Here is a 72089-nt window from a genome sequence, read left to right on the forward strand (position 1 = left end):
TAGTAGGACACGTTAACCATCAGTAAAACTGGTAGATGTCATTTGAGATGCCGTTCTGGCACATTGGACCTCCCACCATTGCAGGCTGATTTGCATATCCCTCAGTTTGTAGCCATAAAGATATGTTTCTGCTCCTATTAAAGTCCCTTACATAGCACTATTAGTGATTTGGGAGACGTTTTGGCCCTGACGCACTCACTTTAAGCATGTAATGAGCCGAGTCAGAGATTGATATGATCCCTGCTTTGTTGCCAACTCTCAACGTTATTTATTAATCAGAACCATCTGCAATAACCTGCACACGTTTGGATGTTGTAAAGCTGGAAACCTGTGGGCGTTTTGGTACATTCAAGGTGAATATTTGCAAAGGGCAGCCAACATTTTTGCAACAGCTTTGGTTGGAAGACAAGTTGTCCTATTTCACGGCACAGACAGTTTCAAAGATTTGGATTTGGCAATGGTGTTTTATTCCAAGTGGTCAAGATGGTTGGTCGCCATCTGCAAGCATCTCTGTTTTATAGAGATGGGCATCATAGTGATATATTATGTAAGATGTACTGTACTTTCTTTGCCACAATTCAGCGCTGTTGTTCTTGGAGAGGAAGGGACTCCTTGCATCATATATCACTAGGATGATTGGAGTCCCATCCTCGGCAGAGTGTTCGGTCTGTGACATCCAGCCACCACACGGTCTGTGATTCACAAATCAAGTACATACATGTGTGATATAAGCCTAAGTCACATTTGTAGTTTGTGTAATTTGCATCTGTAACAAATTCATCCATCCTAAATGTTAATTATAAACAACGGGACTTATTTACTAAGGGTCCCGCGGCCGCATTTTTGTTGGGTTTCCCGACTTTTCGGGGATCGTGCCGAGGATTGTGTCGCGACACAAATCTGGGAGGGGGGGGGGCGTGGGACGATCAAATTTGTGTCGCAAGCCAAGCACTTACATGCACCGGGAAGAAGAAGGTGAACTCCGGCGGACCTGAGCGGGGAGCAACACATGCAGGATATCGGGCGCAGGATCTATGTGGAGCGCTGCACAGTGCATCATCGTTAGGGAACGCCCCTCGGGATCACGACTCGGACAGGTAAATAAATGTGCCCCAACATGTCTAAGTTCTTGCTTTTGGTGCTTATCTACCGTCGACTCTTCTACCATCACTGGGGCTTCATCAACAATGTCATCACTGAGTGTCATTTTAGTGCCTGTTTACATCACTTTCGGCTATTCTTTTTGATTTTTTTTTTTCGCACAGATCCATTAACGGTCCATAGGTTTTCAGCAATAATGGTTAATCATGTTTGTTTTGTCTCCATCGACATCAGGATCTAGTCTTTCAAAAGGAAGGACACACTAAGACTGTCTCTTTTTCTGCTCTATAAAACAACAGGCTCCCAAAGGAACAATGTTTATGTACAATGGAAATCTATGGCAACAGGATGTTACAGAACGGGCATCCTCTTGCCCCATCCCAGCATCCTGCATGATACCTTTTTGTTGTTTTTTACTATGTTTCAATATAATGAACGTTGACATGAACATGGTGTGAAGCAAGGATATGAAGAGAGTTCACAACTAGTAAGTGCAGACCCGGACGCTTTCTATTTTATTCTGAATTGAAGTGAAAATGGACAAACACGAAAAAATTTTGACTTGAACATTAAAAATAAGTAATTTATCATTGTGGACTATACAATAAAATATTGAAAATCAATAAAAGTGAATAATCCCATAAATAGGGGCACTATATGAATCCACATGCCGCAGAAATATCCGTGATTTTCCCATCATTCCATGTGTTTGCTTCTACACACCTTCAATAGGGAACAGGGGGACGCAGGAGAGTCCCTGAAATTAGACTACAATCTGCAGGACACGGTTCACAATTCTAAATGCAGAACATATGTGTGGCAGCGGACTATGACTTTTGTTTTACCTTCTTACAGAAGACTTGTACATTGTTGCTAGGAGGGTAGAATAATGGCTGAGCATTATGGATTCATTTGCATAAGACTAGTGGGAATCTGCCAGCAGGTCTATTGTTTACCGAGGGGAAAAGCAACACAATTCTCCTAGGGAGTCCTATTCGGTGAGGAAACCGAATTTGATATTGTCGTAATACAGGTTGGCCGTCTGGGACGGTGTATTTGCTCTTCCTGCTCTATCATCTCTCTCCATGATATCACATGTCATATGGGCAATGGCCATTGCAGTGGAGGTTACTCAATGTAGCAAGTCCAGTGATAGGACTGCCCCAGGGGATTTTGTCCAAACTGAACAAGTTCTTCAATATCTTTATTTTAATGGGATAATCGCTTAAAAGAGTATACATGTGTGTGCAGGTGCCCTAATGGGACATTCTACTTGTTCTGCACGTATGTTATGTCTTCTATAAACCAAAGAAATTGTGTGACCCTAAGCGATGATCGTTCTTTGTTATAAAATAAATGCTACAATTGTTGTATAGGAATATACACAACAACACATATAAGAATGGGAATCACTATATATCTGGCTGGTTGTGAGATATTGGGTTGCTGTTCATTATATAGGGGAACTGATGACATTTTTGACAATTTTAGGGAGACAGCGATGTCTTTGTTTGATGGTAAGGGGGTCTTCCCTGTGTCTTGGCATGTTGTTGTTGGGTGAGGGTCTCCGTCTGTTGTCCCCTTTGTCTTTACTATTGAATGTCATTGGCCGGTGTCCACGGATCAGGTTTCCAAACTAACAATAGATGCCTATCCGCCTCCACATGCCCTCCCATTTCTAAGTGCAGTCCTTGTGAGGGGCAGTCATTCTTGACCTGTCAGCTGTTTACTCCTTTGTGTCTTATATTATAGAGTGTCACATTACAGCTGCCAGTGTACATATAGTGTCCCTGTGTATACAGCTCCCACAATATATGGTGGTCCCTGGAGATGTGAACAGCGCCCCAAGTATGAGGTGGTCCCTGTGTGTATAGCTCTGCATTATGTGGTGGTCCTGTGTGTATAGCTGCCCCAGTAAGTGGTGGTCCCTATGTGTATAGCTCTGCAGTATATGGTGAATTCCCCTAATATATTAGCTTCCCCTTTTATGGTGGTCCCCCTCTATACAGCTCCCAGTATATGGCGGTCATTATCCATACTGCCCCCCAGAAAATGACTATCCTCTTCTATACAGCTCCCCTCCTGTATAAGGCTATCCCTGTGTATACAGCTATCCCAGTATAAGGCTATCCCTGAGTATACAGCTCCCCCAGTATATGGTGGTCTCTGAGTATATAGCTCCATTAGTATATGGTGGTCCCCATCTATACAACTCCCCCAGTATATGGTGGTCTTTGTGTATATATTCCACCATTATATGGCAGTCCCTCTGTATACATCTCCAAAAGTACCCACTTATACACCTCCGCAGTACACGGTGGGTCCTCTGTGTATACTGCTCCCCCAGTATATGGAGGTCCCTGTGTGTATACAGCTCCCCCAGTTTATGTGGTCCCTGTGTGTATACAGCTCCCCCAGTATATGTGGCCCCTGTGTGTATACAGCTCCCCCAGTTTATGTGGTCCCTGTGTGTATACAGCTCCCCCAGTATATGTGGCCCCTGTGTGTATACAGCTCCCCCAGTTTATGGTGGTCCCTGTGTGTATACAGCTCCCCCAGTTTATGTGGTCCCTGTGTGTATACAGCTCCCCCAGTTTATGTGGTCCCTGTGTGTACACAGCTCCCCCAGTTTATGGTGGTCCCTGTAAGAATAGCTCTCCCATTATATTGTTGGTCCCTGTTTATACAGCTTCTCCAGTACATGGCGGTCCCCGTGTATAACTCTCCTAGTATATGGTGGTCCCTGTTTATGTAGGTCTCCCAGTCTATGGTGCTTTCTGTGTATACAGATCCCTCAGTATATGGTGGTCCCCATGTATACAGCTCCCCGGTATTTAGTGGTCCGCTAGCTGTACAGCTCCCCGGTACTCGGCGGTCCCCCTAGTTGTACAGCTCCCCGGTATTTGGTGGTCCCCGGTACTCGGCGGTCCCCCTAGTTGTACAGCTCCCCGGTATTTGGTGGTCCCCGGTACTCGGTGGTCCCCCTAGTTGTACAGCTCCCCGGTATTTGGTGGTCCCCCTAGTTGTACAGCTCCCCGGTATTTGGTGGTCCCCGGTACAGGTGGTCCCCCTAGTTGTACAGCTCCCCGGTATTTGGTGGTCCCCGGTACTCGGCGGTCCCCCTAGTTGTACAGCTCCCCGGTATTTGGTGGTCCCCGGTACTCGGTGGTCCCCCTAGTTGTACAGCTCCCCGGTATTTGGTGGTCCCCCTAGTTGTACAGCTCCCCGGTATTTGGTGGTCCCCGGTACAGGTGGTCCCCCTAGTTGTACAGCTCCCCGGTATTTGGTGGTCCCCCTAGTTGTACAGCTCCCCGGTATTTGGTGGTCCCCGGTACAGGTGGTCCCCCTAGTTGTACAGCTCCCCGGTATTTGGTGGTCCCCCTAGTTGTGCACCGTGCTCCGCTCTCTCTCACTTTCTTCCCGTCTATTTATCTGTTCCATCACTTCGCTCTATCTAGCCGCCTCCCCATTGGCTGCCTTCTGTCTCTAGCCGCTGTCAGCCAATCACGCGCGAGCACTGTTTTTCTCAGAAGCTCCGCAATAAAAAGGGACCTGAATAAAGAGAGAGATGACAAAACAAGTCGGTCGGGCCCGAGCAGGACGAGGAGAGGCTGCGGCACCGGAACCAGTCCGGTCCAGAGGCGAGTGAGGCAGCCCCGGGACCCGCACCGCACGAATAGTCAAGAGAAAGCAGCGGGAGGCTCCACTGTTATCGCAGCCCGTACCGGTAAGTGATGCGTCCTGCCGGAGCTCAGAGCACTAGTGCAGGGGTGTACACACTGTACATCACACGTCCGTATCAGCGTGTCCGTATTACTTCTCTACTTGTCGCATCCGGATCAATGGATATTTACTGGATAAAGTTACGTCTCCGCTATTGTTACACGTCCTAGCGCTGACATGTTATCTGTATATGTACACCTACCCCCCTGTATAATTCTCTCCCCCTATATACACACCCAACCCCTCTGTGTATATATACACCTACCTCTTATATACTCTGCATACACCTTCTAAATATAATTCTCTCCCCCTGTATACAGACCCAATCCCTCTGTATATATATATATACACACCTCCTATATATAATTCTCTCCCCCTATATACAGACCCAATTCCTCTGTATATATACACCTACCTCCTATATATACTGTACGGACCTCTTTCCTTGTATATATAATTCTCTATACAAATCTCCCGTGTACACACTCCTCTCCCTTGCATATGGTGGGGGTCACTGCTCTCTATAGGATCCTCGCCCCCTCTGTCCTGACTCTGTCTCTATTCTTCTACTCCAGGTGTCTTCCTCTTCCGTATATTCCTATAGTCCTATCCCCTGTCTATATATATCTATATGTATAATCCCCTTTCTGTATATATAACCTCTCCTCTGTATATATAATGTCTCCTCTGTATATATAGCCTCTCCCCTCTATATGTATAAACTCTCTATATAAAGCGCTCTATGGGCTCTTCTCTCTATTCTCAGGTGAGTCCCGTCCAGTGCTGCGCCCTGTCATACACGGCAGCTGGCGGCGGGTCAGTGAGAGGCAGAGCGCCCCCTCCCCTCCTCCCGTCTCCCTCCGCCCGTGCCCGCCCGCGCTCTCCCGTCTTCCCCTCACGGGCACTTCTTCCGCAGAGCCGCAGTCTCGCGCCTCGCCGGTTCAAACCGGCTCCTCTGACACCTGCTCCCTCCCCCCTCCGCACGGCTTTAACTCGCCGACCAATCAGCATACATCCTCTAAGTTGCGACTGACCAATCGCTGTGCTGGGGGCGGGGTCGGTGGCACAGGAGCGCGCTTATTTGCTCATTTCTGCAGAGCCGGGCGCTCGTCCGGGGAACCTGCGGTCAGTGACAGGGGGGCGGGGCTCGTGTGGACAGCAGCTGAGCCGTCCCGGCGTCTTCTGCCTCAGATGTGCTCACAGTGACATAACGCTCCATCCGCGGGATAACAGCTGAGCGCTGCCATCGTATCCGTACTATACAGAGCACTTGTCATGTTCTAGAGGAGGCTTATCGTGACTGCTCAGTCACACGGAGACAAGCTGTGTAACTATAAGGCTCCATTCACATGATGTCTGCGTATGGTTTCTCTGCTACCTCCATAGAGATCAATGAGAGGCTTTACATGTTTATAAATGTATAAAGCTATTCTAGGAGCTTAGCCTGTATTCTTCTGTGTGTAATGTACAGGCTGGATTAAGGTTGGTGAGGCCCCTGGGCACAAAATCTGGTGGGACCCCATTGAATGCAGTCCAGATAGGGAACAGCAATCGCTATATACTGCACCCCAGCAATAACTATATACAGCCTCCTCAGTAATCACTATATACAGCACACAGTATTCACTATATACAGCCCCAAGTAATCACTATATACAGCTTCCCCAGCAATAACTATATACAGCCTCCCCAGTAATAACTATATACAGCCTCCAGTAATCCCTATATACAGTTCCCCTAGTAATCACTATATACAGCTCCCCCTGCATCACTATATACAACTCCCAGCAACCACTATAAACAGTTCCCAGTAATTGCTATATACAGCTCCCCCAGTAATCACTATATACAGCCGCCCAGCAATCACTATATACAGCTCCCCCAGTAATCACTATATACAGCCGCCCAGCAATCACTATATACAGCCACCCAGCAATCACTATATACAGCCCCCAGTAATGACTATATACAGCCCCCAGTAATCACTATATACAGCTCCCCCAGCAACCACTATATTCAGTTCCCTAGCAACCACTGTATACAGCCCCCAGCAACCACTATATTCAGTTCCCTAGCAACCACTATATACAGTTCCCCCCGAAATCACTATATGCAGCCCCCCAGTAATCATTATATACAGCCCCCAGCAATCACTATATACAGCTCCCCCAGCAATCGTTATATACAGCCCCCCAACAACCACTATATACACCCCTCCAGCAACCACTATAATCTGGATTCTGGATTAAAATCTGACTTTTTTAAGAATACCAAGTGTACAGGACCCCATAAAAAGCAGCACATACAATGGGGAGGGAGGAGGGAAGACAATTTAGTATATATGTATATGCTCTTACAGTCCCCACAAAAACTATGGAGCCCCTGCTCCTGTACCGCTGAATTGTGCATTAATATTCAGCAGAACGGCCACGTGTGATCCAGGTCATTGAACTTGTATCAGCAGAGGTCATTTATGCCGGTTGTTAATTAATAACCTATTATTGCCTATTTATCCCTCCCACCACAAATTCCATCCTGGACATCTCTACATTTCACATCATATGTTCACAAATAGATGAACTTTGCGGTTCACTGCTCTCCAGTCCCATTCAAGTGAATAGGACTGGGCTGGATTACTAGACATAGTCACAAAGCCCATTTAGTCAGTGGGAGCAGAGCTCCGCAACCCTTTCCATCAACTGATAAGAGGGGGAGCAGAAGTAAAATCCCCTCTGATCCATATTTGTAACACTGATCCAATACCCAGTGTGACCAGAACACCGATCCTATCCCCAGTGGCATCAGAACACCAATCCTATCCCCACTGAGACCAGAACACTGATCCTATCCCCAGTGAGACCAGAACTGGCAGCATCATAGAGGGATATGATGCTGTGAATTTGGTTGAGAAAACACAGACGTTTCCCAAACTGATGCGCATGAGCCCTAAATTATCTGCAAATAACCCAGCTGTATGGTAACTTGTCCTAGAGGTATAATCCAAGCACTGTTTCTTTACTTTATTAGATGGGAACATTCTCATGTTGTGATCGAAGACAAATATGTGTTTTTAAAGGGGTCGTCCAGTCTCAGTTCAGTGTAAGGACTAAGGTGGTGCTTGGTATTGCATCTCTGCTAAACTCACTTGAATAGGACTGAGCTGCAAAAGGTCATGTGCACGTATAGATGTGATGTATTTGCAATGGCACTTACCAAAGGGACTTTGGTACCTGTGCTTTCTAGAAGTCCCTGTTTTATGTGCATCAAATCACTTCCAAATTCATGTGAAAATTAGCAGAGAAGAGTAATATTTTACCTAAGATGAATCACTTTTGGAGGCTGAATGAGAAGTGTCCCTTCAGATGCCTCTATCTTCTGTTCTATAGCGCCTAGAAACATGCCGGTGTCATTTTAAAGATAGTGACATTGTACCTGTACCTGGTGCTCCACCATAATTGATTTGAATACAAATCTGCTTAATATAGTAGGCCTGAAGAACTGACACAGATTCTTAGTAATAACCTTGACTCTCTGTCTACATTATAGAAACCAGTCTCACAGGATCAGGCTGTTTAGCAAAAATTGACTGGCCCTTGGCAGACAAGTGGCATGTGTATAGCCATGACATTCCTTCTGCATTATTAATCAGATTTTTGTAGCTTGATATGATATAATACAATGTTGCATTCCTCCATACCTTTGTAGCTGAGGATGCACCTTATACACTGAATATGTAGTACAATGAACCTTTATAGTAAAGGCTATCGTTGTGCTAAGTATGTGTGACATCACTGATGTGCCACCCTAATTTATGCCCCCTAACTTTAGTCTGTATCACTATTTCTGGTTAATATTCCTGACTTCTACATTTCTATATATATTTGCTGAGAAACACAGAAATGCAGGACCAGGGAATGAAGCTGTAATACGCAGCCTAGATGGAGGCGTATAAGCTGTCATTTTATCATCGGAGCTGCAGCTAGATATTATTTCTATTTTAGGACTTATTTCAGTTTCCTATCTTTCTCCATTTCTGAATTAGTCCATAAGGTTTATAAAAGTGGGAATCATTTTCCACCTTCTCCGGAAGTAACATCCGAAATATTCTACCACGAGTCGAAAGAGCGATTGCTGTGTGATAATGGGGTGCAAAGAGGTAGAATATTTACACAAAGCAGCGGTACCTAGAGGAGCAGCTTATAAATATCCAGTCTAAGGATGGACATGTTTATCTCCTATCCTGATATTTCCCCATAAAGTATTGATCACGGACAGACATTTTCCTGGCAGAAGTCGCATGGAGGAGCATCACAGACTCTCATCTCCTCAGTCTGAAATGGCTTCTTACAGCAATCACGCAGCTTTGAAGACAATAGATTTAAAGGGGTATTCCCACCTTGGGATATGCTAAAAATGTCAACTAGATGTGGGTCCCACTGTCCTACAGTGAAGAATGAATGAAGAGGCCGACCATTTCCTTCAATGGGAGTTTTAGACACATGAACCTTCATCTTATAGACATTTATAGCTTATCCTGCAGATGCAATAAATGTCAAGGGAAATGTTTTATGGCTGGAGAGATAGTGATTTCCAATCTACCTTGCTAGATAGCACCTTTAAAAGGGACTCTACCAGCTTTTACCCCATTAAACTACTGGCCCCTTCAGGAAGGGTATGTGCTTTTTTAAATTCCCTTTTATATGAAATCTACCTGTAAAAATCTCCTTCAAAATTCTGTATAAATGAGCAGAAAAGAGTCATATTTGCGTTAGATGAGTCAAGTTTTGAGGCTGTATGGGGTGGGTCTCATCAGACGCCCATATCTTCAGTTCCATGGCACAGCAGAACATGCTACTGGTGTCATAGTAGAGATAAGAATCTCATCTTTCAGATCGCTTGTTGTGAGCTACAGAACCAGAGATTCCACCAAATAAAAGCATAGTTTGTAATCTGAGCTGCATATAAAGATCCAGTTCCTACCTATGTCTTTAACTGTCAGTATCTCCTGTTCTGTAGCTATCAGAACCACAATCCTGACAAAATCTGAAAGATAAAATGTATATCTAGTTACTAAAGAACCAAAGATAGGGAGCTTCTGAGGTGACACTTCTCTTGCAGCCTCTAAACTTGACATATCTCATCTTCTCTCCTCATTTTCACATGACTTTGGAGGTGAATTCTAGAAAGGACATTTCATGTCCTAATTGATGGGTTTAATGGGGTAAAATCTGGGGACAAATTCCTTTTACGTTACATTATAGAGTAGTTATAGACCTAAACACATGAAACTCCCCACCATTTATTGCACATCTTGATGCTGTAATTTCATATCCTGCATAAATAAGTGTGTTTTCTTATCCTCCAGGCCCACCCTTCTCTCTTATCCCCGCACTCTACATAGCTGAGCATTGATGTGTGTGGAGGAATGGACAAGTGTTTGCCTGGCTGCTATATAAAGTATACGGCCAGCCTTAAACTAAGAGGCGTTTGGCTTATGAGTACGAGTGTGTTTAGGTGTTAAAGGAAGGGTCAAAGGATGTTTGTCACCTTTGTCATCTATACAATATTTGTAGAGCAATAAAGAGATCACAGAATAGGAAGCAGTTGGACAAGGGTAAAGGAGGAATCTAATCTCTATCCATGTTGTTTGTCAGCGAGAAGTCTTTAAGGAAGCAAGTGATAATCTTGAGCCTTCAGAAAGGAATAAAACCATTAGATCTTTGCCCCTTCTTAATACCACAAAGGTGATAAGATTGAACCCAGTGACTTGTCATTGCTCCCCTGCCCGAGCTTTGTGTGTCCCTGTCTATGGGAACATGTTGAGTAAACAGAGGACTAGGTAGCTTCCTTAGAAGGAATGGCGACCGTCACAGATGGCAGCCTCTCACCTGGAAAAGTGGGATCCCCTATTGTAAAGGGCTTGTTGTAACAGGTAGCGAACATTGTAATGGGATCTGTGCAGCCTTGGATCAGTGAAGAAGAAAAATGAACATTTGTCTAGCGGTTCAGTCACTTTTATCGCCTGATCAATTTTTCAATTTGTTGTTTTGCAGACTGACAATCACCAGAAGAAGAAATGGCTCCTACCCTGGCTACAGCGCATCGGCGGCGGTGGTGGATGGCATGTACTGCAGTGGTTGAAAACCTCTTCTTCTCCGCAGTCCTCCTAGGATGGGGGTCCTTACTCATCATGCTGAAATCCGAGGGCTTCTACTCTTACATGTGCCACTATCCAGGTACATCACAAATAAGCTGTTTTTGCAGGAGTTGCAGGAGGCCTCCATACTCACTGTAAACACATTTTTTTCTAATGTCCATTGTGAATGTGATTTTTTGAATTTATGAGCCATGTATGCAATAAGATGAGTTTATACAGAAATCATTGCTATCTGAGGGAGAAGCATGATGGGTTGTAGCTTGGATGATATGTATGTAGAGCTCACCCACTCAATGTGACAAATCTATCCATTACTGTATAGTTTGTGCAGAAGAGTTTCCGGGGTGATATTGATTTGCTTAAGGATTTACGGTGACGCCAGTGAAAGAGAAACAACTGACCTGCCAAATGTGCTGCTTATAAGATGAGGATTGAACATTAATGAGACCACCCATGTTACAGCACAACCCCTTACAGGCTTTAAATTAGCTTGAACATCTATTATTGGCTTTGCACCATTTTTGTTTGAGCGGCCAAATCTTTTTTGTTGCTTCGCCATGTCCGCCATACTTATTATATGTCAGCACCACAATTTTGCTTATTTCCCAACACACATAAAAAAAAATTTGTCACTTTATTTTGGCACAGCTCCTCAATCCCAACAGTTTTCTTGCACTTCTAGATTCCTGACACTTTTTATATTATAAAATAATAAATGCCCCACCTCCGATTTGTTTTCCCTGGAAAGGGTATTTTCTGGATTGATAACAGGTCATCCATATCAGATTGGTGGAGTTATAACACCCAGGACCCCCTGGGTAAGAGATGTTCTCAGCAGAAGATAAACAGAAAATAGAATAAGAAGCAGACTGCTCCGTTCTTTGTTTAGTGGTTAATTAGAGTCACTGCACCTCAGCTCATTGTTAGATGAATGGGAACTGATCTGCAGTAACCTGGACCATACAACTACACTGGGAACGGAGCTTCCTGTTACATTATCTACTGATCTGTGGGTGCACTTTGTGTTGCACCCCTACCAGTAGTTTGATATTCCGGACCGATCCTATCAATATGCTATCAATATTTGTATATTTCTATAAGATCTGCTATATCTGTACACTATACTTACCTCCTGAAGTTAGGTGGCACCATGTGAGTCATTAGCTGTTCCAGAAGCAAGATGGATATTATTTGCAACACGGGATAATACATTATTTAATCCTTGCTCTTAAGTCATGCCTATACTGCTGCTATGTGCATGTACCATGATACATAGATTCGTTCATTTATCCCATCATTTATACTGTAGTGATGGTCGTTCATATCTTCTTTGTGAATATAGACTCTGGGATCAGTACAGAATCTCTAGTACATGGAGATCTGCAAATACAATCTGAAAGGATGATTAATGGAAAGAAATACGGGGCATTAAACAATCTGTTCATCGCTAAGCATGCTCCATTAGATGATCTGTGCCAACCATTTGTATCTATGTGTGACGTCCATAGTGGAGCTGGTTTTCTCCGGTCATTTTTATGTGCAGCAGACAGCACAGAGACTTTTTATATAATTAGCTTTTGGGGAGCAGGGGTGAATTTCTATTGTGGCTAAGATTTTTTAGTTGCAATAATGGTACTACAGATAATGTATTTATACGGGTCAAGTCTGAAGCCCGAACTTTAGCATCGACCAGACATAATATGCTGCAGGACGGCTCATCTGCTCCATAATTAACCTCACCGCTGTCTTGGTATCTGCTTATTAGAATGACTTTCGGTATAATAACCTCTTTATACTACTGTCAGCAAATGTAATTAAAGCTAGGTAAGTTAAACGCACAAGTAGGCTACCATACATTGGTTCACGGGATGTCAGTTCAAAGGAGTAATTATACCTCCAGTTTTTCAATAGATTCAATCAAGAAATTTGTTCCTAGGGAGTCAGTGACTTATAGTAGGTAAATCATTGCTTAAAAAAGGATCTTACAAAGTAACCTTTAAAGCAATTCTATTTTAAAAATGAATAGAGTAAGTCATAATAGTCAATTTTGTAACATAATTAAGTAAAGCTGCTTCCTGTAGTAAGCAGTGAGCTTTGCCCACTTTAGACAGATAAGGAGGCTAATAATTAAGTTTCTATTTATCTACATTGCACACACTTTTGACTGCTATTTTCTCCTGCAGTGAGCAATGTATCTGAACACCTTTCCAAGTCTGAATAATGATAAAGACAGTAGGTTAGTAGGTCAGTTATCAGTGGATACAGGACAGAAAGTTGATTTACACAAACTGCTTAAATAAGGAAGAAAGGCAGGGGAAAAAGAAGGACACAGAAACATATTTCCCTAATAAAATATATAACAAAGTTTACTATTATCATCTACACTATTAATTCATGTAATTTGTGTAAACCCCCACTATCCATGCATATATGGATGGACAATGAATTACGTTTACCACCTCAGTAGTTGTATTGTTTGGCACTTTGCGTGCACTGCTGGTTAGAGAAGCCCGGAGGTGGCTTCCAGTTAGAGTTTGTCACCAAGAGGCAAGTCCCTTTAAGAACCCAATGAAACTTACCAAAGCTGCAATTTAGAAAAATTAGAGGAAAGTAAGTATTAGTTAGATGGGGGTTTTGATTCAGGGAGAAGTTAATGCGCTGCTGGACAGCCAGGCCAGGTTATACATTGTGGCGCATCAGCTTTAGTGGACACCATGTAATACGTTGTACTACACCCCCCGCTGCATACATAGGTCTATATAGGGATTTGAGAATCCATATGGGGCAGCATGGTCACTGGTTAGGCTTATTGCATTACACTGCTGGCGCCTGGGTACAAATCTAACCTGAGGTTCACATCTTCCCATGCTTGCAGCCATACTCCAAATTCCTTATATATAATATACAGATCCATTTTTACTTTTATGAAGTGAAACTAACCTGGCTCTGGTAATAATGTGACTTGCTAATGTCGGAAACCTTTACCCTCGGCCCCCACGTCAGATTGTTTCAGTAGCATTTGACTTTACCACACGGGCAGAGGGCAAAGGCATTTCTCCTACTTTAGCAAGTCAGTAAGTATTTCTGGCAACGCCTCAGTCATAACCTGCACTAAAAGCTGCTGCCACAGGCAAGAAATTGAGTCGTCGTAGCATAAAAAATGGTTATGAAAGAAGGACTCTGATCACATCTACATGGAGCGCTGCTATCTTTATTCAGGCCCGAAACAGCGTCTCAGCACTCCAGGAGCTGCCCTTTAGACCGCAGTGTGACCTTATGAGGCTATCCCAGATCTGCTGAGTACTTCACTGAACTTTGGCTAGATGGGAGCAGTCTTCTCTGGCTGTCAGAACAGCGTGCGGAAACATGAATCAGCCCATTAACGTTGTTAGGTCTCCTGATGCCACTGTCACATTATACGGTGCTCAGGAACGCATGGAACATTTGTCTTTATGGATCCATACAGCCGCATGGAGACATCATAGCAAGACAAATGACTATCATCAATGGCCTAATGCTGTCCATATACAGTAGATTAGAAACCAGATCCGGAAGAAATCCGACTAAGGGCTAATACATACTGTAGTGTATGGTTTGTGAATTATGGACCATGCAGTGTCCTGTTTCACGGACCAACCACAGTGTCTGGGATGGGACTTTATGCATCATAACCATCATTTTTGGAGTTTGGCGCTGTTGTTTAGGGGGGAATAAGGGCCTCTGTGCATGATATATTGCTATGTTGCACAGTCTCCCGTCTTCGGCAGTGTAGTCACAATCCTACGAGTTAAACTGCAGTGACTCAATTTAGCCACTACACTGAAAATCTTCTTCAGGTGATCTATAGTGGTCCTGAGTGTTATCTCCATTGTCTATGGTCACCATAGAGGAACACATGCCGCAGATCGGTATGGCTGCCATCCCAGGGATCAGCATATTTTTTCCAGGCGGAGGTCCTTTGCTCCTCTTGTTTCCTCCTGAGGGATCAGAGATGGGTGTATTTCCTAATGGCGATACACCATTCATACTTTTTGGCCAACAATTAGACCACCCTCCCCCAACTATACACCCCCCATCAGGGAAAAGTCACAATGCTCCTGCACACATTAAACAGTCAGCCTCTAAATGGAAGGAAATTTAACTTTTTTATTAGCTTTTAGGGTGTGTTTAGATTATGAATTATGTCCTCACTATGTTTCACCTGTAGAATCAAAAACAGCCCCTAAGCCTAAAATCATTACTGTTAAAGGTCTATTAAAGGTTTCCAGCCAACCCGACAGATACATGTATTATATCATGAGTGTCAATGCCTTATACCAGTGGTGGCGAACCTATGGCACACGTGCCAGAGGTGGCACTCAGAGCCATCTCTATGGGCACCCAGGCCTTCACCCCAGAGCAGTGTTCGTCAGACTGGACTTAAAGGGGTATTCCCATCTGGGCATTTACATTTAATTAAATTCATTTGCTATATGTAAACATTTCTTCAATTGGATGTTAATTAAAAAAAAAGTTCCTGTGTGAAGAGAATTTCTCATAAATGTAGTCATGTTGTCCCTTAGAAACCAGAAAGCTTCCTCGGTTACGACCACGTCACACTCTGGCAGCAGTGGCCAGACTTACGCTATAGAGTCCTGCCGGACCACCAGGATTCAGCGATCATTACCACAGGGCGGCTGTGCGACATGTAGTAACACCCGGACATTTTATATACAATAAACTTTAGTTTCTTTGTGCACTCAATCCATCAGAGGTGGCCGTATCCGAGGAAGCTATCTCGTTTCTAAGGGACAACATGGCAACATTTATGGTGAATTATTTTCACACAGGAACATTTTTTTAAATAACATCTAATTGAAGAAATGTTTACATATGGCAGATTAATGAAACTGAATGTAAGTGCCCAGATGAGAATACCCCTTTAAGGCCTCTTGCAGCCCAGGAGCCTAGAAGGAAGCTACAATGATAATCCAAACTTTTTCTCCTTCTTTCTACTGTATTGGTGACCTCAGATGCCTTTACAATTCAAACCTGCGAAAGAGCAGGGAGTAATAAGTTACTGCTTAAATTGTCGCATTGGCACTTTGCAAAAAATACATGGGTTTCGGTTGTAGTTTGGGCACTCAGTGCCTTATACTCTCACAGTACAGATAGAAGTCTGTAGAAACACATGTACTGCCAGCATGATTGTATAGATAGTGTTATCAGAAGACATTCCTGATACTGTCATAGACGATGAGGCTTGCTGGGTGCATGTGGCTGTGGTATGGTAGGAATACAAAGGTTATAGTCAAGTCTGGGCTCCAGCTTCTGAGGAAGACCTAGGACACACTGCTACAAGAATAATCAACACCAATATATGATGTTACTATGAAATTACTGGGATATGGGATAGAACATGATGTAAAATACTGTAGAGTATAATTCCACCGCACTAATTTAGGAATAAGTTTTGCTTTGTTCTGAGGAGCTTATAAGTAGGTCCCGAGAAATCAAAGGAGGACTGATGCTCTGTGTATGGGGGTAGCCCAAATGAGAGCACATAGTTTCCCTATAGATATGCACTTCTATAGGTATATTACTTCTACCCTTGCTGAGCATTGTTTAGTTACTAACCTTTGTATCTTACCTCTTGTACATACATTACATATATAGGAGGTATAGGGGGGGGTTTCTCTTACTCAGCAAATATGTCTGTCTGTAAATTGCCTGTATGAACTTTAGTTCCCCAAGTCATCAGAAATGTAATCTTAACCAAAAGTACATTTTCTGTCAGCATTAATGACAGATGGAAACTGTTGAGTCACATTGAAGTTGTCTTTATCGCTGTCCATGAGACTAAGTTTCAGCTGCTTTTTATTCTGTAGACAATAACAAATGTTATCATTGCAGGGCATCTGTGATGTTCAGAGCCAAGGGCATCCTCTCTAAGACCCTGACTCTGAGGGTCCGGTGTAGAATCTAGTTATATTTGTCCTGCTTTATGCTGTTTAAGGGATTGTCTGAGTCTTTGGTGGGTGTTAGGGTTGATATTGATGACAAATCCTTAGGATACCACTAGCACCTATGTTGTAGGCCTCCGTCACAGGTATAGATTTTCCCTACCTATAATGACATGTGAAAAGACCTTACCTGGCAATACAATTGCATACTAAATTTTACTAGTTGCCCCACCCTCCCTAATATATGGAACACCTCTCAATGTTGAGGAGTCTCATCTTGTTGGAATAGCCTTGGCTGAGGTTTTTTTAGCTCCTCCACACCCTTCTCTGTTATCTGCATTACAGGGGGACAGTTCACATGTAGAGTAGCAGGAAGCAGGAGATCATTCATTGCACTGAATAGAAGTGGGTCCTATTGTAGTGTGTACTGACTGTAACCTTCCTCTTTTAATGTATCTTTTGGAATGTAACTCGTGGAGTTGGTGAATCCATTAGAATCTGAAAAGTAAAGAAATGCAACATTGTAACCAGTGACTTCTCTTTTTCAATTGAATAGTTCTATAGTACAGGGGCTCTGCATCCATGAAACTGCTTAATAATGAGAACCGGGAAGCAGCAAATGTTCCTGCAGTGATTTGTCCACATTATCTGTAATTAGAGACCTCCGATCCCATTAGTACAGTACGGTAAAGCAGTGATTTGTTGTTTACTGTGCACCTAACGAGTAAACAGTAAGACTTTATTACAGAGAGTGATCATGTGCCAAGGTCTGAGAATATTCAGGATAGGGAGTTTCATCCTCATAGAGTGTAAGCTCTTGCGAGCAGGACCCTTATTCCTGGTGTTCCATATGACTGTCTTATTTTATATCGATATGTCCCCCATGATTTGTAAAGAGCTACAGAATATTATGACACTATATAAATGAAGATGATTATTATTACATATCTATAGGAATACTTCCCATGATGAAAGAGGGATAGAATGTATGCAGCACATTGTGGAATGGTTCATTGTCCTACTCCACCATTAACCCCAGCGCCTAGTGTGTCCACACCATATAATACCCACCTTCATGGCCCCCACACTGAATAATTATAATATAATAATATAGCATAATATAATGCTCCACACCCATGCCTCTCATCTCTTGGCACTTATGTCGTCCTGGACACCCCCTTCCCTAAAGCCTCCCACCTAGAGTGTCCAGGCTTACTTTTACCCCTTCTTATAATGGCCCTGTTTCTTTAGCCCCATGGCTTTGCTCTAATTTCTGAAGCACCACCACTTTAGTGTAAAAAATTTTCCAGTGGATTAATATTTTTCTTTTTACCAAAACTTTTTTGCATGTTCCTTACCCATAATCCCCAGCAGAACAGGGACGGTTTAAAGACTCTTTGGGGCACAATTACTAAATGCTGCACCAGTGTGTGACATTTAATTTATCAGAGGCTCCAGCTTCCTGATAAATCCACAGGACACCTACGCCGGTGGGGCAGTTCTATGCCAGGTCCAGCCTGGTGTAGAATTGCGTATAGCCTGCGCCTAAATGGGTGTGTGAAGATTGCCCTGCTCCAGTCCAATCTGCAACTGGCTGCACCCAATTTCACACCTCTATGGGGGTGGCATAAGGGGAAAATAGGCACAATTCCTGTTCTATAAACCCTGATAGATATGTCCCTTTGTGCCTGGCAAAAGCAATCTCCATATGAAGAATGTATCCCTTGGTGATCCAGCTGGGTGTAGCCATATTAACCTCACAGATCCCCTGCTGCTCCCTCTCGCCCTGACACAGGGGCTTATTATCACTGTAGCCGGTCACTGACTATAGTGAATCACTGTTGGGCCCCAGTAGGATGATCCCCTGTGTCGATATGTCATTGCTGTACCAGAAAATGCAGAGAGACGGGATGTAAAAATGTGTCAGACCCTTAGTAGGTTTGGGATAGGCTAATATTATATACTGGCGATACATACAGAATTCACACAGAATCTGTACAAGGTTAAGCGAACCCAATTTGCATGAATTGGAGTGTATATCCTGCAGTACAAATCTGCTTTAAATATACCACAGATTATTACTATTACCAGCTATAGAGGATTCAATACATCTCTGCCTGAGCCTAAAGACATTACTGATATCAGGAGAACCATTGCAGAAAATTCTGGTTGCCGTTGGTTGTGTGTGCTCCGGTATTCCCGCATGAATGTAGTCAGAGTTTATCATCTTCAAATGACGTTTAATCTAAATTTAGACGGAGACAACAACAACGTCTGTTTCCTCCTCAGTGAACTGCCAACACATGTATCCATGAACTTATCCGGAGCAGGCAATTCCGCACTGTGAGGCCGATGGGAGATGCCAGGGCCGGCAGTAGTCACTGCACAATGGATTTCTTTATACTTTTGGCAGATGATTTTATTATCACACACACTAGGTCGCTTCTTGCTTCATATCGTGTCTCATCCCGACAAAAATGGAAATCGTGAACTCTCGGAGGCATCGTTTAGCCGTTTTCCTCATGACCTTGTGCTTCTACTACTCGTGACCACAGAATAGAAGGATAGCTGTCGGCATATAGGTTTTATTTCTGCTTAGCATATACAATATCTGTGTCCAGTAGGAAAGGAAACAGGAAATTGCAGAAAGAGGTTTCATAGCCGAACAAGGAGCCAGAGACATTTCCTATTTTCCAGGAAAATTTGTGTGGCCTTGGATCCTCCACTCTGGCACCATGGGTGAAATGAAGCATTTCACATTGTCATCTAGCGCTGGACACTAACATTGTAGCATCTTGTCCTTATTAATGCATCTTATGGCCTTAGTGTCTCAGTTTATACAGAAGGAGCAGGTAGTAGTTCTCTGTCAGTATTGTAAATATCTCATGTAGTCTATGTCACTATAGAGGTCACAGTCTAAAATATTCCTTTACAAAGCAATAAAGCCAACTGAGGTTAGTCATTAACCAGAAGGCAATCCCAAATACCAATGAAAGTCATTAATAATATTGTGTCAACAAGGTGAGCTAAACTAGTAAAGTGTATGGAACTGGCGTTTCCACTGGTGAGACTTTCAGTTGTATTGTTTCGACTTTCTGTCAAGAAGATTTACTTAAAGTAAATCTACCATCAAAATCAGGCATGATAAGCCAGAGACACTTACTCATAGATCCAGGCTTCATGACTGTGGTAATCTTCTTATATTTGTTATCCGTGGCCTCCTTATTTCTAAAATTAACTTTTAAAATTATGCTAATGAGTCAGAAGGGCTTGGGACTGGGTTGTTGTATAAGAGCCCTGCGTGGTAATGCCCCCCAGAGCCCTTCTGACTAATTAGCATATTTTTAAAAGTTGATTTTAGAAGGAAGGAGACAATGGATAACATATATAAGAAGATCACCACATTGACAGTGCCTAGATCTATCAGTAAGTGCCCTGGTACATCATGTTTGATTTTGATGGTAGATTTCCTTTATAGGAAATCTACCACCAGGATGAAGGATTGTAAACCATACTGGTGTGTGCCAACTCTGGCAGGATCTGGTCTTCTTAAAGTGTACTCTGTTGTGCAGGGGGCGCCCTCTGCACACTACACAGGTAAACTGCCTTTAGTGCAGCATGTACTATTCATAGCAGATGTGCCCCCATATGTTTTATACGTGAACAATGCAAAACATTGGTACTGGTTACTGATCCCAGGAGTCTGTTATTAGGGAAACCTCTCCCCTGAACCCTCTGCGTTGGCCTTATATAGATGGTGAAGGCCTCATGTACAAGAACATTGTTTTGGGTCGTTTTGCTTCAATGGACAGCACACAACCCTATGTATGTCTACCGTCATTCACAAGTCAATGGACCTTACAAGCCCACCAAACAGGGGCCGCAAAGAAGAGACCACGGGTCCATTGTTTTCAGCCTGGGACTGCACGCATTTGTTTTTCTCCAGGTGAAGGGAAACCTGGCTGGGATGATGGCCAAATCGATCATAAGGTCCATATTTAGATGAAGAAGTTTTGCCCTTGTTTTTTCAGACTTCAGAATGTTTACTGCAAGTTTCAGGGCACATCCTGTTTTAAATCAGGTCCTGTTTGATTTTTCATTAATTATGTTCCCAAGTGCTAAAAACAAGCGTATTTATCATTGCTCACAACAAACAATCACTGGCAAATAAAGAGCCGCAGGGGACATTGCAGTACTCCGTGTGCTGCCGCCACACCTCACATTGCATCACAGCCAAGCACAGCCATGCCAGGCCCCAGACTGCACTACAGTCTGATTCTGCTATATATGTGAAGGTCCTATGTTGTGTATATGATGTTCGAGGCTGAGTATTGATTATAGTGCCGGATCGCAATGGTCCAGCAGTCGGTTTCTGTACTACTAGTAGCCAAAATGGTTACTAGGGGTGCTGACAAATGAATCCAGTTGTTTTTGAGTCCAGTGTATTTAGAGGTGAGTCCACACTGTCGATATGCATCAGTACACAGCAGCCTGTCACTGCAGAGAGGAGTCCAGAGAGGTGGGATGAGAGCTCTCCTCATGAATACATAGGACTCATAAAGTAGTGTGTTATTTTCTAGGACACTGCTAAAAGAATGGACATGTTGCTGTTATATGCTGCCATTTTATTAAGTTGCTTTCTGTCTGTAGTGATCGTTCTTAAAGGGATGTCTGCCACCAGTCTCATTGTTTATGATCCACCACAAAGATCCCATCACTTGAAATTCCACTATACCTCTAGATTTCAAGCAGATACTCTATTTTGTAGAAGTATGACTTTTAAACTTTATGTACATTATAAATAGTTGCGCCCTGAGGCTTTGCCATCAGTCGTAGAGCACCTCTCCATCGTACCTACCTCCTCCAGTACATGCTCTGCACATCTGCCTCATTTACTGTTATTGCTCGCTGCGATTATATATTTTCTTATCAATGTTATTCTAGAGACATTATTAGTAGCTAATATCACTGCAATAAAACAATTCTAACATTTTCGGAGTTCTGTTCCAAGGCTTAATTGCACGGAGTCATGTAATATGTGATCCCTATCTGATAATGTCCTGTATTTCCCCTGGCAACACACCGAGCTATCCAGCAGGCAGGACCAGACATGGCTATGCAACATGTGATGAAGCGTTGCTAAAGATGGCCTTGCACCATACAGACACATTGTAGTGTATTATCATTACATTACTGCCCTATGGAGATGTAATGTGATACTATACTATGTAATACAATGTACTGTGTAATACTTTGAGGTCATCTGCATACTTCTAGTGATAGGTTTCTTATGTTTCGTATGCTATGGAGGATCCCATCCTTGGCCAAATGTTGGCACTGAGATTATGTTTGCTGTGGCTTTTTGTCCATTGTATACACAATCCAGCGCAAGGCCTGTAGGAGTCATGTTGGCACATTGTATTTCTATAAGGCTCCGGTCTTGATATATATGGCTTAATTTCACACTACTGTTCCTTACCTATTAAAACCTATTATGCGCTGGGGTCCTGGGTTCAAGTCCCATCCAGGTCAACATCTGCAAAGAGTTTGTATGTTCTCTCTGTGTTTGCATGGGTTTTCTCCGGGTCCTCCGGTTTCCTTCCACACTTCAAAACATACTAGTAGATTGATTACATTGTGAGCCCCATTGGGGACAGGGACTGATTTGGCAAACTCTGTGCAGCGCTGCGGAATCTGTGTGCGCTATATAAATAAAAAAATATTATTACCTGTTAAACAGAGGTTTATCATATCAATTAAAAATCCTAATGAGATCAATGTACATTTTAGGTCATCCTTTATGTTCCATTTTGGCAGGTATCTGTTTTCCATGCATTTTCTGGAAGGAAAACATGACACAGGTTGCAATACTTTTCCTACATTAAAAAAAAAGCATAAATAAAGGATCTATGCCAAACTGTCCATAACGGATGACAGAAAATTTACATTGATGTCAATGGGATTATTCAATGATATGTTAAAACACAGTTCTTTACTTTTTTTTTTAACAGAGGTAAGGAACAGTAATGTGAAATGAGCCTTAGATCAGGGGCGTAACTTGAGGGGGAGCAGAGAGTGCGATTGCAACCGGGCCCAAGAGGCTTAGGGGGCCCATAAGGTGTCACTTTCCCATATAAGAAAACTAGTACTAAACATTATAGTCAAGGGCCTGGCAGAGACTTTGCACTGGGGCCCATCACCTTCAAGTATATATATATAAATAAAGATTATTATTATTAAAGTTATGCCACTGCCCTAGATGGTTTATGTATCTCTCTGCTGTAGTCGTAGTGACATATTTATTTAGGTATCATTTATCCTGCCTTGTAATACAAACAACCCCTCTTATGTTATGGGAACTGAGCCAGAATCCTTCAAAACAGTCTGAAAGCATCGAGGACACGGCCTAAGACCTTTCTGCCTGCAGCCTGTTCCATTTCAGAGCTAAAATAATCTTGTTTACCGTCAGCTCATAGCCACAAGACTGTGTGCAGTAGCATCCACACCCCGGACAACCACTGACTGCAACCCAAGTGTGAGATACACAAGAAGTGCCGCCATATTCCATTGTCTTCTATGTTATGGCCTGACACCCTGCGCCGCTTATCTGACCTCTCACCCACATCTGCTTCCTGTTATCTTATCCCCAGCTCTGCTATAGACAAGGGGGATGGGAGCAAAGGAAGATAATGTATATATGTGCTTCTTCAGTAATTATTAACATACCCCCGGAGTTATGTGCAGTGGTCGTTATTGTTATTTTATCGTCCTTTCTTAACTTCCTTGACCTTCAGAGAAACATCTCATGAACTACTATGTCAGCACATCCTGAAAATCCTCGATTTGGGACCTTTCTATGGACATGTAATAACTATCACCATGGTTTATATATGTATACACTTACTTACAATTTCCATAAAATAATACATAATAATAATAATGATACTTAGGAGATAAGTCACTGTTGGAGCTGTCTCCTCAATGCTCCTCTGCATTGTGTGTATACAGGGTAAGGGGGGGGGTCAAGACAACTATCTAAGTTGTACAGTATCAGCCTAAGCAAATATCACAATAAGGGATGCAAAAAAAAGTATGAAATTACTGAGATTTGATACTTTTTTTTTTAATTAATGGCACAATTACTATTATTTATATGCAAATTATACACAATTATGGGCAGATTCTGAAAATAAATAGCCTCTGTAAACCTCTAAACCTAAGAAATGCAGTAACATATCTTTTTTTAAGGTTGAACATCTGCTCTCAGATGTCTCAAGTCAAGCATTAAGCAAATACATCTGTCAGCACACCACCCTTTTAGTGCCAGGCGTAAGAAAAGCAAAAAAAACAAGAACTAAAAGCAGCAGAGTAAAAGGCAGAGAACTGTGTTTGCTTTTTTCTTCCTTTTCCTAATGAAAAATGGAATATCAGTTACTTATTAAGCCTTTCAAGCGGTTGCACAGAAGACTGATGTTATCTATGTACTGTGTAGTGTTTACATAGGAAGAAAACTGAATTGAAGAATTCTAAAATTTCTTAAAGGGAACACATCACCAAATTTTTAACAAAAAAAAGGTAGTGACAGGTTCCCATAGAGCACTAGGACATGGCCTCCTCGGGCTGAATCCAGAAGCTGTTCGCCATCCTATCTCTGTATGCTGCTGTAATGTCATGTGACCAGGGTGACATCATCACAGGTCCTATTGCTTTTGTAGCAATAGAAACTGTACACTAAGCATATATCTGATGAAAATCACTGCATATTTTATCACATGAAATCACGGCAGCCTGCATGGAGAGGAGTAGCAGTCCATGGAAGCTTTTTACACATGCTCATGCATAGAACATGGAGAGAATGTATTGCTAATGCAATCGCTCCATCCCCATACAGTTTAGGTGATTGTCCCAGTGTGTTCCTGTTAGCACAGGGGGATCCGCTGTTGATATTCCTTTATCTTTAATGCAGAATAAAGCCACAGCCACTCATTGCAGCCACCGGATGTGAACCAAAGCGAGTCTAGCCACGTGTGGTTTTATCAAATGACCACAATCTTGGAGATGCTATAAACACTTGTTCCCAATAACTGTGTCAATAACTGGGCCATATAGATATTATAGGCTCTATAGATGACATATGTATCTAATAGATGTTTTACATGGGTTGTTGTACATTTCCTAATCTTCATTATGCAGTAGACATTATTTACCAAAATGAATAAATTGTGTATCAGATGCTTCAGTAAATGGTGTTTTCTTCTTATACTCAGTATAGATCTACCTTTATCTATCTTCCCCCTTTAGAGAACAATACATGGGACAACTCCACCAACAGCAGTTCACCGTTTGGAAACAATACAGAGGCAGAGCAGATCATTGAGCTGAATGGTTGGCTGGTGTGTAAAGACCAGGATGAGATGCTGAACTTGGCCTTCACCGTGGGGTCTTTTCTTCTCAGTGCTATCTCACTACCCTTGGGAATCATCATGGACAAGTATGGACCACGCAAGTTAAGGCTAAGTGGAAGGTGTGTGTTGTCTTATTTAATTGTGTTTGTGATAACTTTGGTAACATATAATGTAACAAAATTTGATTCAATGTTTTCTGCTTAACAGTGCCAGTTTTGGTGTTTCCTGTCTATTAATTGCCTACGGAGCAAGTAATCCTAACTGTAAGTAAGATGTCATTCGTGTCATTAAGCCATAGTAATATGCGCATAGGTCGACCTGCAGATAGGACACTATTTACAATCTTCTCAACCACTCTGCTTCCTACAGATAGGACAACATGTACAATCTTCTCAGCCCCTCCTGCTCTATAACATGCTGTCTGCAGATAGAACGCTATGTGCAATCTGCTCAGCTTTTCCTGCTCTATAACATACTGCCTGCAGATAGGACAGGATGTATATTCTGCTCAATTCCTTCTGCTCTATAACATGCTACCGAAGTATAGGACACTATGTACAATCTGCTCAGCTCCTTCTGCTCGATAATATCCTGCCTACACATAGGACCCTATCTATAATTTGCTCAACCCCCACCCTGCTCTATAACATGCTGCCTACACATAGGACACTATGTACAATCTGCCCAGCTCCTCCTGCTCTATAACATTTTGACTGCAGATAGGACACTGTGTATAATCTGCAAATCCCCTCCTGCTCTATAACATGCTCCCTGCAGATTGGACACTATGTACAATCTGCTGAGCTCCTCCTGCTGTATAACTTGCTGCCTGCAGATAGAACACTAACTACAATCTGCTCAGCTCCTTCTGCTCTATAACATGCCACCTGTGGATGAAATTGTAAGCTAAACATAACAGTTCCCTTTAAATGTCATATCTTTTCACAGCCAGTACGTACTATTGAGTGTTTATAAGTAACATTAGCCATAGTCCTATAGGATGTCAGATTGTAATCTTATTTTTTCTTGGTCTCCATGGCAGCTCTGTCGGTGCTGATTTTCGTAGCCTTATGTCTGAATGGTTTTGGCGGAATGTGTATGACCTTCACTTCTCTCACAGTAAGTCTAAAATTACCTCTAAATGTGCCATTACCAGCCTTCTGAGTCATTATGTGGAAACAGCGAATAACATTCCCCTGTAAGGTGATTTTACACAATCGGGTGCTGGTCAAGCAGCTTCCATAGTTACTGAGACTAAACTGTTCCGCATTAGGATGGGGCTGTGTACTATGCACTGGCGGCACAACCTGCAAGACTTGTTGCTTAGAGAACCAATGGATTGTGCTCGCCGCTATAATGTCTCTTCTGTATCATTGCCCTAAAGAGGGAATGGGTTTGCTCATGTGCGTAATCCGTGTTTGCTTTCTGGTGCCCGCTCTCTTCTGTATATAAGTGATTTGTTGATGTAACACTTACACTAATCGCTTTAGGGCAACAAGTCCAAAGAGTTTTGTTACTTTATGGCTTATGGTTTTATTTCTGTGTCATATCACCATAAATGATAGTAATTATCTGCAATAAATACCATTCCTCTTACTGACCAAACTGAAGCCGTAACCTCACTATTCATTTTACTATGTTAGCCATTACTACTTCATTTTATTATTAATTCAAAGTACACTTCTTGGTGTTCATTAGGCTAATTATATGTTATTGGCATGTGATAGGAACGGTTTACAACTTATTTAGCAACCATACGTATGATCAGAGTAGTAAATTATATATTTTCTACTCTATGGATGACTGACTCCATAGCCGGAGACTACAAAATAATGCAGAACCACTTCACGACTGCCATTCTAGCTACGTTCTAATTGCACTTACCCCATATAGCATGTGTATAGATGTCATGATAGAAGCACAATTTAAATAGCTATATCTTCTGAACCGTAGCATCAAACACAATTCTGGTATCGAATTAAACGAATCTGCAGAAGCCAGATAGCCTCGGGTCAAACGAAGACCCGAGGCTACCATGGTAACCGATTGCAACACCCCCCCAACCCCCCCCGATGACGTTCAGGGGCGCGACGATCGTAATAAAGATGGCGGCACCCATCGTAATAAAGATGGCGGCACCAACGCGCCGCCGTCTTTTAAATGCCGCCGGTGACTTTGCCGGCGGCAATGAAAGGGTTGATAGCCGCGATCGGTGCAAGCGGTTATTAGCGGTGGGGGTTTGCTGCAATATGCAACAACCCCCACCATTGTATGAAGAGTACTCGTGAGCCCTTTTCATACATTCACCATACCTCTGCGCCGTAGAGCTATGGCGCAGAACGTTAAGGGGTTAAACCCCTTTCCTGAATGCGGAATCATTTTTGATGCACATTTTTTAAAATTTAATTTAAATTTAGCCTGTGATCCACAATGTAAACTCACAGTACAAACAACTACTTGAGTCAAGCGCCCCAAAACAGACCTTGCACCACAAATGAATAAATTCAGAATGGGGAACATTTACTTACGTGTCCTGACGCGTTCCCAGAAAGTGCATTGTCTGACCAGAATGCACTGTGCCGCGATTCACTGAGATTGTGCGTCCGATATCGTGGATGTGTCGCTTCCCCGCTCAGGTCCGCTGGAGTTCACCTTCTTCTTCCCGGTGCATGTAAGTGCTTGGGCTTGCAACACAATTTGAAAGTTAAATCCCGCACTCAGTCCGAATCAGTCTTGCAACACAATTTGAAAGTTAAATCCCGCACTCAGTCCGAATTCCCCCTCCCCCCCCCCCGGAATCTTGCGTGCAACACAATCCCCAGTTAAATACCTGTCACAGCGGAGCAAATTCCGAAAACGGTACAAGAGATATACAGTAGATGTTTGAAGTGTGATGTTCGTCAGCTGCATGGAGAAGGAGCCGCAGGGAAACAGAGCTAACAGTGTGCAGAAGTACATGCACCCTCTGCTTCTGTAGCTGAACTTGGCCTCAGCATCTACAGTTTGTGTAATTAGAAAAATGTTGAGCAGAAAACAAGGTTTTCCTGCTTTTCCTTCATGATATCTGTTCCTTTTTTGGCATAATAATAATGAACTTTCAATTCTGTAAAAAAAAATCACTCATAAATAAGAGTTATTTTAATAACTAGGTGAAGTGGGAGTCTGAGCTCCCCTGTATAAATATTAGGGCTTGTTCACAGCTTATCTGCACATAGAAGAGTCTTCTACCATATCTGCGATTCAAACCTTGTCTTTTCCCAGTATATGATGGTTACATTGACTTATTCACTCAAGAAGAGAATGTGATAAGTGACATTGATGTCACTCCCATGTTACTGACCTGTGCTGATAAGTGGAGTCACTTTTCAATCTATAGGCAGACAGCAATATGTTGGCTTTTTCCCATATTACCTACAATTTCACTCAGTAACAAACAATAAGTTAACATTGGAGTCATACATTACTACAGAGTACAGGACGTGATAATTTAGTCATAGAATTCATTAGACACCGGTTATATGCAGACGGATCCAGCCACTTTCCCACCAGTATTACATTGTGACTAGATGTATGTAGGAAAATGCAAGCAATGAAGGAGACCGTAGCAAATCTGCAAAGTATTCGTACCCTCAAAACCTTAGTTATTAAAACTAAATTTACAATCTACTAAGGAAGATCATTTCCCATATCTCTTATACGGTAAACCAGCATTGTTTAGCGCACTTTATCAGCTTTCCAAACATACATTTTAATTTTGTGTGAAAAAGAACGATGCACTAGCTGGATTTCATGGACGACCATAATTCAAAGAAGGGGAGTCCATGCATCACAGTGATCTTTAATGCAAAGAGTCTCATATATCACTATGATGTATGGAGTCCCTTCCTCTGCACTGTGGTTGGTCCGTGAAATCTGGTCAGTGCAGGGTAGTGTGCCGCCGGCCTTAGACTATATTCACTCAACCAATTATCAACATATGTGTGGTGTCATTTTCTACAGATCCATTGATTTCAATGAGTAAGAATATTGAAAACATAAAGTGACAAATTAGGGGAATAATTGCACGCACCATTTTTTCATGTACCACATAAAGCCCAATACTTAAATTTTTAACAGCAGGGCTAAGTGTAAATATGTATTTCTAGGGTTGGAGGGAATCGGCTGAATGAGCAGTTATTCATCAGCTATTGAAAACGAATGTCTCTAAGGTTACATGTGACGACACTGAGCCACACGTGTTGTGATGTAATGTGCGGTGGGTCTGTGGTCTAGACTCTCCGGGGGGCATTTATTAATTGTGGTGCAAGTTCCTTGTTTTTGTCGCATGAATTGTGCAGTCATTTGCTCTATGATGTTAGATTGTGGTGCAAGGGGTTAATGAAAGACCATAAAGGTTTAGAACTGTCTCCACATCCATGAAGGTGAAAAAGAATTAGGTAGACCAGCATTTTGCAGCTTTAAGTGTGCGCCAAAAATTGGACCAAAAAATTGTCTGGAAAAGCATTGGGATTTCAAAATTGCGCCCAAATTGTGCTCCCCCCTTAAAAAAAAAAGCTTGGGTGTCAAAAAAGGATAAATATTGTGGTACCAACACTTCATAAATAAGGTGCAACAGGAGCAGCAAGACAAAATTAAAAAAAAAGTCACAAAAAATCAGAAAGTCAATAATAAATGCTCCCTCCATGTCTGAACTCTTATTTTAAGCTTATGGTAGCAGCTCAGTTACCTCGCCGCTGACATTGACGTCGTCAGGAGCCTCCTAATATTTACAGAACAAGTATCATCTTATCTGTCAATGACGCAACCCGTCCTGAAGCTAGGCCTTTGTCCCAGCCTGCGATCACTATGTGGTCCAACTTGTATAGAGCATTGAGTATGGGGTGCTGGTTCTGTGTAACTCCCTTTTATGGGGTGGGGGGAGTCGTACTTGATGTTCTGAGTTTTAGGAGGTCAGACAGACTGTGCTTGTTTATTATTACAAAGGCAAAGCTTAGAGATTTAGGAATGACTCGGGGAATGTGCCCATTTAGAGGGGGATTTGTTACCAGAGACAGGGTGAGGGTGAGCTGATAACACTGCACAAGGCCAATAACTTCAGGCTGTTTTTGGAAAGGAGATTGTGAGGAGACTGCTCGCCCTTTCCTCTAACTGTGAGCACAACCACAACCTGGAATCCTCTTTCCTAGAATTGCATGTCCTCAGAGAAGGTATCAGTGACCGCCATACACAGCGCACAATCTCGCTTTGTCAGCAGTATTCACCTGTGCTTTCAGCGTGGCATAGATATCCAGGGAGCTGGCATGATACCATCTAACGCGAGAGAACAGACTGTGAAGGACTGGTTCATTACAGCTCCAAGGTGTATACTCCCGCTGGCAAACACTACAATACTTTCCTTGAAAGGGTGTGAGGAGAAATGGAAATGCTGTATGGAAGGATATAGCACTTTAGTTATTATTCTATCAGCAGAAATGTATTACATGTTCACTTACTATTGCACCATTTAATAGCTCTACATATCTATTGTTAGTCTGTGCAATTCCCATTCTGTGTTACCATCATTCATAACCACCTGAAGGGGGTTGTACACCTGCCTATAAAGTGCCTAGTGCCTGTATTAATAACTCATAGTTGGGAGCCTGGTTCAGAAAATGGATATATTGGGGGGCATTAATCAGAAGTGTCTGAGGTAAAATAGTTTTAGTTGCCCATTGCAACCAATCAGAGCTCTGCTTTTATTTTCCCACAGTTGTTTATAAAATGAAAGCTAAGCTCTGACTGGTTTCGAAGGGCAACTAGAACAGACAGCTAAATCAACCCCCATGCGTCGGCCATTTTTCACGGACCTACCAAAGTGCAGAGGATAGGACTCCGAGCATCACAGGGATATATGATACAAGGAGCCCCTTCTTCTATTCTATAACTATGTTTACAGTTTGAACATGTGCGGCCCATGGAAACAGGTTGGATGTTGAACTGATGGGCGCACGGGCTAACCGCAGTGTGGTGGACGAGGGTCCCAACATTATATAGAAATATAATGTAAGGACGTCTCTTCTGCCAGCCGTACAGCCGTGCCGACCTGTATTAACTATTAATTTGCCACTGCGGCTAATGGGCCAGCAGGCTGGACGTTCTATGGCAGGTTTCCATGGGCTGTACATATTCGTGTGCACCAGATTCTTACAGTAAAGAATCCCTGTCTATGTATATAAAGATCTGGGTATAGCAGGATTACATGGGATGACTTGTTGGTAGTAAACATCCCTGCAGATACTATTGTATTGCGCTCTTGTTTTTATCCACAGACCAGGTGCAGTTTGTCGTGTTAGTGAGTCGCTCACATCTGTCATTATAAACTCACAATGAAGGAATTTCTCTAGAGCTTTAAATAAACCAGGTGAGACAGAAATATATCAGAGGATTATGTTTGGGAAGAACAGATTACAAACTCCTCTGAGCTTATCCACAGCCTCACCCAGTCTGTCCCCGTGAGGCACGGTAAACATAGCAGGTGTTTGGGCCATGGATACACAATGGAGAAAACACCAATTACTACCCAGCAAATGCTTTAGTATAGTATAGTAGGGCACACATACAAGAAAACATGTTACGTAGTTACTTTAACAACTATGCGTGTGCAGGTTTATAAAAAGATCCCTACAGAACGGCACATAACGCGAGTGACATTATTGACTGCTCATACAATGGGGCACATTTATTTACCCGGTCCAGTCGCGATCCAGCGGCGCATTCTCCGACGAGGATTCGGTTCTGCCGGGATTAACTAAGGTCCGTGCGCCCGATAACCAACAGGTGTTGCTGCTGCGCCGAGGTCCGCCGGAGTTCACTTTCTTTGTCCCGGTGCATGTGAGTGCTGATCTTGTGACACAAATTCTTTTTTAAATTCCGTGGTTTTTCCGAATCCGCCGAGTTGTCCGACAGCCCCCCCCCCCCATTTCTGTTCAAAATCCGATCGCGTGCGCCGGCAATACAGGAAATCGTCAGGAAACCTGACGAAAGTGCGGGATTCGGACCCTTAGTGAATGAGCCCCAATGTATGCAGCCCCGCTTCATCCCCACGGGAGGACATTCCACAGATTGACAAAAAGTCAAGAAGGTATATGACACAAAATTTGTTATTGAAGGAGTAAAAACTACTCATTGTTTAAAGGGGTTGTGTCATCAGAGACTTCACTTTCAGAATGTAACCCCGTAGGAACAGCTTATATTAATAAGCTTAATTTTATCCTGATAACTTGCCAATTATCTTCTTGTCTGAGCCATTGCCAATTATCTTCTTGTCAGTAGCCTGCTGACTACCTGATACCTTGGACCCAGTACAATTTCCTTAATTCTGTTAGCCAGATGTACATGTGGGCTCCCCTAGCAGGAAATAGTAGCGGTGTGTATTATCATAACATTCATACTGTGCCGTATTCCCGAGAACACACGTGATAAAGTGATGCTATAGAGACTGTACACTGATATAATTCGTCTGTCAAACAGAAGGAAGATAAAATCTTTTCATTTCCGTTCTGGCTTCAGTGTGGCAGATAAAATGTAATAATTCTACATTATGATTTTGTGGAGCCTTTTGCTTTGCTGCCCCTCGTAATGTTATGAAAGTATATTTTCCTAAGAAAGATCCTTTACCTGTCTCGCTTTTTCTTTTTACAGCTGCCTAATATGTTTGGTGACCTGCGCTCAACTTTTATTGCACTGATGATCGGGTCTTATGCTTCCTCCGCAGTCACCTTCCCCTTTATCAAGGTGAGTACTTGTTATCCACTTGCAATCTGAGGTTTGTGAGGTTTGAAGTTTGTAAGTTGTCATACATGAAAAGTAAACGTAGGGGGGATTTATCATATGCTCGTGCAGCGCCGTGTAACGGAAGCCCCACACCTAATGTATTTGCCGCAGCCAGAAACCTCCGGATGTATCCGAGGGGATGGCCTTGCCGGTGACCAAAACTTTGCAAACTGGTAGCCGATAGTGCTTCCTTCCAATCCCCGCCATGCCCACTTGCCTTGGAAATTGCATGAAGGGAAAAATGATCGCAATCACTGGCAAGTAATTGTGATTATTTCAGGTCTTCTATGCCAGTGTTCCCCATTAAATACATAAGGCCAGAGACACTACAGTGGTTGTTCACAGACTGTGCACTGGACAGATTTCATGGACTGACCACAGACCACTTTTTGTCAACTTTAGCTCCTAACAGACCCAAAATATTATAATTTTATGGATTTTCTATAGAATGAACAGCTGCAGTCATACAGTGAGTTTTGCTGCGGTTGTGTATAGCAGCTCATGGGATATTCATGAGTCCATATCACAAACAATAAAGCATGTCCGTATGTGCACTTGCTGATTTGTCAGATGTTTTGCACACTACAACAAACCAATAATTAGGAATAGCTATTTCTATAGAAGGACGTTGTATATAATTGGCCGGTGTAAAAGGTCCTTTATTTAGTCTGGTTACTATGACAAGGGGGTTATGCACTGACCTGTTTTATAACTTTTGGCTTCTTTGTATCCTTTGTCGGAGACTGGAAGCCAAACTATGTTTACGTAGAAGATTTACCGTATGTCTCTAGTTACAGTAGATGGTTTGCTTACATAAATGTATTGCCCTTCATGGCTAATGGGGGTTAGAAAACTTAATTTAAAATCACAAACCCAGATCCAAACTATCACAATATTCCCATAAAGAGTTAACTTGCCCCTAAATTTAGCAGCCAGGCTCCTCAAAATTATTTTTAAAAAAACATAGCAGTCAATTACCATCAGTATTTTGAAGAAAAAAACATGGTAGGTCATATAGCCTGACTTTTTGGAAGGAAGGACCTCGTACCTCTTTTATTTTTTTAGACTGTGCCCATTGGCTCCAGGACTAATGAACTAATTATATATCTACAGGTTATTTATGACCTCGGTGTGAGTTTTATCACCATCCTGATCGTCTGGGCCGCTTGTGCTGGACTGGTCTTCTTCAATTGTTTCTTCAACTGGCCCCTGGAGCCATTCCCTGGACCAGAAGACATGGACTACACGTAAGGGCTCTATCATTACTACCAAGCTATAGTCCCCTATCATGCTGATAAGTCATGATAATGTTGCTTCTCATATTCACAGTGTGAAGATAAAGTTTAGCTGGTTGGGATTTGACCACAAGATCACCGGTAAGCAGTTCTACAAACAAGTAACTACTGTGGGACGAAGACTGAGTGTAGGAGGCTCCATGAAGAATCCCAAAGAGCTGTCAGCATTACAAGAAGGCAATAAGCTGTGCCTGTCTACTGTAGATCTGGAAGTCAAATGTCAAGCTGACAATGCAGGTAAATGTCTTTGGATCCCGTGGGGAGATTGCCATGTAATTTGAGGACTTTTTATAGACCATGCAAGCAACTTTATATTTGTCATTTCTGAGACCACAAGCAAAATTATCTTTTGTCTTGTGGCCCCTTTAATGCACAGCTCAGTGCAAATGGCAGAGCATAGATTATGATACGTCTTTTATTGTTTTTACAGCTCCTACGCCGGTTATGTGTCTCCATAGTAACAGACAACAAACTCTGAAGTCTGATCACGCAGTTCTATGTCTATGTGTTTGAAAGTATGAGAATATAGGACTGCAGGATTGCACTACACACTGTGGGGTAGATCTATCAGAACTTGTATGCTAGTTTTATTTGTCATACAAGCCCTGAAGTAATAACAATCACTAGAGAACTGCCAGTAATTGCGATTATTTTCCCTCTGCATCTCCAAGGTGCAAGTTACAGCACAATTCTATGCCAGGCATGACCTGACATAGAATTGTTTGCCGGCACAGCCAGCCTCCAGATGCATCAGGAGGCCTCTTGATGTGTCCAGTGGCATCGGAGGGGCAGGGACTTCATCATATGACAGGCCACGAGCGTTGAACTACGATAAATGATAAGTGATCATATGATAAGCTTCAGAAATTAAAAAAAAAATTCAAAGTTTGTTATTCCTTGAAGAAAATCTACCAGTTGATGTCATGCATTATGAACAAAACATACCTTGAGAGTGCTGTAGCTATACTGATGCAGAAACATATCTTGTTTAATTCCTGAGCTTAGTGGTTTTGCTTAAAAAAAATATAGCATTCAGGACTAATTAACCTGAGCTGGATGACTTATCCAAAGTAGCTGGGGGATGATGCATAGATTGATTACTTCTGCCTGTCAAGCACAACATAGTGATTACATCATTCTCTGGAGCAGTACGTACTTAATGTGACAGTAGAAGCGCCGAGCCCGAGTACAGAAACGACAGAGCTTCGTTATCATAATATTATAATTTTCAGCAAAACCACTCATCTCAGGGATTACACAAGATATGTTTCAGCATCAGTGTAGCTACAGCATTCTCAAGGTATGTTTGGTTCATAATGCATGAAATCAAATGGTAGACTAGAAAATGTTACTACACAGATGCACACAGCCTCTATCAGTTCTATTGGGTCCATCTTTATAAATACACGTAGACAAACTTGAAATTAACCATTAATCAGAAGGTTCAATGGAAAGAGTCTGTCGAGTGCAATTTCCATTTTCCAAGGGAAATAACAAATCTGAATTGCTTCCTGCGCAGATGATGGAACCTAGAAGGATAATATTTCTTCCCCAGACTTCTCTTCTGCATTTATTACCTGTGGTTAGACATTTGCTTTTCTGCTTAGAATGATTTCAGCTTCCTGGCAAATGAGATCAATAATTTCCTGTCCTGGAGTTTTATGTTCTGAGTATGAAGATGTAAATTGATTATGGCTGCTCTACAAACACTGGACCCTTATCACATCAGCTTTGTCAATATGACATTTGCTGGGTGGAATATATTTTTGTATATTCAGACGCCATGACCCACAATCCTCTGCTGTACGAGATAAAAGCCATACATATTTTATAATCATACGGCTCGCATTACACTATTCTTGTACTTGGCTAAAATGCCAACCTGAGGGTGTTTGTATTGTGGTTCAATATTGGTCTCCCTGAGTCAAAATGACTGTGGAACAATCTACTTAAGGTTTTAAAGAGAAGCCATTGTAATCTATGGCTGCCCAAGTGTCTTATAAATGTGGATCCAACCATTTAGTAATGTAAATATGTCCAAAACTCTCAACATATTGGTCAGTGCTGTGTTTCTTTTTTAACACAGAAAAGTACACTGTAGCTATACATAAAACACTTATATGTAGGGCAGTATATCTGCCAATAAGGGTCCAAGTAAATACCCCTTTGGTTGTCTGGTGAGTCTTAAAGTGGTTGAAGCTCTAATAACTGTTTCAAATTCTCTGTGAAACCATAGAGGTAATTGGTAAATGTTCAGGGACTGCACCATAAGGGGGAGCTAAGGAGCTTGGAGATATAAATGATGTAATATGCTCCTCAGCTCCCTCTAGGGGTGGCTGCAGACAGCAACCTTATATGTCTGTCATCCATCTACAAAGATACAATAGAAAACTATTAAGCTTAAAGTTGGACATTGGAGAGTTCAATATTGTAATTATATTCTTATTTTTTTCAGCAGCCCCATCTTTCATGAAGAGCGTGTTCAGCCCCATATTACTGCTCAGCCTTATTACGATGTGTGTTACCCAGCTACGTCTCATCTTCTACATGGGAGCCATGAACAACATGCTGGAGTTCTTGGTGGATGGGAACATGGAGACTGGTAGGTGATGTGCTGCCTGTAGTGCTTCTGTGGAAATGGTTACATATAATATTGTTATTAATAATCTATATGTTCTTCAAAACCTTTGTATGTAAGTCAGAACAGGTATATATTATAATTGTAACTCCAGACAAATTCAATTTAAGGACCTAAAGAACCTATCTTGAACGTTGCCCGGGGACTTTCTGTATAGGTTTTATATCTATAACTATTGGACGGTACAATCAGATGCCTTTTAAGCAGGTCCCACGCAGACTTTCCATCTATTCCTATGTATAGTTGTCTCACTTTCGTGAGTTATGCCTTTTGCTCATATACAATATTTTGGATAGTGCTTGAGATTCCTCTCTATGGGGTCATGTCTGGCCATATTCTTGGGTGACGTTTGTTTTATATGTTCTTTACTTCAATAAACATCAAGTCAACTTGAATTTAGATGCTTTTTGTAAAGAAATAATTAGATTTTATGTTACTGCTTGCTTAGGGTCATCACAATTTTATTGTTTGCCAAATGTACCCCTACAGCATCTTATTTTCTGCGGGAAAAGGTGGTGTATTATTATTAAGATACTGTGGTTCATTTTTTCATCAATCAGATGAAGATACTGTGGTTCATTTTTTCATCAATCAGATGTGTCTTTGATGAAGAGTCCACCTTCTCTAAACCCCTTAGATACATTACCCAGGGTATCTTAAGGGTTAAATAGCTGTGTTCAGTGTTGTACAGTAGTGTAATACTGCATCCAGATTGAATAAGGTCAATCTCATACCACGGTGATATAAATGTGTTAAAGGGCAGTATCAGACGTCTGCGATCGGTACATAAATCCTGTCCTGTTCCAACCACAGTGAAAAGGACAGGAATCCAAGCATCATAGTGCTATATGATACAAGGAGTCCCTGCTTTCATGCAAAACATCAGTGACAAACTCTAGTCATGAATACACCAGGGAAGAAGGGACTCCATGTATCATCTATCACTATGATGCTCGGATTCCTCGGCAATGTCATTGTTCCGTGAAACTAGACTTTGTACAGTCTGTGATTTATTGAGAGTGTGAGTTCCCCATTAGGGGTTATATGAAGACTCTGACACCATGGGGGTCATTCATTATTTTTGGCGCTATTGTTTCTTTGCACGGTGTTGTTATATTGTGGCGCAAGGCCTTAATGTATTGGGCGCAACATAAAAAAATGACAAATGAGCATCACAAATGTGAAACCACGTTCATAAGGGGGTTATAATTTGGTAGACTTGCTTTATCTAGTTTTGTGACAAAATAAAAGTGCCGGGAAACTAGAAGTGCGGGAAAAATGTCGGCATTGAAGAGCTGCACCCATATTGAGCGACAGAAGAAAATGTGAAGCTAAATTGTGGCGCTGACATCTAATAAATATGGGGCACATGGCGCAGAAACATAAAAAAAGCAGCTGACTAAAAAATGGTAGAAAAGCGAATAATAAATGCCCCCCACCATGTATTTCTACTGATCCAAACTCTAAAGTTGTTTCATGATTAAAAGCCCATTCAGTAGAACAGCACCAGGATTTGATGTTGCAAACCATATTACAGCCCCTAATTCAGGGCCGTACCCCTGCTGCCTGAAATTGGCTTTGTATCATGTGAAAGCCTCCCCCATCAGAAAAGCTGTCCCTCTAAAATCCACCTATGACCTTTCCAGTGTTTTATCCATCTGTCAGCGTCTGATACACGGAAACAGAGACTCTAGAGCGCCCTCCGATGTGGAAAGTATTTTTAGCAGGCGATGAATTCATGTGCTGTTTACCCCCGTTACTCATCGCAGATTGCAAAATGTGTATGGCAGAAGTTCAATGAGGGAAAACCAGTCTGAACCTGATCTATCAAGTACGATGAGAGTCGTGTGATGAGACAGGACAGCAGGCATGCAAAAATATCTGAGGAGGAAGCTGCGTGCGCCCAGGGAGGATTAGCAGATCATACTTGTAACATACAAGTCCGGGAAGAGACATACGTGTTGTATCCACACAGGTTTCTATAGTTTGAACACAAAGGATAATGGGAAAGTCCCTGTATATCTCCGGTTGTTGTGTTGCTCCCGATCAGAACACGCTGTGTCTTCTACATCCACAACATCTCATGTTTCCAAATATTGCCCCAGTGTGTGGGTACAAGAAGAGACGTAATCTATAAGGTCATGTGAGGAGAACGCATCCTACGGGAATGAGTCCAGGGGAATGACGTCATGGAAGAAGAGCGAAGGGATGAAAACAAAGATCAGCACTATGCCGCTTCTTTCCAGGAATGGGAGCTCTCAGCTCCGGGGATTCTGAGTAAGAAGAAGATGATGTGGCTGTGTAGTAATAAATATGCTAATAAAAATCCAAATAACCTGCCATTAAAGGACATCTGCCATCAGGATGAAGGACTGTATGCAAATAAGCCTGAGGGGATCATTTGCATGCACTCCTTCATCCTGGTGGTAGATAATAAAAAAAATTAATAGCAATTCCTTTAGTTATATAGTGCCTACAGATTACACAGCACTGCACAGAGCTTGCCTAATTGGTCCCTGTCCCCATGGGGCTCACAATCTAATAAACCTACCAGTATGTTTTGGAGTGTGGGAGGAAACCGGAGGACCCGGAGGAAACCCACACAAACACGGAGAGAACATACAAACTCTTTTGCAGATGTTGACCCTGGGACTTGAAGCCAGGACCCCAGCGCTGCAAGGCTGTAATGCTAACGTAGATGTCCTTTAACTAATATAGTGAGTGAGTGCCACACATTTATCCCAGAGTAGACAACTGTTAAATACCTATCAGAGCCGCGCAAAACCCAAAAATGACACAAAGTCTAATGAAAGTGCGTCTGCGGACCCTTAGTAAATAGGCCCCATAATGTCGCTCGGCAGAGGGGAGCAGGATAGAAAGACGTAAGCTTACCTTTTAACAGGATTCATCGTATACTGGTCTGACATGCTGAGTATATACTAAAAACGACATGTGACCCAAGTCTATGATGTCATCTATGATGTGAACATGTCCAGTTATTGTGGCTCTTGACCTGTACAAGGACAGATCTCAATCTCTAAAGCTAATCTAATATCTATTGGATGTTCATTCCTCCTCGGGGGGGGGGGGGGGATGTCATGCTATGTATCTAATTGTACCCTGGGCCTCATGTGTGTGCTTTTCCGTGTCCGTTCAAACTCCGCGCAACAATGACATCATACAAATTATATTTCACTAGTGGAAATTGTATTTATTCACCCTTTCTCTAAATTCAGAAATCTTTGCAGTAACATTAAGTTTTTTAATTCCATATTTCACTTCCTCTTCTATACAATAGTCGCTTGTTCAGCAGAGGGACACTCATCTAGCATAAGACCCGGTGGCCCCCAGTTCCCTGGGTCTGATGTCAGCATATTAGTCATCTTTTGTACCATTGTGATGTCTTCTTTTATGTGTCTGTTGCTGAAACCACTTACTGGAGTTTGTGCTAACTCATGTCTTCTTGTATTGCTTCCTCTGCTGTCACATGCTGCCTTGCTTTCCTCATACAGTGATGCACACGGGTAAGCTGTGAGAAGTAGCCTTGTAATTCCAGGAACACAACTTGGTTAAACATGAAATCTATCTTAAAAGTTTGGGCAGTGCAGGGGGCAACGGATTCATGCAGAATGCATGATTCATGAATCTGGGACCCTCTGCACTATACACAGGCAAACTGCACTGAGTTGTTAGTAAATGTGCCACGTTGACAACATGTGTATGGAGAAAATACTACCACATGCCCAGGAGGATAGCCGCCGACAGAGGTCCCTGCAGGTCCTTAAAGGGAACCTGTCATTAGAAATTGACCTAATAAACCACTACCAATCTGTTGTCAAGCAGCTGAGCATATTTCTTTCATGGCCTGGTGTGGTGACATCACCCAGAAAATCAACTTTGAAGTGAGATGTAAATTGGTTTTATGAAGTCAAGGAGGCGGAGAGTTTAACACTGAAGTCAAGCTTTCCCTGCCTAAGAACGCCCTCTTTACTGTCATTGATGGCCGTGCATCCAGGGACATCATTGACTAGATCTCCTGAAGTCCAGTGTATGATGTCAATAACATGGGAGGAGGTGTTTAGAGGCAGGGAGAGCATGACTTTAATGTTAAACTCTCCGCCTCCCTGACTTTATACAGCTAACTTCAGATTTTATTTGCTGGGTAATGCCACCGCGCTGGACCATGAAAGAAACATGATCTGGAAGCTGTTCAACTGCTTGACAACATACTGCTAGTGGTTTATTAGGTCAGTGTCTGATGACAGGTTCCCTTTAAGAACAAGATTATTTACCCATGTAGGTAGAAATCTGCCTCTTTTTCAGATCATTACGGAAATGCTATCTTTAAGGAAATTTCTACCTTTTATATTTTATGATAGTTTGTTTTACTTGTTACAATACTTTGTACTTAAAGGAAACCTACCACTTAGTATGGCAGGGGTAAGCTGTAAGTACCGAGCACCAGCTCAGGGTGAGCTGGTGCCGGTACTTACTTTCGTTAGTGTTAAAACCGCGGTATCGCGGTTTTAACACTTTTTAAACTTTAGGGCAGAAGACACTTCGGCGCTGCGTGCGCACGATCGTGCGCGCGCCTCCATAGGAAATAGCGGAGATGTTGCGCGCGCACGGTCGCGCGCAGCGCCGAAGCCCCTTCTGCCCTAAAGTTTAAAAAGTGTTAAAACCGCGATACCGCGGTTTTAACACTAACGAAAGTAAGTACCGGCACCAGCTCACCCTGAGCTGGTGCTCGGTACTTACAGCTTACCCCTGCCATACTAAGTGGTAGGTTTTCTTTAAAAGGGGTTTCCACTTTCAGCAAAAAAAAAAATTTATTGTTTGAGTAATGAAACGTTTTACAATTTTCCACTATACCTTTCTTGTATTAATTCCTCATTAATTGATACAGAAGTATATTGGGAAATCCCCTTTATTATTTAGCATTTCTGTTATCGCACTGATGTATTCAATATCATTGTAAAGTGTAAAGGAGCTGTAAATTGACAGCAATGTTTCATGTCTTCCAGTGAGCCTGTACACGTCCATCTTTGGTGTTTTACAACTTCTGTGCCTGATGACCGCCCCTGTGATCGGCTACATAATGGACTGGAAGCTGAAGGACTGTGACGACGGCAACGACGATGGGGAAGAAAAAGATGCTGCTCAGTATGTTCACTTTTTACTCAAAGGGTGAACCCTTTACCACCTTCAGCCACCCCAACACTTTGCATCACTAAATACACATTTCTACAATGATTCTGGTGCAGTTGGAGTAGGTAATGGCGGTAAAAATGTCCAGAATTGTAAGTGTAGTCCATAAGCACAGCAATTGTGTTATCTCATGTAAACAAGGAGTCATATGGTGAAACTTATGTTGGCTTCAGTCTCATATTCTAATGTCCATATCACAGTCCAGACCTCTCCCAGTTTTACTGAACTGAATTGAATTCATGGCAATCTGAGGAGCGCAGCTTGGGAATCTCATCACTTGTCATGTGTCATGCACTTCTCAGTTCCTGACACTTTTTTGGGCTTTTTTGTTGCACACCCTCAAAAAGCAAGTTTTATTTCAGCTTCATGAATGTGGAGTCATGTCAGGGTGCAGTAACACTTCACGCCTAAGGGTGATGGCACAAGTGGCGTTTTGAATGCGTTTATGGCCCGTTTTTAAGTATGCGTTTTTGACCAGTAAGATAAGTGGTCAAACCCGCATGTGTTTTTTGACGGACTGCTTAAAACGGGCCAAAAAATGCCACATGTGCCAACACCCTAACGCATTGCACCCGCTAGAGAGAGATCTGCCTAATTAAACAGCTGTTAACATTTGGATTTTCAAAACGCAACCTTAATGCGATGTTAACGCATTACAACAACGTTAACACACATGTAAACACATGTATAAATATTTGTGTTTTGCAAACGCAAGTGTTAACAGCTGTTTAATTATGCAAATCTCTCTTCATCTGTTGCAATGTGTTTTTAAATGTTTTTAGACATGACATGTGGCTGCACCCATAGCCACTTTTTGGTAATGAAGTAATTTATTAATACCCCTTCACGACCCTCCATGCCCCCCTGGCTTAGAGGTGGCGGAAAGGGGGAAATAATCACAAGTGTTAGCAATATGCTAGCATTTGCGATTATTTCAGGGGTTTTACGCCACTTTTGTTGCATAGAAGTTGTGATAAATACATCCCAGCATCTCTGTGACTGTATATCTCCCATCCCGGCAGACTGTCTAACATTAGAGCTATATACAAATACCTGGCGGCTGCAGTTGCCCCTGGCAGAATTAAGTTTGTGGGGATGTCAAGATGAAAGGGGTTCTGTCAGATGAGACCTATGAGTGTCTATAATGAACTTACTCTCCACATTGGGATATAACACATAAAACTAAATTCTTTATTTTTTTTTTCTACAGAGATGCGAAGAAAAAAAGAAAACCAGACCGTCAGATTCAGAAGATCACAAACGCCACAAGGGCCTTTGCATTTACCAACTTCTTATTAGTGGGATTTGGAATCACATGTCTCGTCCCTAACCTGCCATTACAGGTATGTTGGAGAACTACGTGCCTCGTACATTCGTTGCTTATTGTCTTATCTGCCACCTATGACAGTAGAGTATTTTAATGATGTTACATTTGCCTCCACAGATTCTCTCTTTTATTTTGCACACAATAGTAAGAGGATTCATCCATTCTGCTGTTGGAGGACTGTATGCTGCTGTGTAAGTATCTGGTTAGACTTTGTTAACTTAAAGTGGTTATCCCATATTCAACATGTATCAGCAATATAGCATAGATGAGGAGAGTCTGGTCACTGTTCACAGAACTGGAATCCTCCGCTCTCTCTCTATTAGTCCCATAGACGTTAATAGATCAAAGAAAAAACATTTGACTATGGCCTAATCAAATAGGGGAGACATGAAACCCACCCTGGGTATCTGTGAGGTGTAAGGACCTCCTCTGATCACACAATGTTCTGTCCTTTAACATTTTCAACCTTTTAACATTTTTGTGGATTTTGGATTTGACTATTCTTTGCCGTGTACGTAGAACACAATATGACACTAAACATTAGAAACATTTAGTCCTAAATAGATTTACCTCATTGTTGTTGCCTCCAAACTAGTCAACCATTCACTACATTATATTGAAATTAATAAGGAAATATGGCTGCAAGTCCTATGACCCAGGCACCCAAGGTGTAATACACATCTACATTTTTACGTTATTTGCACTAAGTAGTGTCAATAGGAAAATCAGCAAAAATCGTCCGATAATTTAATGCAGAGCTGGAGCACCATTAATTCTATGGTGCTGTACAATAAGTAAGTGATTTACATACATTACATAAATACAACAAGTGCAAATACAAACGCTGCAGAGATCTGGAACAAGTGGGAGGAAGACCCTGTCCGTGAGGGCTCACAATCTGTATGATATATCATCGATAGATATTGCATTATTGCATTGTACATATTTGTTTCATGTCCATGTCTATTTTTGCAGATATCCTTCAACACATTTTGGCAGTCTGACAGGACTTCAGTCTCTTATTAGCGCTCTCTTTGCACTGCTTCAGCAGCCTCTCTTCTTGGCTATGATGGGACCCTTGGAAGGGGATCCACTTTGGGTAAGGATTAATTGTCTATGATTCTATAATATCCTTAAAGTGTAACTGTAAGGTTATAATGATTTTACCAAATTCACACATGTGATTCCCCCTTTAAAACTAACAGAATGATGGCCATATCTGTTCTGAAAGACAAAACATTTTCTCACCAGAGGTGTAGTGGGCAGAGACTAAGGTCTTTCTGTACCTGCCCTATAGCTGAGTCCAATTCATTCTGCCCACAGATCCCATGATGCCTTGTGTTCTCTCTCAAAGTAATTAGGAGAGAAGAACATGAAGAAATCATAAGTAAACCAGTTACATGAACTCTATAGCCTGTGCTGCATGAACACTAAGGGTTAAGAGCTTATCTGCACAGTGCTAGTAGCACTGAGTACAAAGTGGGGAGGTGGTGTAGCATGAGGAGAGGAGGGAGACCGAGAAAGTCCTGTAGAATCACAGACTGGGATGGAGGGACGGATAGGGAGCAGGCGAGATCTTCTACCTCACTATTCTGTGCAGGAGACATCTGTATCCACAGCTCTGAACACATCCTCCTCTGCTGCATACACAGAGAGCTCTATCACATGACCTCCTCCTCTGTATGCAAGGAGCAGCAGCCCCTCCTTGCTTATGAGACTGTAGATTTGTTTATAGGATAATCTCCAGGGCTTGTCAGCACAGGCAGTGGAAGAAGCTACCTCCGCACTGATATAATCTGAGGGATATAGCTAACAAACTGCTGGATATAGGTAGCAAAGATAATAGGCAAAGTTGTTCTACATCCCAAGAGCTATTGATTTGTGTGGAAACAACTACAGTTGTTCATTAAAAAGCATGTTGCATATAGTCAGATATTGCTTTAGTCATCTGACATTCTCAAACCCCATATACACGTGCATCCTGAGCTTAGCCAAGCATGCAGCACCGCTGCATAGGGAGAGCTGGGTAATCTTCAGGTGCACTGATTTAAAGGGTTTGTAATGAGAAGTTACAATTTTCCAATATACTTTCTGTATCAATTCCTCTTGGTTTTCTAGATCTCTGCTTGCTGTCCTTCTATAGATAGCTTCATTGTTTACTTCCTGTGGATAGAAACTGGTCCCTCATGAGGAGATGTCACACAGGTGCACGGCTCATTATATGACGGATCACGTGATGTCACACAGGTGCACAGCTCGTTATATCCCTGATCATGTGATGTAACACACAATGATTATTCTCTGTGATACTAATGATCCGTGCACCTGTATGACATCACAGGATCAAGGATGGGTTTTTACCCACAGGAAGTAAACAATGAAGCTTCTTATAGATTGACAGCAAGCAGAGAACTCATACAGAAAGTATATTGGAAAATTGTATAACTTTCATTACACAAACAATATTTATTATTTTCTGCAAGTGAACAAAACCCCTTTCACTAAAGTATGTTGAAATCTAACAGCCCCGTCCTTGTCTCTCCCTATATCTGACATTGGAGTAAAGTTATATCAGTCCAGCCAACAATAATGTAATGTGCTGCCAAGCTTAGGTTATGTTGCATCATGTCTGTGCCTGATGTTCTGACCCCTTTGCTTTCATGACAGGTCAATGTTGGATTGCTGGCAATGAGTTTTTTCGGCTTCTGCCTCCCACTCTACCTCATCTTCTTTAAGCGGAGTCTGGAACGCCAGAGAAAACAGAAGATCGAAGACTCTAAACTGTATCTGAAAATAAACGGCACTCCTGATCACGAAGCCTTTGTGTAAATGACGGCAGGGAGGTGCCAGGGCCTGTATCCTCACTATGTTCCTTTCCACAACACTCTATGGAAAGGCTTCACTCCAGCATAAAAAGTCACCATCTAAGAACATCTATCAATCCCAGCATCCCACCAGTGAACCGACCTTCTTTCCAGAACCGGAGGCTGCATCTCTCCATCATAGAAATCCAATAATTCCTGCTCCACACAATTCAAAGTTTTATCTTGTACTCTGGGGGAATAAGACAAGCGGGAGTTAATCTGAGTGATTGGACTGGAGATTCTTCCTCCTCCTCATACAAAGGGATGCAAACTCCTGCAGTAACTCTTGGTGACTTGAGATGCAATGTACTTTCTTGCCATAAGGCTGGAGATTATCCCCTGCCGTCTGGGTGCTCAGCAGAGTGGTAGCAGGGTTTATCATTCTCCACACAATTTCTTCTATGACGATCCAGTTAGCATGATGATGCCTGCGGCGCACATGGCAATAGCAGATAAGCTAGGGGCATTCTGATGGGTATCGTGAAAGCTCTTCTCAGCAGGAAAACACAATGGAGAACGCCATGGAAGTGTCCGTCTCCTATCCTGCAGCATGATGCCTGCGGTTGTGGTGCATTTTACAACCAAGAATATGCACCTCTTCATGAAACTTTCTCTCTCTCTCTCTTTCTCTCTGCACTAAAGGAACTTGCTGCTTTCCACATATAGTTATAGTAGACAAAAGGCAGGCATATCACTTTATAAAGGGATAATGCATCCATCCTCTATGTGGGTATAGGTGATGAGAATAAACTCTGTTGTGATGCATATATAATTGTTGTGCCATAATATCCTGGTGATTGCTCACATCAGGATTTGGTGATCTGTGGCCCCCCCTAGAGGTTGCGGCACCGCTATGTGGGGCTCAGCGTCCAGGGCGCCGTCACCGATTTCTAGTCTGTGTTCTAAGCAATACCTTATGTCTATTTCACTTTTTTTTTTTAAATATAAATGATGAATATGATGTTTATGTTCTTTGCATGATATGATTAGGTATTTTTTATATTCGGACATAGAGCTGTGTGTGTGAAGTGCTTTCTGATGAATGGAGCTGGAGAAACTCCTTGTCACAAATTCGTAACATCTTGAGAACCAAACCACGCGAGCGCGATGAAGCAGAAAGCCGACGTCCATTTCCCCTCAGTTGATTTGTTTTGTTCTTCTAATCAATCCGGCTGATCTATTTGAGATGTGCTACATTTTTCCTTGATCATTATGTTCCAAAATTATTTGTATGTCTCCCAGTTCTCTATCATTTCTATTGTGTGATATTTTTATACTTATTTCTTGTATTTTGGGGGACATTTATGAGAATAGTTACACACAGAGCGACCAAATACACATCTTTTATTTGGGTTGCTCCTCACACCACACTCAGATACCAGGTGTACAATTTCATAGGTGTCCCCCAATATATTTGGGGATTTACCGTTACCTCACTCGCAGTGCACCCCTCTGTAAGACTTTCATGTAACTTTCCGGGTTGTCCTGGTTGTTGTGCAGATCAGGGTGTGTAAGATTCTACTATTGTCAGGTCCAGCAGTGACTTGTCAGACACAAAGTATATTGATTATGTTAGAATTTCCTTTAGTCATTACGTTCATATTATATTCAAGATAAATCCGTATACACCTATAAACACTGTGTTGTAATGGAGGATAGACGAAAAATCCCTGGAGGAGTCCTCATTACTTGTCATGTTCTAGGCATTCAACACAGTCATTGGCTAAAGATAAAAATGCAATGTAGAAAAAAACAAATATTCTAAGGAAGTTCCCTTAGAATCAGTATTTGGACACTCCGGACCAAGTAAAAGCATTGGCATGCACCTGCCATCTACTTTATAGGGTGTGCAATTCAGCTCTCATCTATTCCCACCTATTCAGACACTATCCAGTAGGCGGCGGTAGAGAGCAAGCTAAGAGCTCATTTGCATTCTTCTTTTCCCAGGGAGCATTGCTGGCCTTATAAGACTCCCTACACTAAGTACATGGACTTGGACAAACCCCATGTCTCTGGTGGATACCAATGCAGTATGCAGATGGCAGGTGCATGTCAGCATCTTCTCCTGTTCCTTTGTTCTAGTGGTATTGAATACAAAGTAACGAGAGAACCTTTATATGAAACTTGATGAGTGGTACCACAGGGAAGCACCAGTATTTTTCGTGACCTACAAGCAGAGTAGTTATGTGACAACATGGGGAATATAGAGCACAAAAGCAATATACCATTCTCCTCCCCATGTCTAGTACTGGGCTGGCCTTCAGGAGAAGACCCCGGGATGTTTCCTTTCTATCTGGAAGTAGTAAGGCCGGTGCTGTGCAACCCTGAGCAAATCACTGCAGCCTCAGGTGCAAAACAAAAAGATTGTAAGCTCTCACGAGTGGGTATTTATTGTGCCTGTACATTCTACATACAGTGCTTGTTGTTACTATCGAAAATCTAAAAAAATAAATAAAAATAAACCCTTTTTATAACCAATCAATTGTCGAGGCTCTTCTTCCAGCCACTCCCATACTCCTATTTAGGGGAACTTCTGCCACAGGAAGCTGCCTGACCCAAAGGTTCCTTGTATTGTCCTGCAAAGGGCGATTCTGCATATTCTGCTCCTTTACATTACCTTTTATTTTCAATCTTTTTTTAAAAAAAAATTTCCAGACCAACGAGTAGCAGTACAGCAAGTGTATAGGCGTGAAAAACATTGGGGCCTGCAGAGGCCTGCATTACATGTGTAAGGACAGAAATAAAACCATTGCTACCAGCATAGAGAAAAGTGCCCATAGACTCGTACATAGAAACTCAGGGAGGACAGGCACAAATGGGAATGTAGAAGGGGAGGATAGAAAGGGGAACCAACCCCCAGGCCTGAGGACAGGAGAAAGTAGTAAGAGCCGTAAGATCCAAGCAGTAAGAGATCATAGACTTCAGTAACCCAATCTTACCACACTTTGGTGAAATGGTTCTCCTTATCGTGTAACACACAATGCAACCAATCATTAATCATGATCCAGTTCATTCAACCAATTGTAAAGGGATTATTGCCTCTTTCCAGGAAAGTGATATAGCAATTTTCACTGCCAGGAAGAGGTAGGAAATGAACTTATGTTGAGTGACTATGACCCCTGGAATGGTAACATGTAACAATACGTAAGAGGGGGACAATGGCTGATTAATCTAGTTAATAGAGTACATACCACAAATCCTTCTCCAAAACCTACACACTTACATTCCTACCAAATGTGGATGTGTGTACCAATCCCAACACAGCCTGTAAAGCACTGAGGAGAGGCCGACTGGAACATTGTGGCTAGAAGGAAACCTATATCATCTAACAAAAACCTTGTTAATAGAAATTTTAAACATTCGAATGGCTCCCTGTATAGAAGTATAAGAGATAAAACTGACTGGGTCACTTTGATAAAGTCTTCACAAAAGGTGAAAGCAGCTAGGTGACATAATGTGGCACATTTACTTACCTGTACTACGAAGTTCCCTGAAAGTGCATTGTCCAACTATAATGCAATGTGCCGCATTCACTAAGATCGTGCACCGATATCCTGCATGTGTCACTTCTCTGCTCAGGTGCGACATAGTTCACCATCTTTTTAGTGGTGCATGTAAGTGCTTGGGCTTGCGATTTGAAAGCTCAGTCCGAATAGTTGGATCGTCCGACGGCACGCCCCCCCCCCCCCGACTTCTGTCGCATGGAAGTCAGCACAGCAGCACCAAAATCGGATCGCGTGCAAAAAAAATCTCAGCACAGACACCTGTTAAATACCTGTCAAAGCCGCGCAATCCCTTAGTAAATAAGCCCCAATGAGTCCACAAGCCACCCCTTGTTACACCCCCTAATATTACAATTCTGCGCAATTTAACCTTGTCTACATACCTCTAGAATGATGACACCCATTTGTCAATTTATTAATAAATATTCAGAATAACAAAGGTCTACACAGAATAATGCTCCACAAATGTGATTTCATGGGTGATACAACTTTTTACAAATACAGGCAAAAGAGGTGACAGGTCCTCTGAAGCTACAAATAGCCATAGACATTAGCATATATTAGCATATGCCTTGCAGTGATCAGCCATCCAAACATGCTGATGTCAGCTGAACAAATAAAACCTGTCTACTTTCTTTTTCACCAGTTATCTGTCAGGGATCAGACGTTCACAGCATTTTACATTTAGGTGAAATTATTGTTGCACTAAAAATTTTACTAGGGGATGGAGAAATATTTATTGTCTATGGCCTCTATTTGCTACCTAAGAAACAATTGAACGGTTTGTCCACTTGCAGGAAATAATTGATATTGGTTTTCAGTGAAAAGTTATACAATTTTCCAATATACTTTCTAGATCTCTGCTTGCTGTCATGCAACACAAAGCTTCATGGTTCTTTTCCTGTGGATAGAAACCTGTCCATACACATGTAATGTCACAAATCTCCACTGCTAATTACAATACACAGCTCTGATTACTGTGATTCCAATGAGCTGTGCACCTGTGTGACATCACATGACCATGGACCGATTTTTATCCACAGGAAGTAAACAATGAATCTCCTAGAAAATCATAAGTAATTGATACAGAAAGTATATTGGAAAATTATAGAACTTTTCATTACACAAACCATATTGTGAAAGTGGACAACTGTTTGAACTTAACATGCCGCCAGTAATGATACTTATAATAGCATTAAGGCCAATGAGGGTTAAGTTCTTCCTTTATGTGTAAAATAATGCCCATATATTACCATACTTACTGCTGGTGTGACTCACCAGAAATTACACTAGTAAAAAGTATTTAACACATGAAGAGAGAGTGGTGTAACAAGCCATGGAATGTTATGACACAAGCTGAAATCTATTAGTAATTGGAAAGCATTCCTGCTGCTTTGTCAAAAATAATATTAACCGGTTCATCTGAAAGGTGCCACACAAGAAACATCTCATGATGGGTAAAACCAACGAGCTGAAGACTTTGCTGCAAAGCATAGTGATGGCTTTGGTTGTAGAAGAATTTTTAAACTACTGAAGGCTCTAGTGAGCACTGTCTATAACCAGGTCCTCCCCTCAAATTTACACATAGAGCATTGAAAAGAATTATGAGGAGCATGTCACGGGTGCTCCTGCGACCCACATCTTGGGTCGCGGGCACACTCGTGCTCCCCACTGCATCCCAGCACTCCAGAAACCTAACCAATGATTGGTGGTGGCCATTCCCAGAATCTATGATAAGCCAGCCTCTCCCTGCACACCCCGCCGGATCTCTGTGCTTCCATTCCTCAGAGAAAGCTGTGTTCCATGCCCTGTGCACTAGTCTTAATTTCTAGTTGTGACCTCGGTTGTGTTTCTGACCTGGCTTCTCCGCTACCAAAGTCGTACCACACTGCAGCAAATCCAACCCACTTTTCGGCCGGCTCTGGTGAAAACCGGGTGCCACTTAGACCCCGCTCCCAGGTGTCGGCTTACGTCATCATCCTCGGTGGTACAGCAGGTCCACTACCCCTGAATCCTGACACTACCCACAAGATTACAGAGGATTGAAAAGAATTATCAGGAGAGTTGACCAAGAGCCAATAACTACTGGTAGAGAGCTACATAAAGACCTCAAATCAGCAGGTAGAATTGTGGTACACAAAACAAATAGCGCACTTAACTGTGATCAACTGTGTGAACATTTGTCACACAGGACTCCATTGCTGAACAAAAAGCATGTTTAATAGTGTTGAACTTTAGACAAGCCTGTAAAATACTTGGACAATATAGTCTGGTGAGATGGTACCAAAATTAAACTCTGTGTGCCATAATGCACACCATGTTTGGAAGCCAAAATGGCCTGAACATCACCTCAAAAACACACATGCCACAATGAAGTCCGGCGAATTCGGACAGCGCGGGATTTAACATTCAAGTTTGTGTCGAAAGCCAAGCACTTACATGCACCGGGAAGAAGAAGGTGAATCCCGGCGGAACTGAGCGAGGAGCAACACATGCAAAATATCGGGCGCAGGATCTACGTGGATGTGCATTCCGGCGGACATTCCTGATCGGGGATCGCGACTCGGGTGGGTAAGTAAATGTGCCCCATTCTCTCATATTTCTCTGAGCTTGGCCTGTTCATAGGTTATAAATACACATTCTGCATTCTTTAGATTCCTTCAGAATTTTCAAATATACATTATCAGATCATCAGTGAATTCCATCATGCAATCTCCAGCTCTTCTACATGGGCTGAGAGTGTATAGAGGGGTAGTATCCATGGAAAGGGAGTCTGTAAATGCCTTCAGCGTTGACCCTACACATTTAGCATGTCACTGCTGGGGTAAGTCTATGATGAACCATTCATATTCATTACCAAAACAGCAAGTTATTTATATTTCAAACTGATTTTTGTGGATATTTATGGTGAACAATAGAGTTAGGGCTTGACCTTCACATGTCCATATGAGTGAGAGGTTTATCTAGTAGGATGGGGGTTGTGAGGCTTGGAGGGTGTGCACATCCTGGAGAGTAGATTTCCATGAATTCTGGGACATTCACAGGAAAATACAGCGATCACAATTAGTGTTGTTGCCTGTCTGAGTGATCTGCACTTTTAACTGTTGTACTTACAAAAACCACTCACTATCCTCATATATTTTATGTGCAGAATGTCAGGATCGTGTTGTATTACAAAAACTAAGATAAATCTATGATCTTGTATGGTTTATAGAGATTTTCTCCCTAAACAGATGAATATGATACAGTGGGGTCTCACTGTGGCACATTTACTAAGAACAGTAATGCACTATGTGTAGTATGTAGAGTGCGCTAGTTTCACAATCTTCATGAATCTGGTGCTCCCTGCACGGCCCCGACAGAGGAGACCACTTTTCTTTGGTGCACCTTTATTAAAGGGCATGAAACACAATTCTGTCGGATTTTGCATGTTAAATCTGGATCACGATCTGACTGAGCACCGGAACGCCTCCTTCAGTGCAGAAATTTGTGTTGCATGAAGAAGACTGGTGCTCCTGAATACATGTACAAGCAGTTTGCACTAGAAAGATTGTGCAAAGTCTGACAGAAAACTGGCTTTAGTATATGTGCTACACTTGAAGGTGAGGCTTAACATATGTATATTTGCGGCATGCTACAACCTTTGTAACAACCTCCTCATCAATCTTACACGCAAACATTGTTTTTGCCGTATGATATCTGTTGATCCTAATGTAATCGGTGTGGGAATGGACCTCAAATGCCAATGACACTAGGGCCACAAACCTTAAACTGAAAGTTGGGAGGTATTTACCATAACCATCTGATAGATGTGGGTTCCACCTTTGGGATAATAATTCCTTTAATCATAATAATAATTAATTTTTTTTATATAGTGCACGCAGATTATGCAGTGCTACACCGAGCTTGTCAAATCAGTCCCTGTCCCCAATGGGGCTCACAATCTAATCAACCTACCAGTATGTTTTGGAGTGTGGGAAGAAACCGGAGAAAAACCCATGCAAACATGGAGAGAACATAGAAACTCTTTGCAGATGTTGACCTAGATGGGATTTGAACCCAGGACCCAATCTACATATACTTGAATAAATGGGCTCTTCCAGACCTTAGACCATAAGCCGCTTCATCAATGTTGAGAGAGAATAGAAAGGGTGCTGCACTGATCTTTCTATTCCCAACTATGAAATTGGTGGAAAAAGTTGAGCAAGTCTGCTTAACTCTTAATGTAGCAAATAAGGAGAGATACACAAACTTTTGGTCTGGGGTTTCTTGGCCCCAGCAGATAAAATTAATCTTGGGGCCAATCTCTATAAATATGCATCCCATAGGAGGGATAAAACCATGGCATATCTTGTGGATATTTAGGAATACCCCTTTGATGGACATTATTTCTTAAGTCTATTGAACACCTCTAAGAACAATTAGTTAAAGGAAACCTACCACTTCTGATGGAGGTTATAAGCTGCAAATGCCTTGCACCAGCTCAGGGTGAGCTGGTGCCAGCGCTTATTTTCGTTATGTTTTTCAACAGATGTAAAGAGTTGAAACGCTTTATTAATCTTTATATACAAGTAGCTTCCACACTCGGCGCACCATACGCGCTACCACTTCCTATTCAGGCGCCCCAAGTAGTAGCGCGCATGGTGCGCCGAGCGTGGACCACGGTGCGGTGAAGGTACTTGCATATAAAGATTACTAAAGCGTTTAAATGCTTTACATCTGTTGAAAAACATATTGAAAATAAGCGCCGGCACCAACTCACCCTGAGCTGGTGCACGGCATTTGCAGCTTGTAACCTCCATAAGAAGTGGAAGGTTTCCTTTAATATTGCTTGGATCTGCACACCAACTCTATCATCCTTATCCTATTAGGAATTCATGTATGTAAGACATTGCTGAGGTCATATAACTATAGTGTCTGATAATAGAGCTAGCTAGGGTCAATGTACACAGGCTGAACTCCTCTGGCTGACACTTTGCACTCCGCAGGGTGTGTAAGCTGAGATACTTCTCAAGGAAACAACATGCTCTAATACATACGCTGCACACAGTGTCCACATAAGCTTCCTTTCGGTTACACGCTGTGCTTCCAACAAGCTTCACTCCAGAGTAGTGTAAACAGGAAGAATTTCACTTACACATCTCACAAGGCGCATAGAGACAGATAGAACTATCCTATAATACACCATGAATGGCAAAATGTATTAATGTTGTATTGTATTGAAGAATTATTCACTAGTTGTAGACAATTCTGTATTTTTTTTTGTAGAGCTGGTTTAGGCTTCATGTACGCAAATGTATCCCACGCCCGGTTGTAGCATATGGCCGGCTGCAGAAGGGGAGTTGGAGTGCTCCTCACCCCTCCCCTCACCATAGGGAGACGGGCAGCGGTGCCGCATTTCCGACAAAATCTAGAGTCTTTTTTCCAGCATTGGCATAGTATAGTGACACCGTACACACCGTACCATGCACAATGCACTTCTATTGTGACCACACACTACTTGCCATTCGTACGGCTCCGGCCCCATATACATTTCTATATGGTCTACCTGTTGTAGCTATATATATTATACACAGGGTGAGAAGCCTCACATACTAAACAAATGTCATCTCCTGCAATGCACAATACAGAAACCACAAAGAAAAATCCAGCTTCCATAAAAATATAATGAAACAATTTTTACTGAAAAAATAGAAATGAGAAAAGCTGATTACCGCAGAAATTAAGTCTACAGCAGCACATTTCTTTTTTTTTTTAGCACTGCTGACAGATATAACCTCAGCACAGGAAGCCACGGCCATGCTCAATGTTTTCTTTGGAACGTTATCGCCACCTAGTGGAAAAATCAAAAGCCATAATTGCCAAAATATTTTTTTCTGAATACATACTGTATGCTATTCCTAACCACAGTTATATATGCTGAAGGTATCTGATCAGGTATTTTTGGGACATTCCATCAACATGCCATAGATGTCTTCTAGGCCTCTTTCACACTAAGGTTTTTTTGGTTGTATTCTACCCGTACCATACCATCTTGGTACAAGTAGGATATGGCCACATACATTTCCATCCATTTAAATGGATGTATTGCCCAGCGTAACGTATCATGCATGGGAAAAAGACAGAGCTTGCTGCTCCATATGCAGAGGGGAAGGTTTAGCAGCACCCAATGAGGCAGTGTAGCTGGTAGCCAGGGGCCAAAGTCTTTTAGGGATCACCCAAACAACCCACCACATTTTTTACTCAGAAGGACCTTCACCCATGAAATCCTTGTACATTTGTTCGAGTTGTCAAAACACATGAATGTCCTCCAAAGTTCCGGAAACGGCAAATTGAAAGCAGGCAGAAGGGAAGTATCCTCCATTCCCCAAGAAGCTTAAAGGACATCTACTACCAGGATAAAGGACTGTAAACCAAGCACACTGACATACTGGTGTGTGCCATCTCTGGCAGGTTCCGCTCTTCTTTAAGTTTCTTATGCTCTTGTTTTTGAGAAAAAATGCTTTAAATTATGCAACTGAGCCTGAGGAGCCTCAGGCTCATTTGCAAACGTTTATAAGCCTTTTTTTTTTTTAAAACAGGGCATAAGAAGCTAAAAGAAGAGCAGACCCTGCCAGTGGGGGCACACACCAGTATGTCAGTGTGCTTGGTTTACAATCCTTGGTCCTGGTGGTAGATCTTCTTGTACCATATGTAGGAAGTGAATTCCACTTGTAGGGGCTATAGCAGTGATGGCAAACCTTTTAGAGGCCGAGTGCCCAAACTACAACATAGACCCGCTTATTTATCGCAATGTGCCAACACTGAAATTTAATTTGTGATTTATATTCCCTTCTCTGTCACAGTTTTCATTGACATCAGCACCTGAGGACACCAATACAGCAGAAAATAGTCCCAGGTAGAGCTGTCACTTTAAAATAGCTCTGTGCACAGCAAGTCCTGGGCTGTCTGGGACTGCAGGAATATACCTGGAGCCATCTTTGGGGATGGCCTGAGTGCCCACAGAAAGGGCTCTGAGTGCCACCTCTGGCACCAGTGCCATAGGTTAGCCATCACTGGGCTATAGTATTCATACAGCCCAGAGCCCATGGCATTAATCTGCCCCTGATCCCATGGTAAATTAAAATGTATATTGGGCCCCATAATAAAGAGGCCTTAGTGGTAATAAATCATTTAATATATTAAGCCGCTCTCTGTGACTCAGGGAACGTCATAGACAAGGTTTTCAATCAAATTTTTCGCCATGCGCTTTCCAAAATACACTTATTAACCACCATATATAGGAGCCATTGGGGGTCATTTACTAAGGGCCCGATTCACGTTTTCCCGACGTGTTACCCGAATATTTCCGATTTGCGCCGATTGTACCTGAATTGCGCCGGGATTTTGGCGCACGCGATCGGGTTGTGGCGCATCGGCGCCGGCATGCACGCCGCCGCATTTAAGAACGGAAAATGTGTCGCTCGGGACGCGCTTACCTTCACTCAGCCCGAGCCGGTGAACTCTGGCGCGTTCAGATGCTTTTCAGCGCAGCAGCGCCACCTGGTGGACGGCAGAGGAACTGCCTTAGTGAATCCCGGCCGGACCCGAATACAGCGCAGACCGGGTAAGTAAATTTTCCCCATGGTCTGCTGCATTAACCCCTTAGTGACCACACTCATTTGTGCCGTTAGGACCAAGGCCTAATTTTTTTAAAATGTGTCAATTTATCCGGTAATATCTTTAAAAAGCTTTAACTTACCCAGGTGGTTTTGAGATTGTTTTTCATGACATGTTGTTAGTGAGAAATTTTGGTTGATATATTTTGAATTTATTTATGAAAAAAAGGTGAATTTGCCCAAAATATTGAAAAAATTGGCTATTTTCAAAATTCAAAATGTTCAGTTTTTCAAACTGATATTCTTACTACCCAGATTCGTTACTAATTAACATTTGCCATATCTCAGCTTTGTGTCGGCGTCATTGTACATGTGTCCTTTTGTTTTATTACATTGCTAAACACATTACACAAGAATTGAACAAAATGGGTGTCATTTACTTAAGGCCAGATTTGCATGTTACCCGAATATTTCCGATTTGCGCCGATTGTACCTGAATTGCCCCGGGATTGTGGCGCATCGGCTCCGGCATGCGCGCGACGGAAATCGGGGGGACGTGGCCGAGTGAAAACCCGACGGATTCGGAAAAAACGCTGCAGGATAGGCCGGTGTATTTCGAGGCATTCCAGCGGACTTCAGCGCAGCAGCGCCACCTGGTGGACAGCGGAGGAACTACCATCATAAATCCCGGCCGGACCCGAATCCAGCGCAGAGAACGCGCCGCTGGATCGCGAATGGGCCGGTTAAGTAAATATGCCCAATATATTTCATGGCAGTTTTTGAAGTCTGGTTACTAGAAACCCCCACAAATCACTTAATTCCAATTCTCAGACTATTCAAAAGAGCACATAGCAAGCTTGTTAACCGTTTCTCTTTTATAATTTTTATTGAAAGTTTCTTTTCTTCTTGTAAACAATACATATATAATCTCTAATACATATCCATATAACAGTACATAGCATAACAATCACATAGATAATACATTTTCCCACTCTAATCCTATGCAAAAACAGAATACATGTTAGGAATTACAGAACCTACCCTTAGTCAAAAACATTATATTTCATATACCTAGAGATTATAAACCATACTATAGTTATCTCCCCCCCCCCACAAAAAAAAAAAAATTATGAGTGTTTCCCTCTCTACTGTCCTAGAGTGATACACTAGTATCACAAGGATTCTAATCAGTTGCTGGCTGATCTTTCCGGAGTAGTTGCCCAGCAGTCCCGGTAGCTTTTTTTTTTCGGGAAAAACAACTAAGCACAGTTGCTTCCATGTTTCATCAACTATTTGACTCCCAGCAACTTCGAGGTCGACTTCCATGTCCGCCTCGCTTGTCTCCGGCATTTCAGAAGCCGAACCAGTCACTGGCTTTCCCAGAAGCCTCTCCAGAGTCTCTGGCTTTCCCAAAAGCAAATCCAGCCTCTGGCTTTCCAGAGCTGCTCCAGCCTCCGGCTTTCCCAGAAGCCACTCCAGAGTCTCTGGCTTTCCCAGAACCCTCTCCAAAGTCTCTGGCTTTCCCAGAAGCCTCTCCAGAGTCTATGGCTTTCCCAAAAGCAACTGCAGCCTCTGGCTTTCCAGAGCCGATCCAGCCTCCGGCTTTCCCAGAAGCCGCTCCAGAGTCTCCGGCTTTCCCTGCAGCCGCTCCAGAGCTGCTCCAGCCTCCGCAGCTTCCCAAATCTGTTCCAACTTTCCAAGAGCTGCTCCATCCTCCGCAGCTTCCCAGTGCTGCTCCGGCTTTCCCAGAAGCCACTCCAGCCTCCGGTTTCCCAGAAGCCTCTCCAGAGTCTCCGGCTTTCGCAGAAGCCTCTCCAGAGTCTCTGGCTTTCCCAGAAGCCTCTCCAGAGTCTATGGCTTTCCCAAAAGCAACTGCAGCCTCTGGCTTTCCAGAGCCGATCCAGCCTCCGGCTTTCCCAGAAGCCGCTCCAGAGTCTCCGGCTTTCCCTGCAGCCGCTCCAGAGCTGCTCCAGCCTCCGCAGCTTCCCAAATCTGTTCCAACTTTCCAAGAGCTGCTCCATCCTCCGCAGCTTCCCAGTGCTGCTCCGGCTTTCCCAGAAGCCACTCCAGCCTCCGGTTTCCCAGAAGCCTCTCCAGAGTCTCCGGCTTTCGCAGAAGCCTCTCCAGAGTCTCCGGCTTTCCCAGAAGCCTCTCCAGAATCTCCGGCTTTCTCAGAAGCCTCTCCAGAGTCTCCGGCTTTCCCAGAAGCCTCTCCAGTCTCCAGCTTCCCAGAGCCATTCCAGTCTTCGGCCTTCCAAGTGCCATTCCAGGTTCCACGGCTGTCAGTCACTGTTCTCCTCCTTAGGTGTCCGTCACCATGAAGAATTGGGGGAGACAGAAGAAGAGGCGGAAGAAGAAGAGGGGCCCTAAAGGGGGGAAACTGTCACAGATGCCCCCGCGATCCTTGTTGCGGATCGCAGGCACACCCGTGCCGCCCGGCCTGGATTTAACTCTCCACGAGCCTGCTTCCTGACTAGGCCGCATCTGCCGAGGCCGCGCGCTCCCACTCCTAGGGCGTACGCGCACTCACTCTACCAGCCTTAAAGGGCCAGCGTCCTCCTGATTGGCGCTGGCTAATCCGGCTCAGCCCTTATAATCCGGCACTTCTCTTCCTTCCTGGCCAGATTTTCAGCATTCTAACGGAACTTCCAAGGTTTCCACACCTCAATTCCCGCAGCAGTTTCTGTTGAAGTGATTGCTCGTCAGCGTTTCCAGACGCTCCTCTCTTCCAGGCGCCGCCGTGTTCCTTCAGCTTTTCCAGAAGCCTTTGTGTTCCTCCAGCGTTTCCAGATGCCTCCGTGCTTCCTGTCTCCAGTGTTCCCATACACTCCTGGTGGCTCCGGTGTTCCAGCGTTCCCAGACGCCTCCTGTGCCAGCTACTGCCTGCTTGCCTGCCGTGAGTTCCAGCTCATCCTTACAAGCCACTTTCCTGCTGTCATCCCAGGCTCGGACTGTGTCCTACATCCCTGTCATCCCTGGCTTCCACCGCGGGTTTAGTTGCACCTGTGTAACGACCTGGTGGCATCCCGCCGCAGCAGGACCATCCCGCTTTGCGACGGGCTCTGGTGAAGACCATGGTGTCACTTAGACTCCAGTCCCTGGTTACGGCTAGTACTCTCTCCATCTCCTGCGGTGGTCCAGAGGGTCCACAGACTCCTCCCTCTGGACTCTTCCCATAGAGACTTTCCTCCCGGGTACTCCCAAGTACCTTCTGTCGTCTGTGTGACTGTAACACAGCCTATGCACTTGTATAGGCTGAAAGGGGTTGGGGCCAGGGGCTGGATCCAGCAGGCATATGCCGAGGGTAGACCCGGCATATGCCTGTCCATGTAAGAAGACAGCACCCCACTATGTGATCCTGGGGTTCTGGAAGTATGAGGGAAGTACCAGGTATGTGCTGTGACTGTGGGATCTAACGGATTAGAGCAGGGTCCTGGCTGTCATAGGAAGCTCGTTGGTCTAGCCTAAGTGCTCTTAGTGACCGACGGAAAAATCTGTATGGGTGGTTACTAAGGGGTTAATATGAGCTCTGAGCTTTGATTGCGTACTGATTGCGGCAATGAGTATAAGATAGCTTATAATTGAGATAATATGGATAGGGATAGATACAGAGAGATAGGCAGGGAGAGTGAGTTTGTGAGAGACAGGCATAGAGAGAGTGCGAGTAACAGAGAGACAGGCAGGAAAAGTGAGTGAGAGACTAAGAAACTGGCAGGGAAAGTGAGTGAGAGACGGACAGGCATGGAGAGTGAGCAAGTGACAGAAAGACAGGCAGGGAGAATGAGTGACAGAGACAGACAGGGAGAGTGGGAGACAGAAAGGCAGGGAGAGTGAATTAGTGACAGAGAGACATGCAGGGAGAGACAGTGACAGAGTGATAGACAGGGAGAGTGAGTGACAGAGACAGGGAGGGAGAGTGAGAAATAGACAGGGAGAGTCAGTGAGAGACAGACAGGGAGAGTGAATGAATGAGTTACAGAGAGACAGGCAGGTTGAGTGAGTAAGAGACAGGCAGGGAGAGTGAATGAGATACAGAGACATGCAGAGAGAGTGAGTGACAGAGAGACAGGTAGGGAGAGTAAGTGTGTGAGAGACAGGGAGAGTGAGTGAGAGACAGAGAGACTGTTATAAAGAGTGAGAGACAGGCAGGGAGAGTGAGTGACAGAGAGACAGGTAAGGAGAGTGAGTGAGTGTCAGATAGAGATGCAGGGAGAGTAAGAGACAGAGAGATGGGGAGGCAGGCAGAGTTAGTGAGGGACAGGAAGAGAGAGTGAGACAGGCAGTGAGAGTGAGACAGGCAAGGAGAGTGAGTGAGAGACAGGCAGGAAGAGTGAGTGAGAGACAGAGAGACAGACAGGGAGAGTGAGAGACAAACAGGGATAGATAGATTAATAGATAGAAAGATATGAGATAGATAGATAGATAGATACATAGACAGACAGATAGATAGATAGATAGATAGATAGATAGATAGATAGATCTACGGGATCTACAGCTAGTAATATTATAGGTTATAATGAAGTGCCTTTTGCTGTGGTGCTGTGATCTGCACCAATGACACTGCCCTGATGTCGTCCCTGTATATATTTAGTCAAGGTAAAGTCCAACAATGGTCAATATGGGGCTTTGTATTCACAGGCTTTCTGTAGGTTTATATACTACAGTTAAGGCATCTGTTATTTGTCCTTGAAGCCGCTGACATTCTTACATCAATCATAACAAGTTTATGGTAATTTGTGTGTGACTGTCTGCCAGACTAGATCAGCATGTTTATGCTCCAGTAGAAGCCAATGTGCCTGCTTACAATGAAAGCTCCAGACTCTGCATAGCTATTTTAATATATGAGAAATCGTCATTGATCACTAAAAGAAATGTATGTACATGGACATTTATGTAACTGTAATTATTATATAGGGAAAAGGGTTTTTTGGCTATACACCAGCAACTCATCTCCAGATCAGGCACTCTGGGGAGAAGTCACATTGGTGGGGATCTGAAACTGTGGATCCTTATGATAAGCTGATGCCAGCAGCTTACCAGCGCTGGAATAATTTCAAAGAACAGCTCTGTATCTTGTTTAGTGGCCAGTGCTAAGAAATACATCTGAGCTTCAATTAATGCTGTCACTGTAACCAGCTACTACACATGGAATGGAGCTGGATGTCTGGTATTGGGGGTGGAGGCAGGTGGTATCACTGTTATCCTATCTAATGTTATTGACCTATCCTGTAGATAAGTCATTTTAGATAATATTAGAGTCCAGTTGCAGGTCAGGTCAGGAAATATGACTTTGCTTACAATCTTGCTGAAGACCAGGGCATAGACTAATTGTTAGCGAATTTTTCCTAGGACAAGGGATAAGGAGTTATCAAATTATGGTGCATCCTAGCCAGATATCGCCTGCATTTATTTCTCTGGAATTCTTGGGGATCTCTGGAGCAAGACACACACCCACCTGGGTCTCAGGCTGTCCAAGGAACCTGAGATAGGGAGAGTAGGGCCTTGTTTCGCGTCCAAATGTGGCGAAATTATACTATGTGGGGGTGGAGTTAGGGGTGAAACAAAAGACATTGCTTAGGGGAAAAATTTCCTTATTTTGTCGCTCTTTCTCAGCTGTGAAGGTTGGAAGGTGTGCTGAAAACAACATTGAAAGAAGGTATGCTATACTCTTACATTTCAAATTTTTAACACCATTTTGCCATTTTTGGGTAAAGCTTAGAGAGCACCTTTTATCACTTTTCTGCACTCCCTAGCATAGCTTCAGTACATAATATACTATTTATGCTGTCTACAGTCAGATAGGTGGTCCTAAGAAGACAGAATGGCTCCACCCATCTGACAGTAGAGATCAGAAAGTAGTGACACTGATTGGTCTGGAATTGTAAAGACAATGGGGCACATTTACTTACATGTCCAAGTCGCGATCCCCGAAGTGCGTTCCCTGACTATCCTGCATTGTGCCACAATCCACGTAGATCCTGCGCCCGATATCCTGCATGTGTCGCTCCCCGCTCAGGTCTGCCGGAGTTGACCTTCTTCCTGGGGCATGTAAATGCTTGGCTTGCGACACAAATTTGAATGTTAAATCCCGCGCTTAGTCCGAATCCATCGGATCGTCCAACGCCCCCCCCCCCCCCGATTTCTGTTGCATGAAAGCCGGTGCCGATGTGCCAAATTCCGATCGCGTGAGACAAATAGCCCTTATAAATGCGGCACACATCGGAAATTGTCGGTTATTCTGATGATAGTGCAGTATGAGGACCCTTAGTAAATGAGCTCCAATATTCCAATTGTGCCAGAAGCAGTAGAGCAACAACGTTAAAAGATGGAGATGATAGGGACACTTAAATATCTTTCAAAATATAATGATTTTGAGGTCCGGTAAGTATTCGATGGCCTTTTGTGGTTCACAATATGGCTTTTGTAAGACAGAATTAAAATTTAGTCACACAGAATGGCATTTTTTGGTACAGAACTTGAATTGTCACACAGAAAAACATTTTTGTAGTATAGAAAATAAAAATAAGAGTTTTGTCACAAAGAATGGCATTATGTGGTACAGATACAGATTTTGTCACACAAAATAAAATTTTTGTAACACAGAATGGAATTTTGTACCACACAATTAGATTTCACACAGAATAGAACTGTAGTTAAAATGTATTATTTTGTGACACAAATGCCATTTTGCCACACAGAATGGCATTTTGTAGTACTTAAAGAGGACCTGTCACCCCCAAAAATACCCCCACCAAATATGTCCCCCCTAATCCTGTCCATTTTTATTAAAATGTATGTTTGCAAAGTTTGTTTTAAATGATCCGACCTCTTACCAAATAAGAGGTCGGATCCTCGTATTCTGTCCCCTGGCAGGCGGCCGTATTCATGAGGGGGCCCGCCAACACACCCCCTCCACACCCCTGTCAGTCGAGGACCTGTAACAATAGCCGTCAGCAACACATATATTGCGCAATTGCTTATTCACAGCACTGGTCGAACATTCAACCGGGGTTGTGAAAAAGCACAGCGCGGCGTAGCCATTGTCAGTTCGGCGTGGCCGCTGCCGTCAGTGTGCCCGCATTGCAGAGAGCAATAAAGAATAAATATAAAGGGGCTGGGGACAAGATTAGGGGCGGGACATATTTGGTGGGCGTATTTTTTGGGGCATGACAGGTCCTCTTTAAATGTATTTTTGTCGCACAGAATAAAATTTTGTCACAAAGAATATAATTTTGTAATATAAAATTACAGTGTTAAGGCATAATTGAGATATTGTAAAGACACTAATACAAAAGTCATTGGGGCACGTTTACTTACCTGGTCCCTTGAAGTTCCCGAATTGTCCAATTTAATTTTGTATCATAGAATATCTGTCTTACAAAATTAATTTTATGTCCACAAAAGTTAATTCTGTGTGTCACGGGCTCTCCTGCGACCTGCTCACCTGTGCCCCGGTGTGTGCTGGCGCGGCGCCCGGGCTTCTTACATGTCCTCACTGCTGATCCCGGTCCTTCGGCCGTGCGCGCGTGTCCCCATCTCCTAGGGCACGCACGCACTGGCTTTAGAAAATTTAAAGGGCCAGCGCATCGTTGATTGGCACTGGCCATTTCCCAGAATTCTATATAGACCTTACTCTCCCTGCACAACCTGCTGGATCTTTGTGCCCAGTGCCTCTGAGAAAGCTATTTAATGCGATTTGCTGTGTTTCCGAATTCCTTTTGTGACCCCAGTCCCGTTATTGACTCCGATCCTGTGCTGCCTGTCTTGACCTCATGCAAGTCCCCGACCACAAGTTTGCCTTGCGATTCTGTACTTTAAGGCAGACAAAGTCTAGCCTATGGAACAACCTGGTGGTACCACGCCGCAACAAGTCCAACCTGCTTTGGGGCAGGCTCTGGTGAAAACCGGGTAACACTTAGACTCCGGTCCAAGGAGATGGCTTACGTTTATTATGTAAGCACAAAAAAATAGTGTTTACTAAAAGTAGAGTAGTTTTATGAAAATGCAATATATTTTGGGTTTTGTGGATTTTATGTGCTTACAAAAATGGATTCTGTGTCACAAAATGGACTGTGAACAAATGGTGCCCCATACACACCTTCCCCTGTACTTACTGTTTCTCTGTTGTGAATTGTTTGTCTAGCGTTCCCTTAAGGCTTTTAAATATTTCATTTAAGCTGGGCTGCTTTTTTATTTTGATTCACACATGTTCTCGGTCTAACTTTATACACTACCTGGACTGGTTTTTGGCCCAATATAATCCTGTTACAGACTGGGCTTATATTTATTTAAAAAAAAGCTATTGGCAGTACTACCGTGTATAGTAAAAGTGGTTGTGAGGGAATTTTGTACCACATTGGAGGTCGCAAAGGTCTCCCCTGGGCCTGTTTTGTCCAGGGAGTGTCAGTAAAAACGATAGTCAGCTCACCGTATGTAACCCTTGGAATATTAATATCAGTATCCAAGAATACCCTATAATCCTAAACATAGAATGCTTCATATCAATAATTTATGATCTGTGTGGGTGAATAACACTGTCTTTTGAAATCTGGCTATAAATATATGAACTGCACTTTTATAAAGCCATTTATGGCATTCATAAGCCTGATTAATTGTTTTATGCAGTCACACGAGTCTATATTATTGACTGGTATACAGCACTTAGTTTAACATCAATTACTTGTAAGGAAAATGTTGTTTAACCATGACTTATTACATTTACCGCACAGTTAATTGTTGTTTGAGTTAGAAGTCAGTGACCTTAACCCCTTAACGCTCTGCGCCGTAGCTCTACGGCGCAGAGGTATAAGGGCTGTATGAAGAGGGCTCACGGGCTGAGTCCTCTTCATACAGAGGTGGGGGTTTTTGCATATTGCACAAAACCCCCACCGCTAATAACCGCGGTCGGTGCTTGCACCGATCGCGGCTATTAACCCTCTAAACGCCGCCCGCAAAGTCGCGGGCGGCGTTTAAAAGACGGCGGCGCGTGGGCGCCGCCATCTTTTTTTCGATCGCCACGCCCCCGAACGTCATCGGGGGGCGGCGATCGGTTGCTATGGTAGCCTCGTGTCTTCTTTTGACACGAGGCTATCTGGCAGCTGCAGATTCGTTACAATGAGCCAGTGGCTCATTGTAATGAATGTGCTGCAAAAATGCCATATATTGCAATACAGAAGTATTGCAGTATATGGTAGGAGCGATCTGACTATCTAGGGTTAATGTACCCTAGATGGTCTAAAAGATAGTGAAAAAAAAAATAAAAAAAAAAGTTTAAAAAATAAAAAAAATTAATAAAATATTAAAAGTTCAAATCACCCCCCTTTCCCTAGAACGGATATAAAACATAATAAACAGTAAAAATCACAAACATATTAGGTATCACCGCGTCCCAAAATGCCCGATCTATCAAAATATAAAAACGGTTACGGCCGGCGGTGACCTCCGAGGCGGGAAATGGCGCCCAAATGTCCGAAATGCGACTTTTACACCTTTTTACATAACATAAAAAATGAAATAAAAAATGATCAAAATGTCGCACAGACCTCAAAATGGTAGCAATGAAAACGTCGCCTCATTTCGCAAAAAATGACCCCTCCCCCAGCTCCGTGCGCCAAAGTATGAAAAAGTTATTAGCGTCAGAAGATGGCAAAAAAATTTTTTTCTTTTTTGTACACATTCGTTTAATTTTTTAAAATGTATTAAAACACAATAAAACCTATATAAATTTGGTATCACCGCGATCGCACCGAACCAAAGAATAAAGTAGGCGTGTTATTTGGAGCGAAGAGTGAAAGTCGTAAAAACTGAGCCCACAAGAACGTGACGCACGTGCGGTTTTTTTTCAATTTTTCCACATTTGGAATTTTTTTTCAGCTTCGCAGTACACGGCATGTTAAAATAAATAACATTACGGGAAAGTAAAATTTGTTACGCACAAAATAAGCCCTCACACAGGTCTGTACACGTAAAAATGAAAAAGTTATGGATTTTTGAAGTTGGAGAGCGAGAAATGAGCCGGAAAACCCTCCGTCCTTAAGGGGTTAAAGAGCCCCATAAAATTATATTAGTGATCGGTCTTATGAGAAATTATCTATTTTAGTGATAGTATGGATAGTCTCTAATTTGTAAGCTCCCCTAGTGGAGAGCGCTGAGAGGTGTCTCTAACCTGCACAACGGGTTGGATGTTTTTCCCTCTCTCAGCATTCTCTGGAAGGCTATTCCTGGTGTAATGGTGGTGCTATAATGAACACTTACCTGCCACTCTGCATCTTTCCAACTCTTCACTCACAACATGAAGTCTGGATGAGAATGAAAAACATAGAAAAAGAAGCTGCATTTTTTAATATTATAGATAATCTATTGTCAGTAGTGCTGTAATAATAGTTCAGTGTTATCTATATAGAGGTAATTGTACGGGGGGAGGGGATAAGCTGTGACATCATCTATTGTTAGTAGTGATGTAATAATGGATCAGTGTTATCTATATAGAGGTCATTATACAGGAAGGTGGAGGAGATAAGCTGTGACCTCATCTATTGTCAGTAGTGATGTAATGATGGGTTAGTGTTATCTATATAGAGGTCATTATACAGGAAGGTGGAGGAGATAAGCTGTGACATCATGTATTGTCAGTAGTGATGTAATGATGGGTCAGTGTTATCTATATAGAGGTCATTGTACAGGGAGGAGGGGGAGGATATAAGCTGTGACATCATCTATTGTCAGTAGTGATGTAATGATGGGTCAGTGTTATCTATATAGAGGTCATTGTACAGGGAGGAGGAGGAGATAAGCTGTGACATCATCTATTGTCAGTAGTGATATAATGATGTGTCAGTGTTATCTATATAGAGGTCATTGTACAGGGAGGGGGAGAAGATAAGCTGTGACATCATCTATTGTCAGTAGTGATGTAATGATGGGTCAGTGTTATCTATATAGAGGTCATTGTACATGGAGGGGGAGGAGATAAGCTGTGACATCATCTATTGTCAGTAGTGATATAATGATGTGTCAGTGTTATCTATATAGAGGTCATTGTACAGGGAGGGGGAGAAGATAAGCTGTGACATCATCTATTGTCAGTAGTGATGTAATGATGGGTCAGTGTTATCTATATAGAGGTCATTGTACAGGGGGGAGGAGGAGATAAGCTGTGACATCATCTATTGTCAGTAGTGATGTAATGATGTGTCAGTGTTATCTATATAGAGGTCATTGTACAGGTGGGAGGAGATAAGCTGTGACATCATCTATTGTCAGTAGTGATGTAATGATGTGTCAGTGTTATCTATATAGAGGTCATTGTACAGGGAGGAGGAGGAGGAGATAAGCTGTGACATCATCTATTGTCAGTAGTGATGTAATGATGTGTCACTGTTATCTATATAGAGGTCATTGTACAGGGGGGAGGAGGAGATAAGCTGTGACATCATCTATTGTCAGTTGTGATGTAATGATGGGTCAGTGTTATCTATATGGAGGTCATTGTACAGGTGGGAGGAGATAATCTGTGACATCATCTATTGTCATTAGTGATGTAATGATGGGTTAAATGGGTGTAAGATGTAACCCAATCGGTTGGTTGTGTGGAGTGTGATTGGAGAGGTGCTACCACCTGACCAGGGGGATTATATAGGGGAAGCACATGGTACAGTCTTCAGAGTCAGAGTGAAGAGAGAGTCAGTGTACAGCACACATTTAGTGCTGTCACAGAAACCAATTCCAGGAACTAAGTCAGGAGACTGACCCAGAGCTGCAGCTTCCACAGTTTGGACACAGCTCCATCTAAATTATCCCAGCCTGCATCCACTACCAAGCTGGTGCCTTATTCCTGAGGACCACTCTCCATGACCACTCCAGTACCACAATCTGAATCTGCTGTTTGACCATTTTGGCCCGTTGCCTGCTACCTGTTGTTCAATAAAGATCTGTGAGTTGATTTGCACAACGTTGCCTCCGGCTGATCCCTGTATACATCTGTCTACCACAACGGGCTTCCCCTTCCATCACCCAGGGATTCGCCCTACAGATACCTCAGGGGTTGCCCCAGGGAGAACCAGTACATCAGCCTCTCCCTCCTTATTTCTTGCACATACCACCTGCTGGAAACCTGCTAGGCTGAAGGACAGCCCTTCGGTCCCCATACCAAGCACCAAGACATCAGCGTGCCCAAGGCCGCAATCGGAAGCCACTCCGGTATTCTGGTCCCCGGCTGCCTCCAGGCACATAAGAAAAGGCTAGGCCAGGTGGGAGATGTTGCACTTCTTACACAGATTAAACAATGTACCTGCAGTTTGCTCAGAACAAGATTAGACTGCATAGATCCTGTAGTATAGTTTTTTTAAACAAATGGAAGAGCCACAAATTTCTTCCATCTGGTAGAAGTAAGTCCTAAAATAAGTAATATTATAAGCTTTACTGCAAAATTAACCTTCCCCATGGCTATGGCTGTGTATTCAGCCCTGGAGCCATATTCCAGCATTAAAGGGATTGTCCATGTCCAAGACCTCTTATTATGACATATCACCACCTTTCTGCAGGAGACACAGAAACATATTTACGTACTAGAAATATATTTCTAAATATATTTGGGACTGTCAAACTGCTGAAAGTAGGGGGTACCAACAGCAGGATTCTTATCAGGTCTGATATTGATGACCTATCCTATACCACGACCAAGGGCAGACAAGACATGTACAGCCTGTTCAGCTCCACATAGCCAAAACTGTGTAAGGGGACCACCAGAGATGTTCTCTACCACCAGCAGTGTTTTATAAACTCTTTTATTAATTATTTGTGTTTATTCCAACACCCAATTACACCATGGTGATCTCAGGGGAACAGAAGCTAAGCCTGTGTAATCATAGGAGGAGTTTGGCTTCAACCACTTACATACCATGAACAGTAATGATCACAGCTTCTAAGAGGTTCCTGAAAGTAACATACTATTCCCCATGTTTATATCATTGGGTGAAGGGTTGAAAATTTAAAATAAAATGTGTGTTTTTTCTTTATCTACCCTAGTTTTAAAAATTATGTCAATATGTACACCAACAAAAAGTGCTAAACGTCTTGCAAAAAGCAAGCCCTTCAACACTCGACCTAACTGAAAAATAAAACGGTTAGCGCTTTGAGAAATTGCAACTAAAACAATAGCTTGGTCTTGAATGGATTATGGTCCAATAACTTTATACTGCAAGACCTCAGTCCAGCAACCTAGTAAATCCACCCTCATGATAGAAGAAGTTAACGGTGATCACATAAAAGGCAAACTTCTACCTACCTACTTAGTACCACTTTACATTTTTCCTGATTTGCCAATCCTTCAGTAAACAGCAGCGTTTCATGTTATATAAAAGTATACAAGTAGCAGCTTTAACACTAATCCTGGCTCTAATAAAACCTGACTCCTAGGTTTCCTGCCTAAATATTATGGCTGTGCTTTCTTTGTTCGCTAAGACATGTAATCTACTTACAGAACAAATATGCCCTATTTCCAAAGAGTTGTTTTTCCCTTTATCACAGTTATTTCTTTGTTGCAAAACACTAAATATCCTGCAGAAAATAGATTCTACAATAGACTGGACACTATTTAGCAGCCATGGGATTAGCTCTGAATTAACTAATACATTGGTGGAGATACTGAAATGTAGAAAGAAGGTTATATATGAAGCATTTCACTCTATTACATTTATTCTATGAAAATAGTGAACTGTAAAGTTAAAATTAGAAGATGCTTGAGGAGGGAGAAGACTTTTGCCCTCCTTTAATTGATTGGTTATATTGGGCAGAGGTAAAGCTGTGACATATGGAAGGAGGACAAAAGGCCAAAAATGTTACAGGAGCTTTGGACAGTATGATCCAAGATGACACTGATGCTCCGTTACCCGCTCAGGCAAGTCCCTCTATATCCAATGCTTTATTTGAAAAAATAGCTTAGAAATAAATGACACAAATCATTAATTAAAAACATCAGTGACGATACTCCAAGACAGACTATATTGCCATCTGGCCCATGAGAAACCCAGGAGATATATTACAGAACAAAGTGCAAAGATACATTTAAACATTAATGGGTAAATATATTAGCATTGCATCATAAAGGTAAGTACGGCACCATGGCCATAATAAAATTATGCATGATAGGAATAAATATATAAAGGTTAATTATCCATTCATCAAACTCCTGGGTCCTAGGTCGTTGTCAATATTTCCCCAATGCGCGTTTTGCGTTTCCACCACTTCCTTCATGTAAGTAAACGTCATAACTTACTAAACCGGTTCCTAAATTAAATCTACCTTCAAGCATGATAAACCAGGAGCACTTAGACTCCATTCACATGACCATAATTGTGTCCGTGATCTGGCCAAACAATTTGACTTCTATGTAAATTGGTCTCACTGCACCTGACCGAGTAGATCTTATCATTGGGAAGATTAGCGGCATGGATCAGGTCCCTATGAAGAGGGGTCATGTGAATGAGGCCTAACTCATAGATACAGTCACTGTTACT

At 42.7% G+C, this 72089-nt stretch overlaps 1 protein-coding gene across 4 annotated transcripts; it reads left to right on the forward strand.

Moving 5' to 3' along the window:
• The first annotated feature begins 4638 nt into the window (after positions 1–4638).
• SLC43A2 (solute carrier family 43 member 2) lies at positions 4639–48950 on the forward strand. 4 transcript variants are annotated; one of them, XM_072138137.1, is made up of 14 exons: positions 4639–4828; positions 10878–11060; positions 25225–25447; positions 25536–25591; positions 26371–26447; positions 33009–33101; positions 34254–34387; positions 34470–34672; positions 36894–37037; positions 42098–42236; positions 43492–43624; positions 43726–43799; positions 44584–44707; positions 46276–48950. In XM_072138137.1, the coding sequence occupies exons 2-14, from the start codon at positions 10901–10903 to the stop codon at positions 46435–46437; spliced, it is 1722 nt and encodes a 573-aa protein (XP_071994238.1). In that variant the 5' UTR covers positions 4639–4828; positions 10878–10900; the 3' UTR covers positions 46438–48950. The 4 variants fall into 4 exon arrangements, with proteins under 4 accessions (XP_071994238.1, XP_071994235.1, XP_071994237.1 ...); XM_072138134.1 differs by having other exon boundaries at positions 4640–4828; positions 36891–37037; XM_072138136.1 differs by lacking the exon at positions 4639–4828 and adding an exon at positions 5929–5949 and having other exon boundaries at positions 36891–37037.
• Positions 48951–72089: the final 23139 nt, after the last annotated feature.

Source organism: Engystomops pustulosus, chromosome 2 (genome assembly GCF_040894005.1).
Source record: "Engystomops pustulosus chromosome 2, aEngPut4.maternal, whole genome shotgun sequence".
In the NCBI taxonomy this organism is placed as follows: Eukaryota; Metazoa; Chordata; class Amphibia; order Anura; family Leptodactylidae; genus Engystomops; species Engystomops pustulosus.

Bases quoted from the DNA above. Each gene is read 5' to 3' on its own strand.
- SLC43A2 (XM_072138134.1), top strand. From the start codon at position 10,901: ATGGCTCCTACCCTGGCTACAGCGCATCGGCGGCGGTGGTGGATGGCA. The intron at 26,448-33,008 runs GTAAGTCTAAAA...TTCTTTTTACAG, and splicing joins TGACCTTCACTTCTCTCACA to CTGCCTAATATGTTTGGTGA. The intron at 42,237-43,491 runs GTATGTTCACTT...TTTTTTCTACAG, and splicing joins GAAGAAAAAGATGCTGCTCA to AGATGCGAAGAAAAAAAGAA.